Source organism: Quercus suber, unplaced genomic scaffold, assembly GCF_002906115.3.
Source record: "Quercus suber isolate HL8 unplaced genomic scaffold, Cork oak 2.0 scaffold_649, whole genome shotgun sequence".
In the NCBI taxonomy this organism is placed as follows: Eukaryota; Viridiplantae; Streptophyta; class Magnoliopsida; order Fagales; family Fagaceae; genus Quercus; species Quercus suber.
The window spans coordinates 87,389-159,477 of NW_027070090.1; the positions used below are offsets into that span (position 1 = coordinate 87,389).

The window sequence follows — 72,089 nt, forward strand, 5'->3', positions numbered from 1 at the left end:
TTTATTTTAATTTTGGTTAAGTTAACACTGTAATTTTGTGATGATTTTTTATTATTATGATAATTTCCTTATTCCTTAAGAGATGAGTTGTATATTAAGCAAATGTAACACACTACAACAAAGTTAGAAGAATATGGTTCACCTTAAAATTATTAATGAAATATACAAAAATATTAAAATGATATATTTGTAGAGATAAAAAGATTAAAAAAAAATGTAAAAATCTTCTTTCTTTTTTTTTCTTTTTTTTTTTTGAAAAAAAGACAATGCTTGAAGTAATTGTTACTTTTTGTATATTACACTTCACTACATAATATTATATTCCCATGCATCGTGTGAGCCTGCGGCTAGTTTCCTATAAAAACTGAATGATTCTACAAGTCTTCTATTGGGAATAAATTCTAATCTTAGGTTGCTAAATGCAAATGTAGTAGAAACATGGTGAGAAAGAATAATGGGTTGTGCTCATGGTTTGTGTAATAAGCATGTGATATGATTGTGGGCTTCCTTTATAATAGGATCTTTTGTTACTCTTAGAGCAAAAACAATGACGCCATTATCCCCACCCAAAATGTTTTCCTATAATGACAAGCTTTATCTTTTAACCTCTAAGAAATGCAATGCAATGGCCAAAGGATATGCCCCTTTAATATATTGTCTCTAATCAAATAAACAAAGGCTCCTGTCCCCTTTAGGTACAAGTTTATACAGAATTCAATTGTTTACAATTTTTTCTTTTCTCTGTAAGAAAGAATCATCAACCTTAACTAACCAAAAAAAAAAAAAAAAGAACCATCAAAATTAATTAGAGTTATAAGAAAGAGCAAAAAAAGGGTAACATTTAACAATTAAAGAGAAAAAAAAAACAATTTAAAAAACAAATCTAAATGGCATTAACCAATGTGGAGTTTTAAAGAACTCTTGGTTTACCTAGAATATAATAGAGAAAATAAAAATGAGACTAATACTAATTCTAGGAAACATATATAGAGAAATAGAAATAATGATGCAAATTAAAGAACATTGGCAATACCATCAATCCCGTTTGAAGCTTAATCATAGCTCTACTAATTTGCTGACTTTCAACTTTTGGTTGGTATATATTTAGGCGTTCTCCAATGTCGTAAAATTCCTTATTGTCTAGCTTTACTTGAATTACTACAAACTACCCGATTAAATTAAGTGAGAAAATGAGCATAATGATTCTAGTATAGAGAAAAAATAATAATAATTTCCAAAGATTAGTAATTTGGCATAAATAGAAGAATGTATAAAAAATTCATCGAAAATTGAGAGAGAAAGAGAGAGAGAACCTTTTTTTGAATTCCTGCAAACTACTCGATTAAATTTAGTGAGAAATGAGCATAATGATTCTAGTGTAGAAAAACAAAGAAGAAAAAAAGAAAAGAAAGGATTCCCAAAGATTAGTAATTTGGCATAAATAGAAGAATATAAAAAAATTCATAGAAAAATTGAGAGAGAGAGAGAGAGAGAGAGAGAGAGAGAGAGAAAAAAAAACTTTTTTATGAGAGAAAACCATGCATAGAATGGAATAGATAGTTACCAATTTATAGTAAGACAATGTGAATAAGAAGAGACAAAATAAAGGAAGATGAAGAGAAATAAGAAGAATAATAGTTATGTAGAGGGTAGTGGGGAGATGAAAAGAAGAAGAATAATATTTATGTAGAGGGTAGTGGGGAGATGAAAAGATAAGGATGGAGAAAGGTTGGAAAATGTGTAAATATTAAAATAAAATAAAAATTAAATGTTAAAAACAATTATAAGAAAATTGGAAAGAAAATGATAATGAGGTGGATGCTTATGTGGCTCAACTGAAGCGTAGTAACAATAAATGCTATGCTTCAGCTTTTAGTAATATATAGATATAGATTATTATATTATTTGATACATAAGATTCTCCTCCATTAGAATGATGATATGACTAACACAAATTATCAGCTATGGGACAAAATTAACAGCTAATCCTCTGTTCCATTCATTTTCTTTCGATGCAAAGGAGGCCCAAGACTCACATTGTGCTTCATGTGCTCTTGAGACTATTGGTTGCTTTTTCTTTGCATTATTGTACCAAGAAAATAAAAAATGAAACTAACGATATTGACTACATTTGTCCACATTAAAACTCGATCTTCCTTCACTGCAGCATTACTTTTACACACACTTCATCACTTCTAGTTCTAGCCAGCATTCATTTAATAATATCTCAAGGCTTATATAAGATTAACCACACCAAAGAAGAGATAACCACTTGGCCTGTGTCGCCTTTTCTAAAATTTAAATTAAAAAAATATATATATATATACTTGGGCTGAAATTTGATCTTTTTTCTCTTGTAATTAACCCTGTACAAAATATTTTCTTTCCACCATATATATTTGGTAGAGATGTAGAAAATTGAAATGATAGAGAGTAAATTTGATCTCTTTTCTCTTGTAATTGACCCTGTACTTATTATTAGATGGAAAAATGAAAAAGTAAAGGGATATTTTTATAATTTTATTTTCAAGTGGAGGGATGATTTTGTAACTTTCTTCTAAGATATAATTTTTCTTAAAAGACAAAAATAGGTTAGCTAAAATTTTGCAACTTTCTTCTGAGATATAATTATTGTACCATTTATATCAGTTCTCGGGGACCCAACTTTTGGACATGGTCTACCATTAGAAAGGATGTTATGAACGGTATAATAATTTTCCAGCTAGTGGACAAAATTTCCAACGCCCACTCATTTTCTTTCGGTGTAGAAGGGGCCCAAGGCCCAACATTCATTGTTGTGCTTCGTGGTGCTCGGTAATGTAGCATGAGTAAGTCTAGTGGAACAAATATTACCACAATTTTGCTATGTGGTAATTTGTAAATGGTAAAATTATGGACCCATAATTTTATTTTTACCACTTACAAATCACCATGTAGCAAGGTTGTGGTAAAGTTGTGAAAAAATTTGTGTTTTAGTCTTTCATATTTAATTATGTTTTCATATGAAACTTGTTATTTATTTTTATTAGTAATCTAACTTCCAGATAAGTTGTGTCCATTATGCCATGTCACTGATATAACGCTAAGTATCATTAGATTACTAGTAGAAATGAACAACAATGGTAATATAAAAACAAAATCAAACTAGAAGTTTTGAAATGAGACATAAAGGGATAAAATGAAAATAATCTTAAACTTTAAGGCCAAAAATGTTTTTTAGTCAAAAGAAAATTTGTTAGAATAACAAAATTAATTCATCCTAAAGGTAGATTAAAAACGAAAGTAATTCACCCAAAAGGTTGATTAGAAACAAAATTAAGAAAAAAAATTGAAAGTGATATAAACTAATTATTGCAAATAGGATACTCAAATTCCATTTTTTTTCCTTCATTGCTACAGATGCAAAAACCATTTCAGCACACTCAAAGCTAGGCTATATAATTGTATGGAACATATGGTCTTTGTTTTCTCTCACGAGTCATGATTGATTTATGACTTTATCCATTCGTTCTCTCCCCACCTAATTGGTGGAAGAGAAATAAACTAATTCATTTCATGATATCTCAAGGCTTTTATAAGCTTATATATAACCTTTATTTTACCTCAAGAAAGAAAAAGATAAGCACTTGGTATGTGCCATTTAATATTTTTTTTATATAAAAAAAAAGCCACTTGGCTTGAATTTTTTTTTTTATTAGTCCATCTAGTGGAGATGAAAAAAAATGGAAGAATAGAAAATATTGAGATGATAGAAAATATCTAGTCCCCTTAGTATATGTAGTAAAGACGATGGAAACAAAACGATGAAGAGTAAATTACTATTATATTCTTATTATTATGTGAAACAATGGAAAAGTGGACGAATAATTTTGTAAGTTTCTTCTCAAACCCATTTCCCTTCCATTTTCTTCTCAAATTAGGAGGAAAAAAAATGATGGGTTACGTAAAATTCATTTACCCTATTTTGATTCCCCTCTCTTTTGACCCCCAACCACACAATGAAAAATCATATTTTCCTCTCCCTTTTTTTCCTTCCCCTTTTTTCATTCTTTCCCTTCTGTTATGTTCTACTAGTATGTAACCTATGCATACACATTGATGCATTTAAAAATAAAAACATTTTTCAATCATAAAAATATACATAATTGATTGAATCATTAGAAAAATAAACATATTTGGATGCATATTAGAATTCTTGCCTAAGTTTAATAATTTTTATGATAATTTTTTATAAGATAGACAATGTGATGATTTTCGCTGAGTAAATATATGATTATTTGTTTAATTTTTTTTATTTTTTATTTTTATGTTTCATTAATATTGAACTCTTAGTATATATATATATATGTATATATATATTTTAAGACAGAAAATTGGTTAGCTAAAAATTACAGTACCATGCGTTTATACTTCATAATAGTGCACTTCTCACACAGGGGCCCAACTTTTGGACATGGTCTACCATTAGAATGATGGTATGACTGGCACAATAATTTTCCAGCTACTGGACAAAATTTCCAACTAAGCCTCTGTCCCACTTGTTTTCTTTTGGTTGCGTTTTCTCTGCATGATTGTACCCAAAAAATGACCATAGAAAACGAATGATATCGATGACATTCATCCACATTAAAACTCGGTCTTCCTTCACTGCAACATTACTTCTACACACTTCATCACTTCTAGCCAGCATTCATCTCTCTCTTTAAGCGTTCCTTTCAGCTTCTACCAAGAAATGGCCGAAGCAATCCTCTTTGGTCTTGCACAGAAAATGATTGAAAATCTGGCCTCTCAGACTTTCCAAGAGATTGGATCACTCTGGGGTGTCGAAGGTGAGCTTGAAAAACTCAAGGACACTGTTTCCACAATCCAAGCTGTACTTCAGGATGCAGCAGAGCAGCAAAGTCATAACGAGCAAGTCAAGGACTGGCTCGAAAAGCTCAACGATGCAGTTTATGATGCAGATGACTTGTTCAGCGAGTTTTACACTGAAGCTACAAGGCGAAGCATGGTGAGTGGGAATAAAGTCGCAAAAGAGGTACGCACTTGCTTTTCATGTTCAAACCCACTTGCTTTTCGTTATAAGATGAGTCGTAAAATAAAGGCGATGAAGCAAAAACTAAATGCGATAGCAGAAGACAAGAAAAACTTTCACCTGAAAGAAATCCATGTAGAGACAAATGATATGAGTAGGAAGAGGGAGACTCACTCTTTTGTTCCGGGAGAAGATGTTATTGGGAGGGATGAGGACAAAAAGGCTATCATAGACCTATTATTCAACTCTAAGGTAGAAGAGAATGTTTCGGTCATTGCCATTGTGGGGATCGGGGGCCTAGGGAAGACTACACTTGCTCAATATGTGTACAATGATGAGAAAGTTCAAAAATATTTTGAGTTAAAAATGTGGGCATGCGTCTCTGATGTCTTTGATTTGAAAATAATTATTGAAAAAATAATAGCATCTACTTCTGGTAATCTAGATCAGTTGCAAAGTCAACTTCGTGAAAAAATTGATAAAAAGAAATACTTACTTGTATTAGATGATATATGGAATGAAGATCCTGAAGAATGGCTTAAGTTGAAAAGTCTTTTAAAGGGTGGTTCCAAAGGCAGTAAAATTATAATAACTACTCGTAAGAGATTGGTTGCAGAGATTACACACCCAGTTTCATCATATTTTCTAGAAGGTCTATCGAAAGAAAAATCTTGGGATTTATTTACGCAAGTGGCATTTAGAAAAGGGCAAGAGACCAACAATCCTGAACTAGTGACAATTGGAGGGGAGATTGTAAACATGTGTCAAGGGGTACCACTTGCTATAAAGTCCATAGGAAATGTGTTATACTTCAAGGAAGAGTCTAAATGGTCATCGGTGAAGGATAATATAAAAGCAAATCCAATTAAAGAGAATGGAATTTTACCAATTTTAAAGTTGAGTTATGATAATCTTCCATCACATTTAAAGAGTTGTTTTGCTTTTTCCTCTTTGTTTCCCAAAGATTATGAAATGGATAAGGACACCATGATACAACTATGGATAGCACAGGGGTTTATCCAATCATCAAACGAAAACCAAAAATTAGAGGATGTTGGTGATGATTACTTCAAAGATTTACTTTTGAGGTCTTTCTTTGAAGAAGTAACAAATATCTATGGAATCCTAAAATACAAGATGCATGATTTAATTCATGATCTTGCAAAATCTATTGCAGGTGAGGAGTGCAAGCTCATTAGTTTTGATGGCAAAAATATTAATGAGAAAAATCGTCATGTATCATGTCCATTTTTTATTGGCTCGTCTTTTACTGAAACTTTAAAGTTGTTGGTTAAAGCAGTCAAGGTACGTACATTTCTTCTTACACTTGAGGTGCATGAATCAGGTGTCTTGCTGGATGAGTTAATGTTGAATACAATTATTTTGAGTTTCAAGAGCTTGCGTGCATTAGATTTACATGGATTGAGGATTACAAAAGTGCCAAATTCTATAGGGAAGTTAATACATCTGAAGTATCTTGATCTTTCTTTTAATAAGGATATTAAAACTCTTCCTGACTCAATTACTACATTGTTGAATTTGCAAGTACTAAAACTTGATGGTTGTAAAGGTCTTAAAGAATTACCCAAAAAGTTTAGAGAATTGGTTAGCCTCAAACATCTTTATAATCATGGTTGTGATAATTTGAGTCATATGCCTTGTGGATTAGGGCAAATGACTTCACTTCAAACATTACCATTATTCATTGTGAGCACCTCCTCCCACACTGGTGGATTAGGCGAATTGAAGGACCTAAACAACCTGCGAGAAACATTAGAGATCACACATTTAGAACGGTGGGAAGAAGCTAACTCAGAATCCATTGTTGTGAATTTAAGGGAGAAGCAACATCTTGAAAAATTGATATTAAAATGGTATCATCAAGATCAAGTAGATAATAATGAAGATGAGAAGTTATTAGAAAACCTCCCGCCACACCAAAATCTCAAATATTTGGAAGTGCATCAATACAAGGGTGTGAAATTTTCAAGTTGGGTCTCTTCTCTCATAAATCTTGTTGATTTAAGTATAGAGAATTGTAAGAGATGCCGATATCTGCCACCATTGTCTCATCTCCCCTCTTTAAAATCTCTAAGCCTTAATGTGATGAATGATTTGGAGTACATATCCGATAATGATACGAGTAAAGAGGTGCCTACTCCATCCACAACATCATCAACACCATTCTTTCCATCTCTAAAGTCACTCACAATAGAAGAATGTCCTAATTTGAAGGGATGGTGGGGGAGAACAGGGAGGGATTTAGTTGCAACAAGATCTGCGTCAACACCCAATTATCAACAAGATAGCTCTCACAACTCACTGCCTTTATTTCCTCTTCTTTCTTATTTGTGGATTTGGAATTGCCCTAAAATGACTTCCATGCCCCTGTTTCCCAATCTCGAAGAATGTCTATATTTAAAGAATGTCAGTTTGAAGCCTTTGCAAGAGACAATGTCAATGAATTTTTTAGTTCCCTCTTCCTCCTCTTCATTATCCGCTTCTTCTCCTCTCTCCAAATTACATAAGATGGATTTGGATTCTATAGAAGATATAGAGTCTCTTCCGGCTGAGTGGGCACTATATTCTGTCAAGTATCTACGATTTTGGGATTGCCCTAAACTAACATCTATGTCTGGAGCGATGCTTTATCTCACCTCCCTCGATTTTCTATTAATTAGCAATTGTGAGGAGTTTGATCCATTAAGAGACATGCATGATGATGGCATGGAATGGCGATGCCTCATTTGCCTCCGTCGTTTATATTTCGGTAGCATTCCGAAACTGAAGTCTCTCCCTGTGGGTCTTCAATGTATTTCCACCCTAAAAGAGCTCATCATTTCAAACTGTCCCAATTTAATGACTTTGCCGGAGCTCACCTCCCTTGAATATCTTAGGATTGAAAGATGCGAGCCTAATCTGACATCACTTCTTGAGATTAGTTGTCTCACTTCTTTACGGACGTTGTATATTGTTGACTTTCCCAATTTGATTACTTTCCCCGAATCAATTAGGAATCCAATCTCACTTGAAACGCTTTCCATTTGGGAATGTCCCAATCTCACAACACTACCTGACGACGGTTTTCTCAAGTCTTTACGAAATCTGGAAATTTTGAATTGTCCTCAGTTATCGGAAAAATATGAAAATAAAATCGATAAGGATTTCCCTAATTTGGAAATCGATTGGGGGTATTGATGAGACCACAGCAGCAAACGACTCTACATCGTCTTCTGCAACGGCCACTCCCCTCTTTCACTTGGTACGCATTCTATGCTTTCAAAAGAAACTGAGCTTTTTACAATTATATTCTCTATGCTACGTTGATTTCCATTTATTTAATTAGAATCTGTCACTTTTTCGAATTCTATTCTTTATAGAAACAACATTATATAGTATAATTGAATTGGTATTTTGTTTAGGTTTTCTGGTGATCAAAAATCAGAGGTTTTCTTGTTAAATTTTATTGATTTTTCAGCAACCAAACTGTGTATTGCTTCAGATTTCTACTTTAAAGCGTTAATATCATAACTATTAATATTGTTGTTTTAAAGTAAAGTACATGCTTTGTGTTCTGTTAACAGCTTCTGGGGAATTATCTGAAAATTTTGAACAAGTTTCTGGGGCAATATGGTCATGGGATAAATCACTTGGATAGTTTCAAGATTTGGGAAGTTGATGCAGCTAAGGTATTCAATTAGACTCATTTATAATCTAATGATTATTTAATTTTTTGGAATAGCATTGGAATTTCCAATTTGTGTTTATCAAAACAATGGTGCTTGAGTTAGTCAGTTTGCTTTCAAATCAATCAAAAAATTTCTAACAATTGGAAAAAATGAACAGGGGAGGGTTGGCCTTACACTGCTCAAAATTAACAATCTTATTCTATTTTAGTAACTCTAACTGTAATGTTTTTGACTCTTCTCACTTTTGAAATTGGATGTAGAATGAATTGGAAACACAGAATGAATGGAGGTGTATGTATCTGGGCATATTCAGAACCATATGAAAAAGTGCAACAAGTCAACAGCTAAGGTGATTATCTTGTTTTTGGTTCATTCTTTTTTCCCTCACGTAAAATGTTCATTCTAGATATGATTCTCATATTAAGAGGGCACCCAAGAGCGAAGATGCATAAATCCACATTTGTTTGTTCATTCTATGATTTCTATCTTTATATAAATTATAAAATGACACTTTTCTGTTGCGTTCTTTAGGTGAAGTATGCTCAGGAAGTCAGTACTCAATTTCAAGCCCTTAACTTCTTCAAAAAAGCTACACTCTCTTGTTGTTTGATGGTTAGGGGAAGCATTGGGAACCCCAATTTCTTTCTTATTTTCCTGTCCCCTGCCCTGGCATAGTGCTTTGCTTCTAGTTCTTCGGAAAAATCAACTGACTTCCACCCTTGTCATATATTCCATACATCAAACTAAATAGATTGAAGTCTGGCACTTGTTCATATTTTGATAACATCTGGTGAGAGATCATTATTTGACAACCACCATCTAGGAAGCGGTTTTTTATTCAGGTATTTATTATTTTGTTTGCTTCAACTCTTTATTATTAGTACCTATTTATATCAACAAACAAAATATCCAGATATGGTTTTTTGGGTTCTTACATAATTGCTTGTTTTTTGTTCACTGTACAATGATAACTTAGTTTGGATTAAAGTATGGCTTCTGATTTTGAGTTTAGAAATGCAGAAGTGCTGTGATAGATTTTACTTTATGCACAATATTTTGATAAAAAGTTAGGATCAATAAAATAAAAATATAGAGTTATACATAACATAGTTTGTCATTTGAAAGAGGAGAAAAAAAAAATCAATTGAATTCTCACATCAAATGCATAGTCCTCTTTTTTTTAAACCAAACTGACATGAAACATAATATTAGAAACTTTGTTTTATGTTTTTTTCCTCACTTTTTTGGAATGATTCCAGGCAGAAATTGGTGGGAAATGGTCCGAGATTGCTTGAATCCTTAATTGAATGTATTTCAGAAGGAAGTTCTGGTCCAGTATTACTACAGGTCCATTCATCTCCTTTAAATTAAGTTTTCTTTGTTGATAAATTATCCAAATTCCTCTTGTTTTCCTTCAATTAGAAGTATAATTTTTGTGTAGTATATGGAATATAAAAACAAACCAGAGTTTGTGATCTCCAGAGCAAGTCAATACTCCAATTATGTAAGCCTCTAATGAGAAAGTTGCTGGAAAATCTTTTTTTTTTTTTTTTTTTTTCCTTTCATTTATATGCTTATTTTCGTATGTTCTAAAACTTATTTCAGGTAGTTTGGCATGGATAAAGATCACACCTAGGTGTTAACAGAAGAGTTGCTCCCTTTCAAGAATGGCTTCATTATGCTCGTAGCTGATTCCTTGGATATTTGACAACTTTTTAATGAAGCTATTGAAAATTTTCAATCTAAACAGGTAATATTTCAACTCACTATATTTATTTCTTAATTAAAACAAGTAGGCCACGATTCTCAGTTTGTAGCTTTAGTTTCTGTAACTCACTTCACTCTGTAACCATATGAATCATAAAACTAGTCGCGGACCCGCGCATTGCGTGTGGTTATTTTTAGCATAGCCTTTTCATTTTATAGCTCTTCAACTTGCAATTTAATAGATATTCCGTAATCAACTGCTAGGAAAAACGAACAACTTACACAACCAAATAAAAAGTTAAAAAATATTTTAGCATAGCCTTTTCATTTTATTTATAATTAAAAGTTACAAATACTTGAAGAAACAATCTAGCTTAAAAATGTGTAAATTAACAGGTAACTTGTGAGCAACTGGTGATTAAAATAGTAATCAGAATGATGACAGGTGTCCACATCATTCAACACCATTCATGTTTTTGCACCATTCATGTTTTTCAATACATTAAACAAAGAAACTCATTAAACAATACATTGCAGAAAAGTAAAAGTAATATGTTCTGACTATGTGTGACTGTATCAACCTCTGACCACTTGCATATTTGTTTTTTTTATCCAGATAGACTGCTACCTCTGCCTCCATAGTGGTAATAGCTCTGGATCTATCTATGACACTCGTGGACCAAAGAGGCACATGGCTGATGTACTTCGGTTATTTATTGTGCGTTACAAAAGAGAATCTACAAAATCATATCCCAAAAGGCATATGGGATACTATGGAAGGTGATGATGTGGCTTTTGTATCACAGTTTGTGGCAAGAGACAATGGTTCGGATGAAAGTTTACAGGTATAAATGCTGTATTGGAAAATTTTCTCCAGTTGCTATAATATTGCCTGATTTTGCACTACATGATTGTCACACTATTTTTGGCTTATCCCTACCTAGAACTTCCCCACACATTAACCAAACCAAATTGAACCAAATCAAAAAATTCAGCTACAACCCAACTCAAGTTAATAAAACCACCATACAGTCACTTTAAGCGGCTATACAATTAACTCTTAACAATAAACCGTAATTCGTTCCAAAAAAGCTACCTGCCAAAGCATGAAAATGGTGTGCAACAGATTTTTACATGTACAAAATTACTTTAATGTCTTTGCAAATACATTATCATAAAAGTAAATATCTTTTAAGACATGGTCCAAGCATTACAATCCAGTCAAACATGATAAGCACCTAGCAAATATGGGAATCAATGGAATCCACATCAATTAATTTTCTAATGCCACCACCAAGCTCTCTAAACAACTTGGATATCCAACCAACGTTGTCACCTTATGGAAAATTTCAATTAGTACCATCACACTGAAAACTTAGTGTTCATAATCATGAAGTTGCTCATTAAATGAGACTAAAACTGTGAGGGTAAGGGTAATTCAAAACTTACAAACCAATATTGAGTAGCCTACTTGTTCTCCTTGCAATCTATAAAATAATTTGAATTATATTTAACTGAGCTTCCTCTCCCTCCAATCACTTACAAACCACACTTCTTGCTTATTGTTTTCTTATCTCCAAGCCTAATGTTGCATTGAATTGTGAAATTCCAAAAGAACTTCAAAATATGAGCACTTGATGATGCAAAGGAATTTTTTTTTTTTTTTTTAAAGTTATTTTTAAAATTTTTTTTCTCAATTAGTAGATGCCAATTCTTAGGATAGAGTCATAAAATAATTGGCCACAAAGTCAACTGTGTTGAACTTCATATTTGTGGATTACAATTTTTTTCCAAACTATCCTTCAAAAATATTAAATTTTCTCATATTCATTTTGTACGTGTGTGTGACTTTTTTTATAACCAATTCGACTGCTTAATTTTACTTCAGCTCAAGTGAGTCTAATTCTGTAACTTTGGATTTTTTTTCCCCTTCTCTCTAAAGCTAATGTAAGTTGCTAGGTATTCATATCTCCACAATGATTATAAAATAAAATAGTTTTTTTGGCTGCCAAGGATTATGCGGTAAAATTATGCAGAAAGCTTATCGTAAAAATTGAAACACCAAAAACAATTTGCTTTGATTTGAGACGTGCCACCTACACTTTATACTTTACTACTTCAGAGTCTTACATTCTTCCAATAAGCCACAACACATTAAAAAAATGAGACCTGAGATATTTCCAAATAAACCAAGGTAAAATAAAATAGTTTTTTTGGCTGTAAATTATAGCACTATAGAAACGACATTCATGCAATCTCACAAACACATCAATGGCATGCAAAGAATGCTCGTCTAATATAAACACAAATGTACAAACGAAAAAAAAAAAAAAAAAAAAAAAAAAAAAAAAAAAAAAAAAAAAAAAAAAAAAAAAAAAAAAAAAAAAAAAAAAAAAAAAAAAAAGAATTTAAATATTTAACAAATATTTAAATAAATAAATAAATAACCCCAACCCAAATGAATAAATGGACTTATTACAACAAAGAGGATTGGAATCTCTTTTGCTCAATTGCAATTTGTTTGCTTCATAAAATGTAGGTGTATGATATATAAAAAACTAATAGCCTAGAACCTGACTTTGGATATGCATCATTGTGTAAGTTAAACTCTAGTATCAATTATTTCCTTTTAACCAAAAAAAAAAAAAAAAAAACTCTAGTATCAACTAGTAGAGTTTTAGTTAAATTCATATGCAGTAACTTAGCGTAACCACGAGCCCAACTTTTAGCCATTGACTTTATCTCTTTTTTTCGAGAAAAAGCCATCTACCTTTTTCTCATTTTCATACATCTAGTATTCTCATTACCTTTGTTGTGTCTGATTCTTGCAGATGAGTTAACAAACAAGAATCTGGATTTTCTTTAAATGATCTCTCGGATTGTGTATTGATCGAAATTCTGATTCGACAACCATTATCATTAGGTTTGACCCATACAACAACAGTAGAAATTGTCATTCCATTGTGATTGAGGGGCCTGTAGAATTGACCACAATAGGTTACACATACTCTAGGAAATATTATCTTTTATTTTGAAAATAGTTTATTTTGGACGTGGATTGTTAAAAATAGGCATCTGTTAAAAATAATTTATGCCAAATTTCATTAATATACTCCAGTTTCAATCTTTTCACACTTATAAATACATCTCATAAATGTCCATAATAATAAAAGTTCAATATGTTATAGAATTCTTATATTTCAAAATGAAGTAATTCTTATTGGATTTTTTCTCAGCTTTTGTTTTAAATATATAATAGTAAATGATTTGTATCATCTATCTAATTAAGTTTAGAAGAGGGTTGAATTGGTGGGGATAAATTGTTGAAGGCATGATTGTATGAGCTCTTTTTGGACAAAGTGAATTAATCGGATTGTTGTCTTTAGTTTTGAAGAAAGTTCTAATTTGACTGTTTTACAATGTATGGGCTATATAGCTTAACACTTTAACTTCCCTGTTTTGATCAATGTAGTGAGTTTCGTACCGTACCGGCCGGTACGACCGATATTTTTCGTACCGGTGCCTGGAACGGTACAAAAACGTCCTCATTCCGTATCGGTTTAAATACCGGCGTTAACGGAAGCGTTCCGGTTGTACTGGCCAAAATACCGGATTTCGGCCGGAAAATGAATACCGGCCCGAAACAGAAACGCAGATTTCTTTGAAATTTTTCACTCACCTGAGATAATTTCTCAACAAAATTTCATGATTTGATGCATCTTTCACGTATCTCGGTCTCTTTTCTGCTTAGCTATCCATTTTTCTTCGTGTTCTCTGCAACGTCTGTGTTGCTCTGATGTTCTTCTTCTTCATTTTTTTATGTCTCACTGTTTCTCAAAGATTTTGAGTTTTCTTTTGAGTGCCCACGTGATAACTGACCAAAGGTAAGGAGAAGACTTGCTTTTTGAAATATTTCATAATAAATTTTAAATTTCAGGATGTTATTATTTTTTAAAAATATTATATATATATATATATATTAAATTTATAAAATAGCGGTAAACCCGAAACGGTACATCGGTATTGACCGGTACCGAAATATATCGTTCCACTGGCCAAACCGGTACAGTCTCCGGTACGAAATTGACTCCCTTGGTTTTGATATTTGGAATTTATGGGTGTAGCCGTGTTAGGGGCTTGGATTAAAGATTTTGTTTTGACTTTAAGAATTTGGAATTAATGGCTCTTGGGATTTTGAATTTGAGGACTTTGGTTGAACCACACATGTAGTGTTTATTTACCGTTAGTAAACCAGGTATTGGAATGTTATTTTCATGTTGATTTGTAATGCCGATGAATACACTGATCAGCAAAATGTTTATTGGTGTGTTTTTTTTTCATGAATATATCATATAGCCTAACATGATTGACATGGTCAACGTGATGTTAATTGAGAATTTAATCAAAACCTTTAGGGGTTGTTTGGTAAGGTGTTTTGAGCAACAGTTTTCAAAGTTTAAACAGCATTACACGTATTTCCACATACCTTTTCACCCACACATATTTCCAAAAAATACAAACAACGTTACTAGAACAACATTACCAAACAGTGCCTTAATTTTCAAGTTTTCTACTTGTGCAATCTGAATTCTGGGTTCTTTTATTTAAATTTTCAACAAAAAAAAGTAAAATACATTTTTTTTAGGTGAAATAAATCCTGAAAACTTTACATTTATGATATCTCTAAAGGTTTTATGAACATTGTCTAAATATCAGTTTATTATAGCCTTTTGGTCTATGATATGAAATTCATTTTGACTAGTTTTTGATCGTTGATTTTGTTTGTTACAAGTTTTGGTCAATATTTTGTAGCATTAGCATCATTACATATTTTTCTATTCCATTTTAGGGAGAGAGGGGAAGGAGATTGAAGTGAAAATCCAACATAAAAGAATGATTATATAGTCTTTTCACTTGAATTGTATAAACATATTCTTTGCATCATAGATTACATTTGTCTCATGCTCTAGGCCTACAATTCATTCCTTATAGGATACAAACACTTCAATCATATATTCATTTTCCTCTCTTCATGTCTGTTGTGAAATTTTAAAATATTCGCAAGTGTACAAACCATACCGAAGTATAGTTTGATAAGAATAAGGTCGAACCCACAAGGACTTGCATGAATGTAGGAAAATTAATCAAATCTTAACCAAATTAATCATAACCTAGTTTAATAAAAATTGGATGTTTGCAATTAAATATACTAAGCAAATAATTAAACTAAGCAAAGATATAATATAAAGCAGTAAAAAGATGTAAACAATCTAGAAAAAGGAATTAAGGTTTTGGAATCTGCCTTGATCATTCTTATCAGCATATATTTACAATCATTAATTTTTCCCAACCACTACATGATAATCTAGAAATCAATTTTGTTATCATGGAGAATATTATCATTAAAACTTCTATTTAAATATCTAAAGCATGCTCTTCTTTGCTTCCTAGGTATAAAATCAAATCATCAATTGTATCTGCAGCCAAACAAATCACAAGAAATATCCAATTTTAAAATCAAGAAATATAAAACCAAGCATTCAATTAATTAAGACAAATTCTAAATCATGAGAAAAACATGATTGAACTTATATCTAAAATCTCATCTTAGTCAACTAATATGAAGTAAGAACAATTTAAATCATTAAAGAACAACTATTGTTGGAAAAATCAAATCACATAAATATTACTGATAATCCTTAACAAGGTTTCATCCTCAACCCTAATTATAAATTTAACTACTCATGGTAATTGAAATAAAACACAAGAATAAAATACTAAACATTAAACTAGACAAATAAAATAAAGAAAGAAATAGTCACAATGCTATCATGGAGAAAACTACAAAGAAGTCATATGTGGCACTACCTCTTGCTCCAATTTTCTGTTTTGCATCTCAGCCCTAGCACTGGCTTTCCTGAATTTTGCACTAAAAAGCCTTTAAATAGGTCAAGAAATTCTATTACAAATTGAATTCCTGTTTGGAGAAAATCCCAGATTTTTAGGCCTCACTTAACCGATGATTTTGGCACATTTAAATTCAGAATTCGGACTTTTGGTAAACCACAAAGTTGTAGCCCTTTAAGTTAACTTTCTAGACCCACTTGAATCATCTCGATTAGACACTTGAGCCGAAAGGTATGCCAAAAATACTAATTGATGTGCAGGTTGGAATCCTAATCCAAATTGGACTTGGATTTGATGCAAATTTAATTCATTTCTCCAATTGGACTTAAATTTAATTGGGTTGGACTTCTTTAACTTCACCATGGCCCTTGTAAAAGTAAAGTCCATTAGCATTCTTTTTTACAGAAATCCACTTATTTAATTCCATTCTCTTACAAAAGACAAATTCACGCAATAAGATTCAATTAAGCACAAAATTAATTATTCACCCTTATTCCAAAATCAAATATAAAATGCATGAATTAACTCAAAATAAGTATGATAATGCTTTCTATCAATGATATAAATATGCAAAATTAAGCTATTATCAATGCACATCAATGTCCTTAAAAAACATTTTTATCTTTTGCTATAAAAATATTATGACAGAGTTTGTCACGTGCCATGCATGTGCATCAGAACTACTGTTTTAAGATATTTGATTAAACAAAATTACATATGACTATCGAACCTAGCAAACGAGTTGAGTTGGCAAGTTCCTAATGCCAATTAACAGGGCCGAAAGTAGCTATTTTAAGTGATTGAAATAAAACAGATTTAACCGTGGAAAACATCATAGTGATAAACTTATAACTTACTTCTCTAGGGAGGATGACTTAAAATTTGATACGTGTAAAATGAGTAACTATTTAGTTTAAAACTCAGATAATCTACCCTGAATATAACAAAATGCCACAAACAGAAAAAGAGAGTATACACGATCAAGTTTCACTTTTCAGCGAAGTGATTAGTACGAAAACAAAAAATGAATGGTGCAGCAACATTCTCCCCCAATCAACATGTCATTACCAAGGTATTCAATTAAATATTTTTTTTCCTTCTACATATTTTAGTTTCTGATAATCTTCTTCTAAAAATAAAGTTTCTCTTAATCTTTATGGGTTTTACTCTACTAGATTGTTTGGGCTTCTGACGCCGAAAGAGGCCCAGAACAAGTCAAGCATTGAGCTAGTATTTTGTTCGGTTAGTAGCTTTGAAATAAGCTTTTAATTTGGAATCTCAATTTGGAATAACTTAAAAAAAAAAAAAAAAAAAATTAAGCCAAAAAGGACAATTACCAAAACCGACAAGGATTAGGATACCAAACAACGACACGGATTAGGATTTTATTAATTATAAGAATCCAGAAAGACTCTCTCTTTTCATATAATATAATTTGTTCTCTGTTCTTTGTCGCCACCGCCAAACTCCAAACAAAAGAGATCAGAAACCCTCCTCCTCCTCTTCCCGACTAGCAATAGCATCATAGCTCTCTGTTTCCCCAAAATAATCAAATAGATCTTGAGGGAGGTTGTTATCAATTAAATATTTTTTTTTCCTTCTACATATTTTAGTTTCTGATAATCTTCTTCTAAAAATAAAGTTTCTCTCAGTCTTTTATAGGTTTTCCTCTGCTAGATAATTTGGGCTTCTGACGCCAAAAGAGGCCCAGAACAAATCAAGCATTGAGCTAGTATTTTGTTCGGATAAAGTACTGGGCCTCTTACTTTGTAGCTTTGAAATAAGCTTTAAATTTGGAATCTCAATTTGGAATAACTTTTAATATTTTTTTGGGAAATGTTAACGAGTGTCGTTGGGGCATTGGTTAAGAATCTATTTTAAGAAAGTTTTGATATCATTTTTATGGAAAATAAAAAAAAACTGTCAAAATATTAATTACTTTTTTTTTTTTTTTCCATAAAAACTTTCTTTAATGGGATTATTAACTAATGCCTTACGGCACTCGTTAACATGAATTTTTTTTTTTAATATAATTTTTTTTTAAACCCAAAACGACAATTACCGAAGCCAAAACTGACAAGGATTGGGATACCAAACAACACACGGATTTTATTAATTAAAGAACCAAGAGTGACTCTCTCACTTCTCATATAATTTGTTCTGTCGCCGCCGCCAACCCCCAATCAGAAGAGATCAGAAACCCTTCTCCTTCACATCAAAAAAAAAAAAACCCTCCTCCTCCTCCTCCCGACTAGCAATAGCATCATAGCTTTGACAACAAAATAATCAAACAGATCTTGAGGGAGGTTGTGACGCATGGATCCTGACAGCCACAAACGCAGACGAGGAGAATTTGCTTCCATGGATTCTCCTCATTCTCTGTTGCAGCCATCGTGCACTTCTATCAACGATCTTCCCGATTGTGTATTGATGGAAATTCTGGCTCCACTGTCGTTACCAACTGTGGTGTTACATTGCAAGTGGGTATCAAAACGCTGGTTTTCTCTAATCTCTACTCCTTGCTTTGCTCGACGCTTTATTACACTACACCCACATCTACACCACCCCTTTAGCCTGATCTTCTACTACCATGATTGCCACTTAAACCGACGGCTCCTCATAACAACTAATTCTGAATCTGAATCTGAATCCGAATCTAAATTGAAATCCCTGGCGGCTTATCTACACAATAAATGTGATCCTAATACTAGTTCACTTCTAGCTTGTTGTAATGACTTGCTGTTATGCCGCGTTAAAAGGGTGCAGCAACATTGTCCCCCAATCAATATGGTCTCTTACTCTATCATCAATCCAATCTCTAGACGATGTCTCGCACTCCCTCCACGTTTAGTTCCGCATTTTCCTCCTCATGGTTTTTTGGACATACGGCTTGGAATTATCTGCAGCTTTGACTACAATAATGATAAGCAAGTACAACTCAGTTCTAGTTTCAGGGTAGTGCTCATTCCTTGGTCCCGCACCAAGTTTACCACCCAATTTAAGGTACACATTTTCTCTTCCGACACCGGAGAATGGAGCGACTCTGTGGTTTTGTGTCCTCCCAACCTGGACGGATTTAGCTTCTCTATCATCGCTTTACCCACTATCCCTTATAAAGGTTTTCTTTTTTGGTCTATTGATGGTGGCCATCTTCTCGGGTTTGATCCTTACAACAGTACATGTTGTGTGATTGAGAAGCCTATACAAATGGAGCAAGGCCGCAATCTCGATTGCCTTGGACTGTGTCACGGCTGCCTGAGGACATCTCAGGTCTCAGGGAGCCCTCATTGTAATGAGCATCCCGCCTGTTTACGCATTTGGGACCTCGTGGACTTCGACAACAATAATAATAATGGAGGCGGAGCAGGAGCAAGAGGCAAATGGTCTTTGAAGCACGAGCTGTATTTCAACCAAATGGCTTCAGAAAAATCTCCTTGGCTCACACAATATGTAACCAGCATGTTTCCTTCAGTCTCAGTGCTAGCTTTTCATCCCAATGATGCCAATATCGTGTATTTAATGATTCAATCGAAGGTTCTCTTCTGCAACTTGCAGAGCAGAACCCTGGAAGTCTTTTGTCATGTTCCTCAGAGAGGTCACACTCATTATTTTACTTACCATCCCTTATCCTCTGTGCTACCATCTTGGCCAACTCCCATTCCTTCTGTAAGGGATGCCATTGCTGACTACCCCCAATAGTAATTAATGTTATGCTGCTTTTGGGTTTCTGTATTATGTTTGAAGCCCAGTAAAGCTTGACAAAATGGATCAACAAAATAGTCTCCATGGTGTTGGCACTACCCACTACATGGACCTACAATAACTGTTGAGAATGTTGCAGAGGTTTTCCTGCCAAGTCAATTCCCTACTCCTGAAATTTTCCCTCATTTATATTATAAAATTACATGCTTTACTTAGAAGTGAGCAATTTCTAAAGTATTTGAACCACGCCATGGGAGAAAGATATCACACCTTCCTTTTAGCACCATTATTTGAGTAAGTTATGCAGCACAGAGGATCGTTCGGGTAACATTAAAACTATTCTGAAAAGTTGGCCAAAATTTATATGAATAATTATTTTTTATAAGATGCAAATGACTTTTTACTAGATGGAAAATTTCTTAGGTAAATCGTCTTATGCCATGGAATATTGATTTTCCTAATCTAGTTTTGATGCCTTGGTATGTTAAATTTCCAAGTTTGATATACAAAAACTTTCCCCTTGCAGGGGTGGCAAAGCGATTGTAGTCATTTATTTCAAGCCTAGGTATACAATAAATGATTATCCTTCATGTTTAGTAAACATTTTTACTTTCATTTTCTTTTCTTGCTATTCACATTGACAGTTCAATCTAAGAATAATCTTTAAATTTTTCTTGGAAATTTATAATTTGTTCTATAATTTAGGTGCTAGTGGACAACTCTTAATTCTTGATGGAGCATTATTGTTTGTCATGTTATTGATCAAAATCCCTTTATACCAAGCCCAGGTATACAATAAACTAGCCGCAAACTCGTGCATTGCGCGTGATAATTATTTTTATGGTGGTTTTATTTTATTTATTTTTTACAATTTAAAATAATTTAATAAAAAGTAATGTATTTCGTAATCATATTTTTATTTATTATAGGAACAATCATAAATGTAATATACGAACAATCATAAATTATAAATATAAATTTTGTTGTACCAAAATGAAAACAATACAATTTTCTCAAAAATTCAAAAGGCAAGTTAACAAAAATATTCATTTTTTAATAAAAGTTATTATGGGGCCTAAGAATTCGGTGACCCCAGGCCATTTTTGTACTGGACCCAAGGCCCACGCAGAGAAGAAAGGAACGTCCGAGGACGAACTAAGAAAGCCCATATTGCCGAGAGACATCGCTGAGGACAATCCTGTCCTCGGCCAATAAGATCATAGAAGGGAAGAGTGGCACACCATCAAAAGTAGCCTCCCAGAGCATTCCGAAAAGAAGGACGAGTACAAGGGGTCAGCCATGGGAGTATGGTGGAGGAGCAGTTCAAGGAGAAACTGTCACCTTCGCATTAAGTGCCCCCAACTAACGTCCTAGCCGCATTAGTGAGGAAATGACCTCTGAACAGCGCTACCTCGATTACCGCGACTCACAGAACACCAAAAAGGATGTCTGATGGGACAGACACTCAAATATAGGTTTAGATGATTAACAAGTGGAAAGCTAAGATCATTTAAAGAGGACTATATAATAGAAGAAACCCACCATGGGGGGAGAACACGATGGCAATCTCAAGAACTCCTGCAACCATGGCCATCCAACACATACTAGAACAGAGCTCCTCGGATGGTGCCGAGGACGAACTTTCTTTGCTAAACTTAGCTCATTTCTGTTTGATCATCATGTAAATCCATTCTAGTTGTTATCCTTACACTAAAGCCTAGCTCTTTGGTCCACTCTCTACAAATTTATTGTACTAGGCTCACTGGGCCAAGATTCCTTACGTTTTGGACTTGGCCCGAAAATCGTGACCTTACAGTTATTTATAACATTTTGTGAATCATTAAAAAGAATATAAAATTTGGAAATTATTCTTTTAGTTTTTGACAAATTTTCTCAAACCTTATTTTTTCTTCCTACAATCCAAAATACCGAAAAACGTAACTAAAATAAAATAAAATAAACTAACAACTTAACAATGATTAATTGGACCAATTAGGAAAATAATTTTCTGTTGATAATCTATTAAAGTTATTTTCTTTGTAGAAATTGTAATTTCGTTCACCCAAAACATATTATCAAATAAAAAATTATTAAAAGTCTAAGAATTAAATTTCCATATATGCATTGTTATAAAAAATAATTAAAATTAAAATAAAATAGCAAAAGCTAAAATTTGTCACCCTTTCAATGATTTTCATTTGGCTAACTTTTGCTTTTCTCTAAAAATATGACATTATAGAGTACTTCTAATACAACTATTAAGAGTACTTTGTTCACCACAAAGGATTAAAAAACAAAAAAAAAAAAAACAAAACAAAAATTAGTAAAGTCTCATAGTTCAATATCTAAATTGAGCACTATAAAAAATTATGCTATGTAATAAAGTAAATTCGGTGTGTGCAGAAAGTCACCGTCACCGATCCAACCAACTGGCACTAATCTTCCTGCATTGCCACTACAACCAAACGACGGAGCCGATACTGGTGATTGGAGCATGAAGGGAGTTCCGATGTCGATGCGGTGCAGTCATCAGAGCAAAAAATTAGAAACCGAGTCTCTCCGAACCAAACCGAACCGATACCTATATAGAATTTTTAGATGTTCGGATATGGCATCGTTTTACTGAGTATCCATTTTAATTTTTTTTTTTTTAATAAAACATCGTCATATTGGTGTTATTAAAAAACAAAAAAACAAAAAAAATGGTGCCATTTTATGATAGCTTTTCAAATTTCTACCCTAAGTATAAATTCATTCTATTCTCTTTCATAACCCTTAACTCTCTCTCTCGCTCTCACCTCTCGCCTCTCACCGGCTTAACACCTCGCCTCCGAGCTTTCACTGCTCGACTCGGCTGGCCTTTGCAGTAGGCACTCACCAGTCACCAACTCACCGCGGCAAACCACCAGTAAGCCACTAAGCCCCTCTCCTCTCTCACCTCTCGGTAAAAACAAAAAGTCCAAGCTAAGCTTATAGTTTATAGTATACTATTACTATGTACAAAATTGATGATCACTGAGTAATACTTATTATGTTTTTTATCATTTTTTCAGCAATTGTTTCAGTTGTTTGGACTCAATGGTAATAGTAATGGTATAAACTATAAACTTAGTAATACTTATCATGTTTTTTTTTTATCATTTTTTCAACACTTGTTTGGACTTTGGAGTGTTACATTGTTACTTTAGTCCCACTTAATTCTTTAAGGAACTTACTTGCATAGTTGCATTGCATGAGCTAACTAATTAGTGACTCGATGTGTCACAGTCTACTAAGTACTAACCTTTTTTTTTCTTCAGCATTTTAATTTTTGAGGGAGACGAGATTGAGAGAGTTCTCGCTTTCAATCCTTCACCGAGAGGTAATCACTAATTAAATCACTCACTATATTCAACATTTTCATTTTAAATTTTTAGTACTTAGTAACAATTGCTTTAAGTTTATATATATAATTTGCTTTTATTTTATCTTTATATTGAGAATAATATAATGAATTCCTTGTTAATATTAGTGACATGAATTGTTGAGTAATGACTAATGATTGTTAGTCTATTATTGTTGCCTTGTTGTAACTAAACTAATTAGTTATTGCTATTATTGGATTTGGTTGTGACATTCATTGATAAGAGTGAGCTATTTGATATTGTATTTTCTGGGAAAATTATAATTTGACATTGTCGTGGAAACTTTTTTTTTTTTTGGTTTGGTTGGAAAATTTTTTATTAGATGGATGTTGATGCTCCACTTGGATTTGGTGCCCCTGGGGACCCTAACCCACCTCGTCCTGGTAGTGCTAACCCTAATCTACTTGAACCTGCAACACCAATTGGACTTGGTGCATCACTTCCCCCACTGTCACCTAAACAATTTGGTAAGGACCCATCTATAGTATGGTAGCACTTCATTAAGTTGGCTGGTCCTAATCCTAAGACGCCTAGTTTTGAATGCAAGTATTGTAAAAATCAATATAATTTCCATGGTAAGAAAAATGGTACTTCGGGCATGTTGCAACACATGAAGGTGTGTAAAAAGTGGCCTTTTCCTCGTGATGATAAGCAAAAAACTTTGTCTTTCCAAGCTAAGAAGGAAGGGGAAAGTGGTTCAAATGTGTTAATGGTTGCAAACTATAGTGAAGAGAGGATAAGGTTGGTGTTAGCAAGGATGATCATTATTGATGAGTTACCTTTTAGATTTGTGGAGCATCAAAGCTTTCAAGAATTTATGGAAATATGGGTTTGTGTGACAAAGAATACTTGGACGTCCATACAAAACTTGAATAACTTGGTAGTCAAGGCACACTTCATTGATGGGGACTTACCAAAAGAAAATCTTGAACTTTTGCCCTATAACTAATCACAAAGGGGACACCATAGGTAGAGTGGTTGAGTCATGTTTGTTGAAGTGGGGTATAGACCGGTTGTTTACAATTACCGCAGACAATGCTAGTTCTAATGATGTGACAATTGATTATGTGAAGAAGAAAACAAAAGAAAGAGATAGTAGCATATTGGGTGGTGAGTTCATGCATATGCGTTGTTGTACACATATCTTAAATTTGATAGTGCAAAGTGGGTTGAAGTCCATTCATGAATTAATTGCCAAGGTTCAAAATGCGGTGTGATATGTGAGAGTCTCTCCCGCAAGGTTTGAGAAGTTTCAAGAATGTGTTGAAAATGAGAAAATTAAAGTCAAATTTTTGTTATCCCTTGATGTGCCAACAAGGTGGAATTCGACTTATCTCATATTAGATTGTGCTTTAAAATTTGTGAGAGCATTTGATAGGTTGGAAGAGGAGGATGGGTATTACAAACTTTATTTTTGTGAAGCAAATGGAAATGGGAAAAAGCCCATTGGTCCTCCTAACTATCTTGATTGGGAAAATGTCAAGACCTTTGTGAAATTTCTTAACATATTTTATGATGGGACACTTAGATTTTCTGAGTCCTTGTTTGTCACTTCTAATACATAATTCCATGAGCTAATTAGCATTAAAAATCAATTGCAACAGTTGTGTAGTATTGATGGGGATCCACTTTGGAGGATTATAGTGGTAGAGATGAAAAACAAATATGATAAGTATTGGGGAAGCATAGATAATATCAATTTGATGCTTTTTGTTGCTGTTGTTCTTGACCCAAGGTATAAATTGAAGTATGTCAAGTTTTGGTTTAGGGAGTAGTATGGAAAGGACAAGGAGGATGTGATGAGCTCTAAGGTTCGGGATGCATTGAAGAGGTTGTATACGGAGAGAGTGGGTCAAAATGGAGTTTCGAGTTCTAGTGGTAGTGATAGTAATGCTTTATTGTCTAGGGACTCTAGGCCAAGTGTTGGTAATGCTTCATTGTCTGATCGCATTAAAAGCTATAATAATAAGTTTAAGCAACACTTGGCGGATTAGGACAATGTGAAATGCAAATTTGAGGTGGATAGGTATTTATTGGAATCTTCTGAGGACCCTGATGTGGAAGATTTTAACATTTTGATGTGGTGGAAAATGAATTCTTCTAGATATCGAGTTATTTCCCAAATTGCCCGTGATGTGTTGGCTATTCCTATTTCTACAGTTGCATCCGAGTTATTCCTACTGTCTAGGGACTCTAGGCCAAGTGTTGGTAATGCTTCATTGTCTGATCGCATTAGAAGCTATAATAATAGGTTTAAGCAATACTTGGCAGATTAGGACAGTGTGAAATGCAAATCTGAGTTGGATAGGTATTTGTTGGAATCTTCTAAGGACCCTAATGTGGAAGATTTTAACATTTTGATGTGGTGGAAAATGAATTCTTCTAGATATCGAGTTATTTTCCAAATTGCCCGTGATGTGTTGGCTATTCCTATTTCTACAGTTGCATCCAAGTCTGCTTTTAGTATGGAGGAGTGTGTTTTGGATTCATTTCGTAGTTCACTATCTCCTAATACAAATAAAGCTCTTATTTTTACCCAGAATTGGTTGAAGGATGAAAAGAAAAAAAGACCAATAAAGTTTCGCGAGTGCATGGATAATATGGAGGATATGAATGGTTTTGAGATTAATACTAGTAAATATATATATATATATATATGTTCACTTTGTTTATTGTATGCATCAATTGTTTTTTTATTTGCTCAATGCTTAAGAATCATTTTGTTTTAAATGGGATTGTAGAAATTGTGTTGGTTTGCCCAATGCCAATGGAGGAGGATCCAAGCACCGTTGTGTTGGATGATGATGAGTGATGTGTTGCTCTTTGTTTGGAGTTAGTTAGTAGTTAGTATTATGTAAGTAAACTTGCTATTATCATTCGTTTGTGCTAATTATAAATATTTTATTGTTTATAAACGTTTTATTGTAACACGCATTTATTTTGTTTTATTTAGTATTTTATAGGAGTTCTAGAATGATGCATAGTGTATAGACTTATTGGACAAAGGGCTTACGGGAATTAGCATTTTTTTGCCTATATGCTAATTATATTTATACATGTTATTGGTAGTGGACTTTTCACTAATAATAGTTATTTAGTTACTCATGGGTGAGATTATCATTGGAGATACAAGCAATTAGCATTCTTTTGCTTAAATGCTAATTTAATTTGTATCTCTTTATTTTAGCATTTGTGGACAACGACAAATGGTTCTGTAATACATTAATGCTTATTGTTATTGACACTGACACACATAGTGACACTAATGATATTATATGCTACATGATAGTGTTTTAGGAGTTGAACTCTTATTGAGGCAATTTCAAAACATTTTTGCATGGTAAATGAAATGAAAAAATTTGGATAGTTTGTCATGTGTGAAATTGTGAATAGGTTGGACAAGTTTATGATGAAATTTGGGCAAATTGTTTATGTGTGAATGAAATGATGAAATTTGGACGGTTTGTTTATGTATGAACAAGTTTGAACAGATTGAACTAATATTTGAATAGATTGAATAGGTTTTTGAATAGATTTTTTTATGAAGTTTTTGAGAAATTTGAACAGATTTTGTTGTTGTTTTTTAAGCAGATTGAACAGATTTTGTGTGAACAGATTTTTTTATGAAGTTTTTGTGCAATTTGAACAGATTTTGCTGTTGTTTTTCGAACAGATTTTGTGTGAATATGTTGAAAAGATTTTTTTTTTTTTTTTTTATGAAATATTTGTGAAATTTGAACATATATTGTTGCTGTTTTTTGAACAAATTGAACAAATTTTGTGTAAACAACATGAACAGATTTTTTTATGAAGTTTCTTTGAAATTTAAACAAATTTTGTTGCTAGTTTTTGAACAGATTAAATAGATTTTGTGTAAACAAGTTAAACATATTTTGTTGCTGTTTTTTGAACAGATTGAACAAATTTTATATGTGAACAGGTTGAACAGATTTTTTTTTTTTTTAATAAAAAAAAAAATTAATGTTTCAAACCGATTGCAAGAAACCACACCGCTATAGGTGGGAAAACTGACCCTAAGCGGTATGCATCAGTTTTAATTATGAGAAAACTGATTTCTATCTGTTTGGTAACAAATTTGAGAAAAACCAAATTACAATAAATACCAAATTATTCAAATCATGCTATGTAATAGAATAATATTATATTTTTATATGCTATATTTAATTTTTTATAATGCAATAGGACAACATTTAACAATCAAAGAGAAAAAAAAACAACAACAAAAACAATTAAAAAAAAAAAAAACTTAATCACATTAACCCAAAATAGAGTTTTAACGAACATAAAAAATTATCAACCTAAAGCAGAGATGCAAGAAAAATAAAATAAAAATCCACCAAAAATTTGTGAGAGAGAGAGAGAGAACATTTTTATTATGAGGGAAAACTATGCACAGAATTGAAGACATAGTGACAAATTTATAGTAAGAGAGTGTAAATAAGAAGAGACAAAAATAGAGGAAGATGAAGGGAAAGAGAAAGAATGATATTAATGTAGAGGCAATGAGGAGATGAAAAAGTAAGAAAGGGAGAAAGGTTGGAGACGTAATGAGAAGATGAAAAGATAAGGGAGGAAGAAAAATTGGAGGAGTGTAAATATTAAAAAAAATAAATGTTAAAAATAATTATAAGAAAATTGAAAGGAAAAAAGATAATGACATGGATGTTAATGTGGCTCAATTGGAGCCACATCAGTTTTAGATATATATAGAAGATGTAATTTAAACTCTTTTTTTTTTCTTTTTTTTTTAATGTGAAACAAGTTATATATTAAAAAAAGGGAGGAAAAATACAAGAGGAGCCCATCCTATCCTGCTTCACAAGAATGAAGAACCAAAACAAAGAGGGGAATAAAAGAGATGGGGATGGTTTCTTCACGGTTACACGAGGAACCCAACAACCAAGCAAGTGTAATATAGAGTTGCCCATGCAAAGAACAGGAGAAAAGACCATAAAGAAAACTGAGAAACTAAAGGCAGTTTGGTAGGACATTTCAAACACCCATTTTCAGTTTTTAAACAACATTACACATATTTTCATATATTTTTTCACTCATACATATTTCAAAAAATTATAGACAACACTACTCAAACTCCTCTACTAAACGGGCCCAATTCTTAGTCTTCAATCAGTGGCGTAATGAGCAAAAATATGGACAATTAGCAGAGCTGTAACTGGGTGAATTACCCAAGGAGCATCCCCTTCAAAATGAATAGCCTGAGAAAATAAAATCCGGTAATTTTTTTTTATTAAAAAAAAAAAAAAATTGTTGATAAAATGAATAAAAGAAAACGTAGATGATGCCAGTAGGCAATAAGAAAATCGGAAAGTTTTTTTTTTTTTTTTTTTAAGAAGTTGATTTCAATGTATAAATAAAAATATCGGAAAAAATGAGAGAAAATTTTATATTAACAAAAAATTTTCTGAATCTATCCTAGAAATTGATATGAACAAAATATAGGTTGAATTTTTTTTTTTTTTTTTTTTTTGTTGATTTATAACAAAAGAGGATTGGAAACAAAATAATATATATATAGGTGTAGTCGAACACTAGAAAAAAAAGTGGGTTCTAAGTTCTAAGTAAAGGACAATGCTCCAGCATTAAGAGTAACACTCAAAACATTACTGCAACAGTATTTAACTAATGAGAACAAGAAGAATCTGACTATAAATTACTTTAAGGTTCTTATTTTCCTTGTCTTTCCCCTATTTAGCAGGCATACGAGGACAAGATCAGAAAAAAGAAAAAGATTCTTGGTTCTGCAGGAAGAATAATACTTACATAAATGAAAGGATCATACTTGAACACTCCATATGTAGAAAATGATAGACTCATTAAGAAGGTTGAGAGGGAAAGGTAAAACGGCATGAACTCAACACTGCTTGTCTTAATCACCAATTTCTGGCATAAAATATTTGAAACCATATGAGGGAGAAGGAACTTTCCCATCTATAATCCAAATGCATTAAATTGTCACACAAGAACTTACAATGATAAACAACGGTGACGCAAACATGGAAATGAGTGAAATAACACTCAAATATCCAACAAAAGTTTGCCTCTTATAAGAGTCAAAAAATGTCATGCTAAGAAATACTACGGTCAAAAATAGGGCAGAAACTGCTATGAGCAATCCTGACATCTTCAGCTGCAAGAGACATTTAACAGACAATTTGATAATCATACTGAATTACATAAAAGGCATGTAATTTCACTGCTAAGAAGAGTTGCAGGTGAATTACGGGGTAATGATTACCTTTCTAGCTCTGTCTGCATATGTAATATAGATGATTATGTAGATTAATTGGAAAACCGCCCCAATTGAATTGACTGTAGCAACCAATATAATGTCAGGTGACACTACAGGCATGCCATACCAAAGGCAGATCAAGCAGCTGAGGAAGGCGTATATATAAGGCAACCCTGAAAATTGTTCTGTTGATTGGTTTCTGATGATTCTCTTAAATGTGGGTCTGCAAAGCATAGCAATCAAGTTCATTAGTGATTCTAGACTCTGGAAACCCCTTCATTTTTATTTTCTTCGAGTATAAATGTTTTAAACAACTTACATGGGTGACACAAACAGCGCAAAAGCAAAGAGGTTTCCTGCAATGACAAATGGGTTTTAGAATTTCTAAGAAACATAGTTGACCTAAACAAGTAATAAGAAGATGAAATCAAATTTTCTAGTGAAGACTAAGAGATCTTTTAGGATGCATAGAGATGAGTACCACCAAGGATGTTGGATGGATTTATTCTGTGCATAGCAGTACAGAATTCTCACAACCAAGTGACCAACAATGCCATTACATAACAGTTGGAAGCCAATTCCATTAACTGCTAAGATAGGATGAGCTGTGTGATTTCTTCTCCTTTTCATTTCAATGGACTCATACAATCAACTCAATGAACCAATCCAAATTCAATTGGAAATTATGCTCTTAGGGGTCACAAATATAGTATATTAGCCTTCTATGATCTTAACCCAAATTACACTTATCCTTTAGGATAGAACACTGTAGTAGAGGTTTTCACCTTTCTCTTCCATGCATATTTATGATAACAAATGAAAATATTTGGCAAATTCATTAAATGGAAACAAGAAGCAAGAAAATAAACATAATAATAAAGAAGTCTTAGAAGACAAAATCTTAGGCCATAAACATTGTAGAGTTTGTCAGAAAAACAAGTATAGGTTTGCTTCATCCATATCTTATAAACAAGTTAAAACTTCATTTCAAGCATTTCACAGAAGTATAAAGAAGCAGATAGAGTGGCAGGAAGAAGAAGAAGAAGAAGAAGTATACCAGCAATACCAGCTGCATCACCGCAAACTGAATAGAAAGAAGACAACCCAGTTTGAAACATCTGTGACTGTGAACGATAGATATTCAACTTCACTGATCACTTCACACCGAAAGTCTCTCTCCTAGACTCCTGTCCTGTGTACCTTTGTACATAAATGGCTCATAAGAGGGCTTATATATCTAGTATCTGCATAAAATAAAAATAGTAAATTTCTCTATCCCAAAATTTTATAATAATTATACATTGTAGTTTTTTTTTTTTTTTTTTGAGAAACATACATTGTAGTTTGTACAATTGTTTGTGTCATATATGTATATTACATTTTTTTTTCTTCAAAATTAAGTGATAGAATGACTCCTAATATAATTTAATGGTCAAAAGTTGCATTAACAATTGTGGTGTACATAGAATAGATTGCAAGTGGAGGCTTTTTAAGCTGGTTACTGGTGACCCACCACAAAATAATAATACATTTGAGAATTGAGAGTGATGTGAAATTGTGAATGTCTACTCACTAGTCACTAGTGTTTATCATGTGGGTTTAAGATTATGCGAATATTGGGAATCTCTGAAGTTTTGTGTACCGGATCTTCGTCTTTTGTCTTCTAATTAATAATTTACTAGTCAACAGTATACTTCTACATTGATCTCTAATTTATCTACTAATTTACTTCAATAAATTTCTTTCTTTTGGGCTATATAACATATAAGTTGTATAGCCCATCAAAATAAAAAATAAAAAAACATGTAAGTTGTAACATGGTAGTTGCACTCTTCTAAATATATTCATGTAATCAATGTGTACATTATTTTATTGTGTTTTTTTAGTCAAGCAAAGGCATGTTTTGAGCTTGGAAAAAAAAAAAGGGTCATGTGCTTGAATGAAAAAAAAAAAGAAAAAAGGTACTTGTATGATTGAGGGAGTTTTTACCATTTGATATTTCAATTTTCTGATTTACTAAAAGTTATTGTAGCTCAATTAGTTATATGACACTTCCTATTATATTTATGATATTCAAAGTTCAAATTTTCTCTTCTCAGTTGTAACTATAAAATTATAAATAAATAAAAAATTATGAATATGAAAAATTAAATGAAATCAAATAGTTATAAGTAGCAAATCAAGAAAATTCATGGGTCTTGATTATCGGTCAATTTGAAAATAATATTATTTTAATAATAATAACTTAAATGGGTTATACTTTGAAGTTATTTGGGAATCTAACCCTTTTTTTATAAAAAGAAAAAAAAATCTATTTTCAAAACACGATTTCTATACCTGAATTTGTAATTTTTATAAAATCAAAATTTTACTCTAGTTATTGCGATTTTAAATGAAATTATGTTATCAAAACACAATTTTTATTTAATTAAAATAAAAGTTTGATTCCCAAACAATTTCAAAACAAAACTTAATTTAAATAATTAGTATTAAAAGAATATTATTTTACAAAGTCTATGTGTTGAGCTAATATCTTATCCGGTAAATCAACAAAAGAACTCACTGATTGGTTGCTTCTAGCCGGAGTCCCACAATTTCTAGCTAGAGGACAAACGGTTGCAGATGGTGGGTACAACTGCTGTTCTCTTGCCCCCAATGTTCAGTCCAATATAAATATCTTTAGTCATTTCCGTTCTGCGCATGATGCAGAGACATAATAGCCGTCGCTCTCAGATAATTTAAATAATAATTCCATATAAATAACACAGAACTAATTTAAATAATATGCTGTATTTTAAGATATTTGTTATTATAAAAATAAAAATAGATGAAGAAAAACATTTTTTTTTAATTTTTATAATAGAAAGAGATATTTGTTGGTTGGGCACAACACTTTCTTTTGTCCTGGTGGCCATAATTATAATTTACACAGAGAAAAATTTTTTTTTTTTCAAAATAACACTCATTTCGAAACAATTTTGTTAGTTAGCATAGTTTCCAAACTATTTAGAAAATTAACATCTCGAGCATGTTGAACTCGATTTTATTGTAGTAACTTGAGTAATAAAGACTCGATTTCTATGAAAATTAATGTAGAAATCAAGTCTCTAATACTCAAGTTCCACAAATTCACTAAGAAGAAAGAGATAGAGATCACAAAGAAGAAAGCAAATCAACAAAGAAGAAGGAAACAACAAACCCAGACCAATAAAAAACAACGAACCCACTCCTTTGCTCTCTGAACTTCCGTGGCTGAGCTCTTCGGCTCTTTCTTTGACGATCATCGCAACCATCGGCAGTGGTCTGATCTCCATGGGTGGGTGTGGTTTGGGTGTGATCTCCCAACACAAACCAAAATCATTTTTATGATTTGTGTGTTGTCCTAAGGTGGGTGTGGTTTCTACCATGGGTGGGTTTTCTGAGTTTGTGGGTTTGTTCTTAAGAATGAAGAATGAAGGAAAACGAAAAATGAAGAAAGAACAAGGAACTCGAGCCTAGTCCACTCGATTTGCTACAGTGAATTCGACTCTCACAAAGTCGATATGTTAGGTCCCTAAATAGTTTCTAAATGATGTTAATTAACGAAATTGTTAGAAAAATGATGTTATTTTGAAAGGAGAAAAAAAATCCCATTGTACTATATTTGATAAAGGTGATACTAATTGTACTTGTACGGTCCCGAGACGACTAGGCCCATTTAGGGCCTTGAGCCCAGGTTCGAATGTTACAGCCCATTGACCCCATTCCCTTTTTCTGTGATGCCAACCTAAAAGCCCACATAGGATGTAGGCCCGGGATTTACCATTTAGTGTATGCTCGGGAAAGTATTATCGGACATCATCATCTGAATGAACTGCCGAGCATCCCCATGAATGTGACCGGCAATTCCCTGAAGTATTCCCGCTAGTCATACTCACTGAAATAGGAACCAAGTTCCAAAGCCACCTTCACAACACCCCACTCCCACCTAACCAGCAACTTATAACTGATAACATTGGACCTCTCATTGCACTAATTGCACAAACAATCATAAAACCCCACTAAACAGGGTACTATAAATAAGAGAAGTATGAGAGTGAAAGGGGGTTCTAGTCCTTTGGAAAAATGGAGTGAGAGTGAGAGGAGGAAAACAGATAAACAAGCAAAGGAAGAAAAGTGATCTCATTGGGTCTTTGTGCCATGGATCACCCATTGTGGGAAACCCTATACCCATTCCTCAAATAAGTTGTGAGACCAAGTGAGGCCCATTCCGTTTGCCCCTCACCTGGCCTGCACAGTACTTTTTTTTTTTTGGTTGATAATTCGATAAAGCTAGAAAAATGCTTAATAGATTGAGAACAATGTTGTTTAACAAAATGGGTAATACTTGGATACAATACCAACTACATCAGGTCTATTTGGTCTTTACCTTTAGAAAATAAATTTCATAAACTATTTTCCAGTTTTTTTTTTGTTGAGAAAGTGTTCTCAAAAACATTTTTGTAGTATTTTCTCAACGCACAAAGTTGTTTGACACTTGTTTTCTATTCATATTTCTCTTAAAGAAAAAAAGAAAAAAAGAAAAAAAAAAAAAAAGCACAAGTCAGTTGAACCCAACAAGACCCAACCAAAATTTTATATTATTATTTTAATGAACAATGGCCAAATGCCGTTAAAAACTAAATCTAAAATTGATTTTCCCTATAAGAAAGAAAATGACAACGTAATTGTGTTAGTTGCATTGATGGTGGTTTGGGTCGCTTTTAATTCCCTTATTTTTAAGAATAAATTTGGTGTCAAATGGGCATAAGATTAGAAAATTACAAGCAAGAAACATACCACGAAGGCCAATTGTATTAAAAATTTAAACGGAGTGATACAAACCTAGTAAAATATGTTTAAAACTCAAAAAAAAAAAAAATTAAATTGAACTAAAAAAATTAAAGCAAATTTTCTAAAATCAACACATCGGAGCAATTCAAGTGTGTAATTCAAATTTGGGAAAATTTTTGGGAGTATTTGAGTAATTTGGTTAAGTTATAGGGTTCAAGCAATTTAATTTTCTTAATTTTGGAAATTTTGATTAGTTTTATAAATTTCTCGGGGAATTTTGCTAATTGGAAAAGTTTTAGGGGTAAGTTTTAGAGGCATTTGGGTAATTATCAAAACTCAAAGGAGTCAAGTGTAATTGTTGAAAGTTGGCTGGTAAAAAGTGTAATTTAAGAAGAGGAGTGGCATTTATGTAAATAAGAGTAATTGGGTTTTGTTGAAAACTTGAAGTAGGCTTGTGGATCTTGGACTTGATTTGGGCTTAACTGTTTGTGGATTTGGAGTGTCATGGGCCAAGTGGGCTTAGTAGCAATGGATAGACCCATGTTTGGGCTTGTGGTCATTTATTAAATGGGCTTGGACATCGTTGGTAAGCGCGGAACTTGGGGTTTAGGAACTTGTGGTCATTTATGCAGAGGAAATTCAGATTCCCATCTGCAAGAATCCATGGGACACAGACACAGGCAATGAGAATACTGGATATATGAAAATAAGAAAAAGTTAGATGGCTAAAAATGGGTAACCATCTAACTTTTTCTCGAGAAAAAGAGCCACAGAGTCGTTGGGCTCGTGGTTTCTCTAAGTTACTACATACGAATTTAACTAAAACTCCACTTTTTTTTTTTTTTTTTTTTTTGAGAAGCACTAAAACTCTACTCTTTTTTTTTTTTTTTTTGGCTGGGTAATTGTCTATATCCAAAGTCAGGTTGGTGAGAACATTTCTACGTTCCCATCGTGTTTATAGGATGACGGTTCCAGGCTACTAGTTTCTCATATATCATCGTACACCTACATTTTATGAAGAAAACAAATTGCAATTGAGCAAAAGAGAGGGGGGGGGGGGGGGGGGGAATTCCCTTATTATATACTATTTATTGTATTATACCCATAGTACAGCTCAGTTTATGTTCTCCAGTGATTTGCAAGATTCATTAACTGAATCAATGACCCCAGAAGTCCAAGATAGCCCCACCCCCAAAGTTTTTGTAAGTGATCATTTATGTTTCTTAATATCTATTTTTTGGATGCAGGTACCGAATGGAATTGGAACAATTTTGGGGCTTGTTCAATTGGTGTTATACACCTATTATAGCAATAGAATTGGAGAAGACCAAGAACCTCTAACAAATGCACATGCTTGAATGGATCCACTGGTGGAATATGGTGAAGCTTCACACCAAATGTCTTCTTCTATCTATCTAGTGAAAAATTGGCGACCAGATTTATAAAATTAGAATGAAATTGTTAATGCCATGTAAAGTTCAACATTGAATACTATGGATGAAATGGGAACAAGAAAATGGAAGACAGATAAGGTATGGACCACTGAATTTTCAAGTACTAAAGAATTCTCTCCTTTTTGTATGTCAGAAATTAGTAATTGAGCATCTGATACCCAATGTGCAGCTCCTTGTGCTGCTTAAAGCAGCATAGACAAAGTCATTTACAAAACAATGGCCTGGCTGGGTTGCTGTATTTGTCACACAAGGCAACTCAATAAACTCAATAATGCTTCATGTATTATGTTGAACGTCACGTTTACCATGTTGAATACATGTATATTGTTGTGACATATTAGGGGTGTATATACCAAGCCTTGAGTATAGATGAATTTTAACATTTCTAATTTTTATAAGCTTGTTTTAATGCCACATTATTTGTCTATAACTCCTCCAAATTATAGAAACCCTAAATCACATTATTTTGTTGCATGATCTCTCATGATCTTGGCAAGTAGGACTGTGCAAGATATAATCACTTAATCTCTGATTGCAGGATTTACAGAAACAGACTTTGCACCTGCATATTTGTACAGGATAAAAGCTTGCATTAATAATTTGTCAGAAGGTGATCACAAGCCTTATAAGAGGTTAAGAATCAATGGCATGTTGTAAAGTAAAGGATAAAAGCATAATCACTATTTTACAGAATTGAAAAGGGTTAGAACCACTAACTGTTATTTTAATTTGGTTAGATTGGTGAGAGCAACTAGCAACCTGCCAATGAGATTATTAGCACTAAGAATGTTGTAGTCACCAAATGAAAAGTTCAGACCAATTCACCTTACTTAGTTTTGAAGGAATAGCAAACAATTGAAAATTTAATGATGAATTATCAAATGTGATTTGGAAATGAATAAAAGGAAAGAAAGTAAGAAACACTGACAGATTCTCCAAGTTAACTAGATTCCCAATTTCAGGGGGGCAATTCTAGGAAACAGGTTGCTCTCTATGCTCCTCAAAATATAATATTCTTTAATGTTTAAGTTTTGCTAAACCAAATCAAATTACAATGCAATTTGCAATTTTACTATATAAATAGGGGTGAGTAAGAAAGACATATATATATATATATATATATGATTGTTTCCCAGGTAGCTTGGGATTGGTGCTGATAAATTGTTTGCAGTAATGGTCCTGCATTGAATGAGTTTAATTAATAAGAATGAGCATATACGGGCTAACCTTGGACGCTAATTGAGAACTAAGTTTTAGATATTCTAACTTTTTAGATGCCCGTACAGGTGGAATTGCCCCAGAAAGGTAGTTTCGAGTGAGACCACTTCAAGCAAGAGGGAAGTGTGCTGTTAAATTTGAACCTTAAATCAATTTTCACATGCTAATAAGTAAAACAGATAATTCGTTACTCTTCTAATATCTTCTTTAAGGTTTAGCTTTGCCATGGATGATGGAAGCACACCATCAAGATCCTGCCTTCAAGAAATCTATAATAAAAGGATAATTTAAGGTAAAAGATTGAATGTGTTCTGATTATTTGGAATCCCATCAATATGTTTTTAAGCCATAATCTACTAGAATATGAATCATATTCACGTATATCGATTCCATACATGAAAAAATGAGCAGTCTATGAGTGAACATGACAATTTTGCACCCAATCTCCTTTGTATTCTAAAAACATGATGAAGTTTTATGAGGCATGCATAATACATTTTTGATCTCCAAGAATAAGATGACAAATGGTTTTATGTGGCAGACTATCTAGAGCACTAATAAATCTTAATAGAACCTTTGCCACAGCATAGTTCACACAATAACTCTTGCCAATCTACATCAAAGTACCATTTGATGACCTGCCTCATTATTAGCTCCCTTCTAAGCCATCTCTCGGTGCCTAACCTTGTCTCTTCTGATATATAATTTTCAGTTCGATTCATAAATTTTTGAACTGCTTACATCCTTTGGACTGTCGTGAATGACATATGACATGCTTACAATTCTTTTTCATACAAACACAGTGATATAAAAATGAACAAAAATACTGCAGAAACTACTATCAATAAAGCCTGAGATTTTCAATTGCAAGCAACATTATGGGGACAATCTATCCAATGAATAAAAAAGGCTGAGAAAACAATGAACTGGAAAGTGACATGACCTTGCTGCATTGCACGCAAGGACACAAAGACTCTTCTACAGTCTACACCATTGGGAAGTGCAAATATGGTTAGATACCTCTTTCGCTTTGTTGCCTTAAGTTGTTAAGTTGATTAATGGTTAATTAAAATCAGTGGAAAACCACCCCAATCAAATTGACTGTAGCACCCAATATTGTACGGCATAAAAGGCACATTAGGTTAGTAAGGCTAGGGTGGTAAACCATTCTATAGGAGCTAATATATCAGCTAATTCTTAGGATTTCTCTATTAACCAATCCCTTAATGTGGCTCTGGAAAACAGAAAACACAAATATATGAAACACAGATTTTGCTTATAGCAAACACTTCAGTAGTGTTTAGGCATAAAATGCAGTAAGAGTAGGTGGTAAAAATTGCAAAGACCAGAAAAAGGAAGTTTTTCTAAAGATAAAAATATTGCATCATATTGAATCACTTGTTGCAGTAACTAGTTAAACAATTACAATCACTACAATTTTGAGTCAAAGCAAATACATTAAAGCTATAATCCATTAGAGAGAAAACTAAATTTAAAATCCTATAAGACCTTTCCTACTACATAGAACTGCACGATCCTGATTATCTTGATATCAAAGAAATACAAAGAAAATAAAACATTATTAAGCAACTAATCATATAAGTCGGCATCCTCAATCCCATCAGCTGAAGATGCAAATAGATTTGAATCATTGGGTGTTCTTCCTGCCTCTGAAAACTTAAAATCTGACCCAAAACCCCTTGATTGCTGCAAATTTTGAGCAAAAGCTCGATACTTGAGGATGTCAGCATCACTCACACTCCTCCTGGCAAACTTCAAGGACTCCTCAAAGTGAGCTGCCTTAATCTCAGCCACTTCATTCGCTGATTCCTCTTCCATAGCGTCAATTTCCCTCTTTTCCCTCTCAATATCCTTCTGAATGTCCTCTCTAATGGCATATTTGCAAGCCCTCTGGCATATTTCTGTGATATCAGCACCACTAAAGCCGCCAGTAAGCTTGGCAAGAGCTGTAAGGTCAACATCTTTTGACACAGGTGATTTTCTAAGACAAGCTTTGAAAATCTGAAGCCGTGAACTCTCATCTGGAAGAGGAATATAGATCAATTGATCAAGACGACCAGGTCTTAGAAGTGCTGGGTCGATTATATCAGGCCTATTAGTAGCTCCAATGACAAAGATAGTTTTCTTGGATGATAACCCATCCATTTCAGTTAAGAGCTGGTTCAAAACTCTATCAGCAGCACCACCTGCATCTCCAATTCCATTTCCTCTCTGAATAGCAATGGAGTCAAGTTCATCGAAAAACAGGACACAAGGTGCAGACTGACGAGCCTTGTCAAAAACATCCCTAACATTGGCCTCACTCTCTCCAAACCACATTGTGAGTAATTCAGGACCCTTGATGCTAATAAAATTAGCCTGACATTCATTAGCAATAGCCTTGGCCAAAAGGGTTTTCCCACAACCAGGGGGACCATAGAAGAGAACTCCTCTAGATGGTGACATTCCAAACTTCTCAAACTTCTCAGGATGCTCCACTGGATATTGAACGGTCTCTTGAAGCTCCCTCTTGACACTCTCAAGTCCACCAATGTCTTTCCAACTAACATTGGGCACTTCCACAATAGTTTCACGCAAAGCAGAGGCAGTGCTAGTTCCAAGAGCACCACTAAAGTGATCATTGGTGACAGCCATGGAGTTGAGAACCTCAGCGTCGATGGTTTCATCTTCCATGTCAATCACATCCATTTTTTCTCTAATACATTGTAGTGCAGCTTCAGTACAAAGAGCTGCAAGATCCGCACCCACATGTCCATGAGTTTCCTTGGCCACTCTTTCCAAATTCACATCTTCAGAGAGCTTCATCTTCTTGGTATGGATCTGAAGAACCTCAAGACGCCCAACTTCATCCGGAACACCAATATCAATCTCTTTATCAAACCTCCCAAACCTTCTTAATGCTGGGTCAATACTATTAGGCCTATTGGTAGCTCCAATAACAATGACATGTTCCCGAGAATTCACACCATCCATTAATGTCAAAAGCTGTGAAACAATCCTCCTCTCTATCTCTCCACCGGTCTTATCACGCTTGGGAGCAATAGAGTCAATCTCATCAATAAATATAATCGAAGGAGCATTCTTCTCTGCTTCAGCAAAAGCTTTCCTCAAATTACTCTCACTCTCACCAGCCATCTTGCTCATAATCTCGGGCCCATTAATACAGAAAAAGAAAGCCCCAGTTTCATTAGCAATAGCCTTTGCAATAAGTGTCTTGCCAGTGCCAGGAGGTCCATATAGCAGAATTCCCTTTGGAGGCTTCACTCCAATAGTCTTGAAAAGTTGTGGATGCCTTAAAGGCAATTCCACCAACTCACGAATCTGAGCAAGTTGCTTCCTAACTCCGCCAATATCATCATAACCTATCTCATCCAATCTTTCCTCATCTTCTCTCTTCAACGCCTCTCCTTCACAGTAAACTTCGGTGTCAGGTGCAACAATGCAATACTCTCCAGGCTCAGTCTCCATGACCTTAAACTCTACACTCCTCATTCCACCTCTCACAACAAAAAGATCACCTTTCCTCACAGGCCTATACGTGTCCATAAAGTAAGGCTTCAAATACGCATCAAAAAGACTCCCAGTAAGACCTTCAATGGTATCATCAAGAGGAAGAACATGAACTTTGTTACCATACTTAACATCATTGCATTGATGCAACGAGACCACATCACCAAGCCTGACTCTGAGGTTAGACCGCACCACCTTGTTCATGAAAACCTTGGACTTGTCACAAGCCTCGTCCCCGAGAACAACGCAAACCGTGTCCCGTCTCTTCTTACCCTTGATCAAGACAGCATCACCATGAAAGAAGTTGAGAGTGTTCATCGTATCAGGGTGTAGTAAGACGACAGAGTTGTCGTCGTGGTTCTTGGATTCGTCCACGACCAACCTATTGGGAGCTTTCTTGTTGGTGTTGGGCTCGGCGTCCCTTTTTCTTTTGAGGGAATGCATGGATGTTGATGCTTGATCGGCCATGCTCAGAAAACAGAGAAAGGACTAACTAGAAGAAACTATGGAGAGAAGAGAAAAAAGAAAAGAACAAGAGTACTATAGACTAGGTGTGTGGGGGAGTGGGGGTATTTATAAGAACAGCTTCTCATGGTTTTGCTTAGTGAACAAGTTTCTCATCCTAATCAAAATCGAAGTCGAATTCATGCTATTCCTGACAAGTTTCGGAGTTTCTCATGAACCAACCAAGTCCTATGTGGATTCGGAATTCAAAATTGTTTCTGAAGTCGGTGGTTCCTGAGTGGATTTTTTTTTTTTTTTTTCTATTTTTTAATTTTTTTGAATTTATAGATTAGCTGATTAGGACCCATAAATTTGTTCTCTCTTAAAAATAGGTGAATTTTTATTTTTTCCACTCAAGTGCAAAATTTTTTATGAAATTAATTCAATTTTAAGCATTTGTCAAAATCCAATATTTTGGGTAGTTATGGAGAAGAGAAAATTAAACTATATTTTCGCTCTTTCAACTAATTTGAAAGCTATTAAACAAAGATGTTAGAGAAAGAAAGCTCTGTTTAGAGAGAGAAAATTTTGCTTAGAGTGAAAAAAGTTATTGTCAAAAAATATCAAAATCGATCACCTAATTAAAATACAAAATTTATTAATGTATCCATTTTTCTCTTCTCTAAGATTACTTTTAAACTAAAATGGCTTCATAAGTTTAGGACTTTAATTGACAAAATTATAAATTTGAAACTTAATCTATGTACGGGTGGAAATTCATGTTAGCAGTTTGTGTTCATGTTGTGTCGAGGTATAAGTATTTGAATACATGGCTCAATCTTAACCTAACCTATTAAATCATCGTGCCAGACTCCCTCGACCCCAACACAACCCATTAGTTAAAATCAAGGATTATTTTGACCCCCATAATTTTTTTAATCGAGACAACCTTAACTTGGCAAAATTGATACATGTCAACAATAGGAACCAAATTCGTAATTTACCCTAAAAATTTAGTTGTGCTATGTGAGTCAATACAAATATTATAAATTGTTATAATTTCACCAAAGGGTTAATTATAAGATTAAGAACATTAAAATTATTATCATAGTTTACGAAACTCAATCACTAATTAAGAAAAAAATTTTAAACTCAAATATTAAAGTATTTACAATATTTAAAAGGATTTTCATTACTTATTTAATTTTTTTTGAGAAAAATTACTCATTTAAACTTTAAGGTACAATATATGTAGGAGGTTTTGTGAAAATAAGACCAATTCAAAATATATAGACCGTTTTCCCCTATTACAAACTAAATGATGAAATAGGTAACAATAAATAAATCACTTAAAAGAGTTAATAGGTTTAGTTAGCTTGATAAAGTTTTTTATCATCAAATAAGAGATGTGAGGTTTGAGCTTTGAGATTTGAGCTTTGAGCTTTGAGCTTTGTTTACATCAAAAACCAATTGATGTTTTTGCCTAATGATAAAGGACAATCATTATAGAGTGAATGTCATAGATTGAAATTCTATTATATTTACAAAAAATAAATAAATCACTTAAGGCATTACCAATTTTCAAAATAAAAATTGATTGTTGAAATTGGTCTTCCTAAGATCAATTTCAAGATTTAAATTACTGTGATTGAAATCTAAGCTCCGATTTAAAGAATTTAAATTTTCTGTAGATAAGCCTTTTCCCATCCCATGCATCATCTCAGATTAAGCCGAAACATAGCTCTAACACAAATTTTCTGTAGATACAACACCATGTATTCCTAGGTTAAACGAATCAAGGATGGATAATTATTACTAATTAAGACTTTCGACTATTTAAACTCTCATTTCTTTGTCTTCTTCTACTCGCTTTATGCTTCTCCAAGTTCTTCAAACTCACCAGTTATCACTTCTTGTTGTAGCATTTTAAATATTGAATGGTTTAATTTTAATATTTTAATGAATAATATTAATAACTTAGCAAATTTAATGTAAAGATATGAGAGTTAATATGGTAAATGAATAGTTAGTTTATTTTTTAGAATCTCACATTGATAAGGAGAGAGATTCATAATTTATTTATAAGTTTTTCTATTTTTTATTAATTAATAATTTTTTTTGAAAACCTATTTTTTTATTGTATCTACACAAACTTCTTATTCTTCAGATGATTTTAATTATTAAAAAAAAATTACATTTAAGCATGAAAGCAATTATTTCTAAAAACAATAAGATATAAGATGACACTATCAATAACATTATTGATTCATATGATTAAATAAATCATGTAACTAATCCGAATGTAAAAATAAACAAATAATTCAGGAAATGAACGTTGGTTTATAGATTTCATGTTTAGAAAAAAAAAAAAAAAACATTAAATATCAACAATATAGTTACAGATTTCTTTTTAAAAAATTAGGGTAAAATATAACTTTCATCTCTAAACTATCAAAAAAGTTTGTTTTTAGTTCCTCAATTTTCAAAAGTTCATTTTTCATCCTTAAACTTTGCAAAACGTTTTATTCTTCGTTCTTCCATCTATATTTGTTAATTTATATCTTAGGTGGAGTGCTAACATGATATCTGACTTGGACTCAATTATTTTATTTAAAAAAATAATAGAAATGTGGCAAAGAGTTATTGGCACACAAGGATAACAATTTTGAAAGGATGAAATTACCTTTCAATGAGACCAAAATTTCTAGCCCTCAAACAATCTAGCAAAAAAAAAAAAAAAAAGTTTTCCATATTTAAATATTGACAATTATTGTTTAAATATCTTATCCTAATAGGCCTAGGTGTGCGTGCCCAAAATCCCTAAACCGTGAAATCCCACCACCCTCGCTCCCTGAAAACCTCAAACCGGCAACCCCAATCGGTGGAATAGTTCCAATTGAAATCAAACCAGCAACCCCAATCTGTCATTAGCCTCCATCGTGTGCAAAGTTACAAAGTGCTCGCCATGTGCAAATACTACACCGCAAGTCAACTTAGTTTATTAAAGTCACTCAAACACCACACGTGCTTCCTCAATGTCTGATGGAATTTTCAACAATAAGCACTGAAGGGCCACTAAATCGGTTTTCAATAATTTTTAAACACAAACAACTACCCTTGTCCCTTTCAGTAACACAACAACCCCAATAAACCCATACCCATGCACTATTTCATCTTGTTGAAGCAGCTGAAGGGAAGCTAACTTTGACCGGTTGGGGTCGCCGGTTTGGACTCACCAGTTGTAGTTGTCGCTGAGGGAGTGGGGGGTTTTAGACGTTGGGGTTTCACGAATGGGTGCTGAGGGTTATGTAGTGAAGGGGGGTACTTTTGTCCTTTTAAAAACTGGGCAAATCATTGTGAGCCATGTGTCCATTGTTTTTTAAATAAAACAATTGAGTTCAAGTCAAATACTTTGTCAATCGTAAACACTCCATCAAGTCATGTAAGACATAAACTAACAGACATAAAAAGCAGAATGTTTTGCAAATTTTAAGGACAAAAAAGAAAATTTTGAAAGTTCAAGAGCTGAAAGTTAATAATTTAAAGACAAAATGATATTTTACCCAAAAAGTTAAAGTAAATTTTTATAAAACCTTATACAATGTGCATCTGTCATGTAATCTTTTTTTTTTTTTGGTATGTGTGAAGACTATTTTACTATTCAATTTTAATTATATTATTGAAATACTTTTTTAAAAGTTTATATATGATTTTTGATTAAGTTATTGATTTCACAAGCATAAATATTACCCTTCCTTTTGCAATCCACACCCACGCAATGCAACGTGTAGAAACATTATATGGGGGTATTGGTCCTATTAAATAGGATCAAATTGGCCAGTCGAGTCATGTCCACTAACGAGTGACCCGGTTGGCTAAACTTGATTAAATTCTAATTTCTCCTAATCATGCATAGCGGGTACCCTCAACGACTCACCTTTCATGTCATTATCCTCTATGTTCATACTATTAATAGGTTATGCGACCATTAAGCAAACCTATAGACAAAATTTAGGAACACTATACCAAATTTTATTGAAAGAACAACATAACATTAGCAACATCCCTAGAGTTTCTTGTTATGCCCCGACTCACTTGACCACATCAAATTTTTTTAAGCATCTCTAATCTCTCTACAGTCCAACAACTCAAACCAACACCTAATTTACACTAAAATGATGTAACCATAGTTATATTGCCACATCCAAGAAATTACATAACTTGCTATTAGTGAGTACAAACATAACATGGATGTGTTACCTAATAATTTTCCCTTTGCCATCATACAACTCAGTTTTCGTCTAATCACTTTCTCAACAATGCACTTTAGCCCATATCGTCCATGGTCATAGGAAACACAGTAAAGCAGCAAATACTGAAACCTTGACCTCATGACATAGTCAAAAGACACAAAGTATAAATAAAATCATAATTAATGACTCATAGGAATCAAACAATGAGGAAGTAGGGATCCATTCACTCAATTTCGCTATTGGTAGAATGAACTCATGTAGCATGATTTATCTGCTATAGTGGAGCTCTCTTAAGAAAGAGCTCACATCTTTATCTATTTTATCTCCTACTATATAAATTAGTCCACTCACTCCTAGCACCTATCCCAAGTCCTCCATTAGCTCGCTATGCCTAAGCATCTGAGAAATATTGCATTCAAATCCTCTAGGCTACATAATCATGAGAAACAATTATGCATGAGAGCAAGACTTAGGTACAGTACTTAGGTATTGTTCCTTAGGTTCCATTTTTAAGATTCTGTCATGTAGATTTTTTCACATAAAAAGGAAGTATATTTTTTAGTTAAGTAGCCAAATGTCTGAATCTTAAGAGGAAAACTTAAGGAACAACAGTTAAGGTACTATACCTAAGTTTTGTCCTATGCATGGTCTCAATTCCGAAAGAAAACCTCATCTCAATCCAAACTTAGGCGACGTAAAACAAATTGGTGTCCTCTTCCCGTTTTAAACGTACTAAGGTGAAGGCCTTTGTATGCTCCTTGAGTGTTAAAGATAACCACATCTTATTTTTGATTTGTATCCAAACATAGATGTGATTGCTCGTGTGTGTGAGCCAACCTAAGCCTGGTGACATGCCTTTATACAATGGCTCATGGCCACATGGTGAAAGTGTGTGCTATTGAGTTGTCCATTAACATTCAAATCATGTCATGATAATATTCCTAATGTAACAGACTCATAATGATATTCCTAATATCATGTGTATAAGCAATGACAACTCTCTATATTACTAGTTAGCTGCAAAATACCTAAACTAAATGTGTTTCAAGAGAACGTTTATGCACAATTGTCATGAAAATTCTCATGTTACATTGAAGCAACTTGAAAATTAATAGCCTCATAATTGTGGGATTAGCAACCTTGTTGCAACCCAAAGGCACTTCAAGAATCCTTTTCCTTGATATTAAAGCGAGGAGATAATCTTTATTTAGTAATTCTCAAGGTTGTTGAGGTATTAACTTTGATTTGGATATGGGTTCTAGTTAACCCAAATAATAAATTTTCTTGTCATTAAATAAGAGATTTGAAATTCAATTCTCGCATACTAAAAACCAATTGACGTCTTAGCCTAATAATAATGCCATAGGTTTGAAATGCTATTATATCTATTAAAAAAAAAAAAAAAAAAAACCTTTGACATTTGGATGACACATTTTTGCTTGTTTATTTTACCATCATCATCATCATAATCATTATTATGATTATTATTAAATTTTTCTTGCAAAACGATATTAAATTGTTAACATTTTTGTAGATGAAGGTGAAGAGTTGGTGGGAAAGAAAGGCAACTTGATTGTAAACTGATATTTTCACACATAATACAAGCAGAGCCGAGCAAGAATGTTACCTTCTTGCTCGAATCGTGGTTTTTTTATCTCTTCTTTATGATTTTCCACGTACATCTAGTGTTGCTTTAGCAATCAGTTTCTTCTTCTTGTTTAAGTGTGGGTTTGGATTCAGCGTTTCTGTGTTTCCAAACCCACATTTGAGTTTTTTTTTTTCCTGGATGCGCGTCTGGCACTGTTCATTGTCCATGAACAGTGATTTTAGGCTTATGAACAGTGCCAAACGCGTGAACAGCCGCAATGGTTGACAAAGTCAGCAGTGAACAGTGTACTGTGCACTGTTCACGAGTCCCACAAACTTCACTTTTCAACAACTTTTTCATTAAAAATGGGTCCCACAACACTATTCACACATTTAAAAATTATTTTACTACAGTGTTTTCAGTTTCAGCAAAATAAGTTCTATCCAAACAAACCCTAAATGTGTGTCTTTTTCATGTCCTATCATCGCTTTTTTTTTTCTTATTTGAGTGTCATGTCAAAATTTGCATCTTTTTGAGCTTTTTCGTGTAGATTTATTGTTAGATAACTTATTTCACTTTTCTATATAAGTTCAAATCTAACTTGCACATACAAGTACCACTGTCTAATTTTTTTTTTTTTTTTGCTGAAACCACTCTCTAATACTAACTCCTTGTAAAAATATGTAAATCTCCTTGATTTTCATTATCGCTAGTTTTTTTTTTTTTTATATAATTGATTTCTTTAGTTTAATGCAAAAATATAATTATGTATTCTCATCTATATTTGATTTCATCCAAAATAATTTATTTATTTCAAGTTTCAACATATTAAGCTAAATTAATGATTTCTTAAATCTAATTGATACTTTCAAGAGATAGAATGATTTATTATTAATCCGTATTGTAATTGAACTTCTAACAATTAGGTAAGTTCAAGTTAAGATATTATTGATATATTTTTTAAAAGACAAAAAATTATTATTATAGAAAGCAATACACCTTTGAATTTTACTGATGAAATGTCAATTTTCCAAGAAAATCCAAAAAATCTATAAGGACGAGTTTTTTTTTAATATAATTTGGTTGTTTATGTTGAAAGGGAAATTATTGTTGAGAATCTTAACTCATATTTTATTTCTTTAAAAGAACATAGACTACAGATTTTTTTTTTTTTTTGAGAAAATATAGACTACAGATTTAATAAAGGAGATTCAATTTTTTTGTTATTTATTCATTTTTAACCTAGGAAATATATTAATGATAATAATTAGAGATATGTAAAAATGATCTAATATTTTTCTTAATTTTAGTACACATTTATTAAATTTGATAGACACTTTTTGTTATACATCTATTGGCTTATAAGGTACTTCATTTGCATATCTAATTTTTTTTTTATTCTTTTATAGTACTATATATAATGTTTATTTTTCTTTTTTACTATTACATATAACATAATACATAGTGAAAAAAAAAAAAAAAAATACGCCACATTTTAATTTCAGTGACGGAGACTGAAATTTATCTATATAAATTTCAGGCTCCGTCATTGAAATTAATGTTCTTTTTGGTATTCGATCAGTCCATTGTTCACCCACAATTTTCTTAAATCTAATATACCTCCACCTCTTTCACAAAATCTTCGCTTAACTTCCTAGTTCCCAACACAGCTCGAACTCCCTCATTTTTTTTTTTTTTTTTTAAATTTATAAACAACTCCCTCGTTTTTAAGGGCATCTTTAACCTCCAAAGTTGTCTAATATTGTCACTAAAGTGCTTGGAATGACATTTTCTAAAATAGGGTTGGTTTTTCAAATCTTGGTTTTTGGTTTTTCCTTAAAATTTTGAAAAATGATAATCTTTATTTAAGATCAATCAATTTTATGTTTGAGATTAAATATTACAAAATTAAAGGTATATCATTTTATTTAAAATTTTAAACGAACGTGATACTTTTTACATCTCAATTGTGAAATAGACTCTCTACATTCCCAATGAAATGGACAAGTTCCTATTTCTGAAATTTCAGAATTCTAATGAAACAACTAAATAAAAGTTACTTCATTCTCAAAAAAAAAAAAAAAGAAAAAAAAAAAAAAAGAAGAGGAAAAGAAAAGAAAAGAAAGAGAGGTTAGTTAATAACAAGATGACATGACTTATTTTTTTATTAACAGGTAGATTGATATTCTTATTTTCTAGAAAAAAGATTATCTTAAAAAATTGTTTTAAAAGCCTCCCCGAAATAGTATAAGATTCTAATTTGTTGAGGTCAAATCATGATTTTTTACCTTTTCATTAATTAATAGAAGATTAGAGAATAGGTGACATAAACACCATTGGGAGACACATGCAACATTAGTTCCTATAAAGAACCAACAATAACTTTATCAAATCTTAATGAGCTTAACTAGTTGCTTAAAAAGGAGATTAGTGTCACTATTTTTTTTTTTTTTGTTTGGGATACAGTACTCTCACTTAATTAGATAATGTCACATGTACGAATGAAAGTTTACGTAGTATATATATATTATATTCGTGCGATGCACGGCTTAATTAAGAATCATATGTAAACTAAAAAAAAATAAGAATTCTAATGAAACAACTAAATAAAAGTTAGTTCATTCTAAAAAAAAAATTTAGTTAATAACAAGATGACATGACTTATTTTTTATTAACAGATACATTGATATTCTTATTTTCTAGAAAAAAGATAATCTTAAAAAACTGTTTTAAAATCCTCTCCGAAATAGTATAAGATTCTAATTTGTTGAGGTCAAATCATGATTTTTTCCCTTTTCATTAATTAATATAAGATTAGAGAATAGATGACATAAATACTATTCGGAGACACATGCAACATTTGTTCCTATAAAGAGCCAACAATCTATAACTTTATCAAATCTTAATGAGCTTAACTAGTTGCTTAAAAAGGAGATTACTGTCACTAATTTTTTTTTTTTTGGGATACAATACTATCACTTTATTAGATAATGTCACGTGAACGAACGAAAGTTTACGTGTGTGTGCATATATATTATATATATTAGTATTATGTCCGTGTGATGCACGGCTTAATTAAGAATAATGTGTAAACTAAAGAAAATAATAATTTTTTAAAATTAATTAAAATTAAATAATAAAATAGATAAAATAAAGTAAAGAGAAATAATCTTTTATTTTAAGTTATATAATGAATGCATGTGTAAGATTAAGTTTTTTTTTTTTTTTTAAATCATATATAAGTTGAAAATTAACTATGTAACTAATATAAAAAGAGATGGCTAAAAAAAAAATAGAAAGGGAGTCTACAAAATAATATATTGAGCTTTAAAGCTCAAGTAATCACCACCACATATTTAAATGAAAAAAAAAAATTTCTTGAATTCAATAATTAAAAAAGATAAAATAAAATATTTGAAAGCTTATTTAAGTGGTAACCTCAATTTAATAGTTAAGAATTAAGAAAAACTAAATTATTAAACATTAAAAAATAAAAATTACTAAACATTAAAAAATAAAAGTAAAGAGACTTACATGAGAGTTGATTTTTTTTTCTTTGAAAGCAAGGGAGGAGGCACCAAATTTCATACTATCAATATATATGTGTATTATGAAATAGAAAAGAAAAAAAAAGGATCCTATCAAATATATGTGTATAATGAAATAGAAAAAGAAAAAAGAAAAAAAAATGATAGAGTTAAATAACCTTGGAGAGGAAAAGAGAACTTGTAGCTTTCATTGTAGGCATCCTTAAAGTATAGTATAAAGTTTTCAAGTTAAATTCTAATATAAAATCTCATCAAATTATTCCCTTTGATCTAATCTCAAGTTGTAAATATACTTGAAGATAAATATGAAAAAAAATTGTTGATGACCTTATTTTTAGATAAAGATAGGCATAACTGATAGATTTTTGCATAAGCAAACATAATGAAATAGTGGAAACGATTAAAATCATTCTTTTTTCGAAAGATAATGATTTAGTTTACAAAATTTAATCTTTTAAAATTTACATATGCTAGTAGGATTTGAGTATCTCCAACAGTTTATTTAAATTTTTGTACTGTTTGGATAATGAACAGTGACATTTAAATTTAATTTTTTAAAATTTATATATGCTAGTAGGATTTGAGCATCTCCAACAACTTATCTAAATTTTTGTACTGTTTGGATAGTGAACAGTGACATTTATCTTTTACTCACCTACTTTTTCAAATACACTTTCCAACAGATTATCTATCATTTTCTTCATCTCATTTAAATATTATTTCTTTATTAATTCTTTATTCTTTTTTTAATCATCATTTATTCTTCACATGTTCATTCCCAACAACTATATTGTTTTATGAGAAGTGTTATATTCACAACATTTTTTGCAGTATTTTCACAAGAATCACAACAAAACCTTATGTAGAAAATTGTTACTAGTTCTAATTTAAACCCACTGCTAAAATTATTTTTTTACTTACCAATATTAGCTAATAACAATCTGTTACTTAAAATTTATTGTGAAAATATTGTGGGGGCATTTCTTAATTGTCATTTCTTATTCTTTATATTATTTTTCCTTTCAATTTCATCCATACATTTCTTTTTCTTTTTTCTCTTGTTTTTCTCCACCACACACATATACCCACTCTAGTTCCCTCCTTTTTCTTTTTCTACTTGATTCCAGATCACTCACTCTCTCTCTCTCTCTCTCTCTCTCTCTTCTCTCTCTCTCTCTCTCTCTCTCCTCTCTCTCTCTCTCTCTCCTTTTTCTTTTTCTACTTGATTCTAGAACATTCTCTAGCTCTCTATGTGATAAAAAATAGAGAAAGAACAAGCAAGAGATATCTTGCTTGCTCCATCGTTGATTGAAGGACATAGGCAGGCGCAAAATCTTGCTTGCTCCACCATTGCTAGCTCTCTGTCTTTTTCTTTTTCTTTTTTTCCTTATTTTTTTTTTTTTATTGTTATGATTTGATTAATTTTAAGATTATGTTTTTGAGTTTGTATTTTGATTATGCTTGAGTTTAGAGATGTTTGAGAGAAATGATTGTTGTGTTTGTATAAGAGAAAGGATTGTTGTGTTTGTAGCCGTTGTGAGAGGGGAGAGAAAGAATTGTTTTTTATTGAGTTGTATGAATTTTGTACGATTTTTTTAAGTTGAAAAATTCATTTGGAGTTGCTACAGTGTTTTCGATATCTAGAGAAGCACTGTAGCAACTTCAAAAAAATTTTGGAAAAGTTTTGCATTTGGAGAATCTGTTAGAGCTAATTTTTTGGTTTGTTCTCAAAAAAAATATATTTAACTAATCTATTGGAGATGCTCTTATAGGAATTGTCATAGAGTAGATAAAAGAAGATAAAATTATGAAAAGTAAAAAAAAAAAAAATGTTAAAAAGTACTTGCAAAGAAAAATGATATGAAAAATACACGACTAAGTTTATTACCTTCATTTGTATTTCACAACAAATTTATTATGAAATAAATGTGTGCAATCGAAATAGATGAGCTTGCAATTGAAAGTAAAAATTATGGCAAAATAAATATATGACCATATGTTTATTGTTTATATGATCTTTTGCACGAATATTTGATCTTAAATTGTGTTTTTTTGCCTCTTGGTGGCTGAATTTGTAGGTCCTTCTCGTTGTTCATTCATAATGGATCTTCATCTTAACCTTGCTTCTCTTGTTTTTTATTTAAACGTTATTCAACCATTTAACCCATAAGGAAGAAATTTAAGCATGCAACTGCTGAAGCCAATGTACTGATAATAAAAATAGTTTTTAGAGAAAAAAGAAAAAGATGATAATAACAATAGTTTTTAGAGAACAAAGAAAAAGACTTGCCTGGAGATCAATTTCTTGAATGGAGTTTTTCTTTTTTTGGTACATATTATATAAGCAAAAATCCAAAACTGACCTTCTTACTTTCAGCTTTTTTTATTTCAGTCCTCTAACTTTCAGTTTTGTTATTTCAGTCTTCTAACTTTCAATTTTTGTTAACGTAGGATTCCATTAAAGCTTAGTTAGGAGCTACCGTTAATACTGCTGAAACAACGATGTTTTGCCTTCTTTTTTTTTTTTTTTTATATAAATTTCAAATTTTTTTAAAAAAAATTTAAGGGGAACAACGTAGTTCACCTTCCCTTGAAATCAAAACAAGGAACATGACACGACACCCCTCCGCGGCCTCTTGAAGAGCGAGAATAGCATGGCTCTGAAACCTCAAATTCGTCTGAAAACAAAGAGAATTTTATATAAGAAAAACAATTTGCACAAAAAGAACAAGAAAAATATATAAGATCAATTTTCTTGGCAACCAAACAAAGGGGAGGGATATAAACAAACCTTGAAGTCTTGTGCGATTTCACGAACAAGACGCTGGAAGGGCAACTTGCGGATCAAAAGCTCGGTACTCTTCTGGTACTTGCGAATTTCACTGTTTAAAATCCAAAAGAAAATTAGGGTTTTGAAAGAAAATAAACAACCAAATTACATAAGTTAGAATTTTTCCAAAAAATAATTACCGAAGAGCAACAGTTCTGGGACGATAACGATGAGGCTTCTTCACTCCACCAATTGTGGGTGCAGATTTTCTCAGTTAGGGTTTGGGTGTTGTGTTCTTTGTTTTGATTTTAAGGGAAGCGTTGTTTCCCTTAATTTTTTTTTTCCAGATTTTTCTTATTTTATTTTAATTTAGAATTTTTTATTTAAAAAAAGGCAAAACGGCATCGTTTTAGCAGTGTTAACGGCAGCCCCTAACTAAGCTTTAACGGAATCCTGCGTTGACAAAAATTGAAATTTGGAGGATTGAAATGACAAAATTGAAAGCTAGAGGACTAAAATGAAAAAAGTTGAAAGTTAGAGGGTCAGTTTTGGATTTTTGCCTATTATATATAGCATGTCTTTGCAAATTTGCAACAACATTAGCATCCCGGTTTATTGAAGCATTCACAATTCAAGATTAGTTTATTGAAACAAATTTATTATAAAATAAATGTACACAATTGAAGCAAATAAATTTGTAATTCAATACAAATTTACTATGTAAAATAAACGTATGACTATATTGGTTACCTTCAATTGATCATTGCTTATATGATCTACTTGCAAGAATAGTGTTTCTTTGCTTTTTGTTGGTTGAATCTACAGAGCTTGATAATCATAAACTCTTAATGGATTTTCATTTTGAAAGAAAAATCAAGTACATGTAAAATGTAAAAAAATAATTACCAGTGGCAATAGTGATGTCTTCCATGTCAAATGACTTCTAGGAGAGGTAGAGAAAGATTTTTTTTTTTTTTTTTTTTTTTTCTACTGAGAGAGAGACTTAGTTTGAAAATTAAAGGAGTCAATATATAATAGCAAAATATTAATATTTGGAAGTGGTATTTGATGTGGATAAGATTTCAATAGTGATCAATTTATGTCTTATGTTTTATGCGTCTTAGTCTTCATATAATTAGTTTTTTTGGTCCTTGTAATTCATTTTTGATGGGATTGACGAACTGAACTTCTCTGGACGACCTCATTCAAACCAATGAGGCAGTATTGATAGACGGACAAACCAGGTGCCTCTGACAATATAAGCCACATTACTAACAAAGGAAAAGAAGCCATTCAATGCGGTCAAATAAAAGCCTCGGACAGTTATAGAGACAGCTGTGTAGACCATTGGAAGCCCATCAAAGCTCACATCATTGACCATGAGGCGTTACCAAAAGAAGCATTAAACCACCATAACAGTCACAATGGTTAGGGGCTACAGGAATGTATATATACAATCCTCCTAATACCAACAAGGGGTGCGAAAACACCTAGAAATACTTATTGTTGTACTACTGTATTAATTTACTCTTTTGCAAAGAGCTTTCTTATGCTAACTTTGGCATCGGAGGCGTTGTGGCAGGCACCACACCGATGACCATTTTTGAGGGCCTATCACGTCATTTCCATGGTTAGAGATACGAAGGTTTGGCTCCATCTGGACGCACTTACTTCAACTGACGAATTTTCACTTCATCAGTTTGGCGCCGTCTATGGGGACGACATTTTTGTACTCAGATTCGAAAACATAGTTTCTATCAACTTCTATATTGAGATGGAGTCCAACCAGGATTTAATAGCCTTAGCTCAGCAAGTCTAGGCTCTTGTAGCCACTGTTGAAGAGCTCACTAGGCAAAATCAAGAAATGAGACTACGGCTTCAACAGGAGGAGAATCAGTCCAAAGCCAACCAAAAGGATGAGGGAAATAGCCATAGAAGAAGTGACCACCGAAGGCCTACTACTCCAGATGAACAAAACTCAGACCTTCTTCGAGAGATGAGGAAGGAGATGGATGAATGGTCAGGGCAACAGACTCTCCCTTCACTATGACGGTCCTGGAATGCCTAATGCTGTTGAAATTTCGATTGCCTCAGCTTGAGCCGTTTGACAAACTTAAGGATACCCAGGACCACCTTAACACCTTCAAGATGACACTAGGCCTCTAACAGCCTCCTAACGAAATATTATGTCGTTCCTTCCCTACCACATTTAAAGGAGTTGCAAAGGAGTGGTTCAAATAGTTGCCAACTTCGTCCATTCACAACTTTGAGCAGTTGAGCAACGCCTTTTTATGCCACTTTGTTAGAGGACAACGCCCTAAGAGGCTAGCGGACCATTTACTCACTATTAGACAAGGGTAGAAGGAAACCCTGCGGTCGTATGTGAAATGCTTTACTCGAGAGACCCTGGAGGTAGATGTCACTGACGAAAGAGTGCAGATGACGACCTTTAAGGCAGGGCTGAAGTCTAGAGAGTTCGTGGTTTCACTTGCAAAGAATCCTCCTAAAAAGATGGCAGAGATGCTCCTGAAGGCACAAAAGTATATGAATGATGAAGATGCATTAGCAACCATAAGGGATGTAGAAAAGCCAAGAGACAAGGGGAGGAAGGAGGACAATCGTAGAGGACAAAAAAGGAGCGTCCAGATCATCAGACTAGTGACGGAGGCAAAAGGAAAGACGAAAAAACTCCTCGAATGGTAAAATTCACCCCTCTAGTTATGCCTGTTGACAAAATTTTGACGCAGATTAAGAATGAGCACTACCTTAAATGGCCAATGCCGTTACATTCATCCCCTAACGTCCGTGACAAGAAGAAGTGCTGCCGTTTTCACAAGGATCATGGCCACTACACAGAAGATTGCTGGGACCTAAAGGAACAAATAAAGGAGCTGATACGGAAAGGAAAACTGCAAAAGTATGTGAAGAAAGGGGAGTTTAGCAGGTTCAGGGACGGTGACAAAAACTAGTGCGAGTCCTCGCCCAAAGATGAAGATAACACATCCCATCCTCCACAAAATGTGATCGGGGAGATAAAGACGATCACGGGAGAGCCATTCACAGGCGGGTCATTCAGATCCCTTAGGAAAGCATGTCAGAGGCAGGTGAACAACATCCACATGATACCCCCGTATAAGCAGAAACGACTAGACCAGGACATGTCTTTCAACGAGGAAGATGCTAGGGGAGTGAAGCAGCCATATAACGATTCCTTAGTCATAATGCTCACAATAAAAGGATTCAACACAAAAAGGATCCTCGTGGACAATGGTAGCTCTGCAGACATCACCTACCTTCACGCTTTTCAGTAGCTAAAGCTAGATCCAGGGAGACTGCGCCCATTTGATTCCCCCATCGTCAGTTTTAGTGGAAACAGAGTATATCCCAAGGGCATAGTGACATTGACAATAACAATGGAGACCTACCCGAGGCAATTGACTCGTCAATTAGACTTCTTGGTGGTAGAGTACCCTTCATCTTACAATATGATTACTGGGAGGCCCACACTCAATCGATGGAAGTTAGCCACGTCCACCTATTGCCTAAAGGTAAAGTTCTCAATGGAAAACGGTTTAGTGAGGTAAAAGGAGATCAAGTCCTAGCCAGAGAGTGCTACCAGGCCGTCTTGGCTGCAAAGGAGAACCATACATGGATGATTGAGGAGAAGGAGGAAGATAAAGTGGAAGCCCTGAAGACAGTGGAATTGGTCGAAAGAGAGGTAACCAAGACGACAAGAATAGGGATGACACTAAGTCCTGAGATGAGAACAAGGCTCGTCCATTTCCTCAAAGGAAACCTAGACGTCTTCGCATGGAGTCATGAAGACATTCCAGGTATACCTCCAGAAATCATTCAGCATAAGTTGAATGTGGACCCGAAGAGAAAGCCCGTCCAGCAAAGACGAAGAGTTTTCTCCCCAGAATGGAACTAAGCAATTACAGACGAGGTTAATAAACTATTGTTGGCAGGCTTTATCTGGGAGGTCTACTATCCTGACTGGCTCGCAAACATCGTCCTAGTGAAGAAAGCAAATGGGAAATGGAGAATGTGTGTGAACTTCACGAACCTGAATAAAGTTTGCCTGAAAGATAGTTTCCCTCTACCAAGGATAAACCAACTAGTGGATTCTACAGTCGGGCAGAAGTTACTGACGTTCATGAACGCTTTCTCAGGATACAACGAGATAAAAATTGCTAAAGAAGATCAGGAGAAAACTACTTTTATTTCAAGTTAATGGCTCTATTGCTATAAGATAATGCCATTTGGACTAAAGAAAGTAAGAGCAACTTACTAGAGGTTAGTGAACAAAACATTTAGCAACCAGATTGGTAGGAACATGGAGGTATACGTGGATGATATGCTCGTCAAGAGTAGAGAAGAACTTGCCCATCTGGATGACTTGGAAGATACGTTTGCCACCCTCAAACAATACTAGATGAAGTTGAATCCTAGCAAGTGTGCCTTTGGTGTAGCATCGGGGAAGTTCTTAGGATTCATGGTGTCCCAAAGGGGAATAGAAGCAAACCCAGAGAAGATACAAGCCATACTCGATATGCATCACCCAAGACTGTCAAAGAAGTCCAGAAGCTCACAGGAAGGATAGCAGTACTCAACAGGTTCATCTCTAAAGTAACGGACAAATGCTTGTCCTTTTTCAAAACACTAAAGCAAGCTTTCGCCTAGACTGACGAATGTGAGGCAGCGTTTCAAGAACTTAAGCGCTACCTAAGCAATCCACCCCTCTTAAGTCTGTCCAAAGAAGGAGAAAATCTATATCTGTACCTGGCGGTATCAACCATAGTTGTGAGTGTAACCCTGATTAGGAAAGAGGACAAGAAACAACTCCTAGTTTACTATGTCAGTTAAGCTTTCCAAGGAGCAGAAGCTAGGTACCCCAGGATCGAGAAGATTGCACTTGCACTAATAATAGCTTTATGCAAGTTGCGATCGTACTTTCAGGTGAACCCTATCCTAGTGATGACGGAACAATCCATCAGTAAGTCCATGAACAAACCCGATGCAGTTGGGAGAATGGTCCAATGGGCAATTGAACTCAACTAGTTCGACATTAAGTACCAACCCAAGACAGCCATTAAGGCACAAGCTCTGGCAGACTTCATCGTCAAGTTCACTCTTCTAGACAAGGATTGCCTCACCAACGAGACAGAACGGTAGACAGTACAGACCAATGGTTCGTCAGCCTAAAAGAGGGGGAGAGTAGGGGTCGTCATAACAGCTCCTGACAGAAAAGTGCTCAAGTACGAAGCTCAACTGAAATTTTCGGCCACTAATAACAAGGCCGAGTACGAAGGAATACTGACAGGACTAAGACTCAAGAAAGCACTTAGAGCTAAGAACCTACTAATCCAGAATGATTCAAAACTGGTGCTAGGGCAGATTAAAGAAGAATATGAAGCAAAGGAGGAGAGAATGTAGAAATACCTCAGGTTGACGAAGCATCTAACTCAGGAATTTAATAAAGTGGAATTTGTGCAGATCCCTAGAAGTCAAAACTTGGTAGTAGACGAAGTCACAAAGCTAGCATCATCGAAAGAAGGAACGGCGAGCATGGGCTTGGTGATGGAAGTCCAGAAACCCCTCAGCATCAAGGAAATCACCACATTCGCAATCAAGAGCATAGGTAGCTGGATGACACCAATCATATCCTTTCTCTAGGATGGGAACCTCCCTCAAGACATCAAGGAGGCCAGGAAGGTCAGGAAGAGAGCAGCCAGGTTCATGATCCTGAATGACACACTATACAAAAGAGGTTTTTCCATGCCTTATCTGAAGTGTGTGGATGAAGAAGAAGCCAAATATATTCTAGAGGAGATCCACGAAGGAGTTTGCAGAGACCATGCGGGCCCCAGATCACTAGTAAGTAAAGTTATCAGAATAGGTTATTTCTGGCCTATAATGTAGGTAGATGCAAGGAAGCTCGTTAAGAAGTGCGACAAGTGCCAAAGGTTTGGGAATATCCAACACCTTCCAGCAAAGAGACTGACGATGATATCGTCCCCCTGGCCTTTTGCACAATAGGGAATCGACATCTTTGGCCCGTTGCCTCAAGGTAAAGGACAAGTAAAATTTCTACTAGTTGCCATTGATTACTTCACAAAATAGGTTAAAGTAAAGGCACTGGCAACCATCACTAAAGCCAAAATCCAAAATTTTGTGTGGAAGAACATAATTTGCAGGTTCAGGATTCCATGAACGATCATATCAGATAATGGGCGGCAGTTTAACAACCAAAGTTTCAAGGGCTTTTGTTCAAGCCTAAGGATCAAGAACTAGTTCTCATCCCCAAGACATCCACATGCAAACGGACAAACGGAGGTGATGAATTGAACATTACTGAAGATTATCAAGGCCAAATTAGATGACGCAAAGGGTGCCTAGCCGAAAGAATTGCCTAACGTCTTGTGGGCCTACAAGACCACGACAAGAATCCCAACAGGAGAAACCCCCTTCAGACTCACCTATGGCATCGAGGCAGTAATCCCATTCGAGGTCGGAATAATCAGCATTAGGCGAGAGATATTTCACGAGAATAATGATGACTAGCTATGAGTCAAACTGGATTGTCTAGACGAAGTGAGAGAGAAAGCCTCCGACAAGGTAACGAAGTATTAACAAAAGATGGTCGAGTACTACAGCAAGAGAGTGAAGCTCAGACGATTTGACATAGGAGACCTTGTCTTGTGCAAGGTCACCTCGGCAACTAGAGACTCTGCCTAAGGAAAGCTCAGCCCCACATGGGAAGGACCCTACCAAGTCGTCCATTACTTTAGACAAGGCAGTTATCACTTAGAGACCCTAGACGGGTAGAGACTCTCACGACCATGGAACATTGAGCACTTAAAGAAACACCATCAATAAATGTAACAGACAATTGTACTCATTTTCAAAAGCAATAAAAAGAACTATTCATCCAATGTCTTAATGAGAACATATCTTGTAATGTGAAAGTTGCCTAGAACTAGCTTAGTAACAAGATTCCGCCTAGACGAATGTAAGTTACTGACGAAGCTAAAAGAATGACAAGATCCTTAAAAGGGTGTAAGTCACAAAAAGAAAAGAAAAAATGGTTAAGTAACAAGATTTCGCCTAGACGGATGTAAGTTACTGATGAAACCCTTGACAAGAACCTTGCAACAAACATGTTCAAGATGCTACACAAATGTAGGCCTGAAAACAAGGCTGCAAAGAAGGAGCATCCTGTGAAAAAGGCTCAGGCTGAATCTGAGCTCTTAACCAGTTCACCAAAACCCTCGACAAGAACCCTTGAGAAGGTATGAGTCGCAGGAGATCAACTAAGTAATAGAACCCGCATAGACGGGAACAAATTGTTGACGAAGAAAAGGAAAGGTCACAACTAAAAACAAAGCATTGACACAGAAAGGAAAACTATAGGAACAGAAATCACAAGCAAGTAAGTATACAACTGCTAATTTAATTTAAGCCCAAAAACAGCGGTCAGTTACCATTGTTTTTACATCTAAACTAGAGGCCCATAAATACTGGGCTGAAGATATTATTCTCAAAGCATATTAAAAAGAAAAAAAATTGTTCTAGAATTAGACTTAGAACAGGCCCAAAACATAACGGGCACCCAAAAAAAGAAAAAAAGAAAAAAAAAAAAGAGAAAGGAATTTTTTGTAAGTGATAAGTTCAGGCATCAGCGGTGGAGTCATCTCTGGTGGGGACACTCTTAGGAGCATCACTTTCTGGAGCCGAGGACTGGACAGCTTCATCAACTGCCATCTCCTTGTCCACCTTTACTAAATCTAAGTTCCCCAGGTCCACTCCGGTGGGCTGCTTGACAAGGTACCTCCTCAGAAGCTCAAAATCCTTGAAGTATCAGCCGAAGAGAACTATGTTGTACTCGTCAGTCTGCTGGAAAGCCTTAACGACCTTAATAGTAATGGTTTTGAGCTTCTCCTTGGCACCTAGAAGTTGTTCGTCTTTCTCCAAGGTCAACTGACGCTCGGCTCTGAGGTCGTCATTCAAGGTCTTAGCCTTTTCCTTTAGGGTGTTGGCCTTTTCCATAGAATCGATAAGTTTCTTCTTCAGCATAGAACTTTTTGCCTCCAAAGACTCCATCCTGGATGTTAGAGATGCCACCTTGCCCTCCTAAGTAAGGTACTTAGAGGTAATATAAAGACTCTCCCCCAACACCTGAAAATAAAATTGAAGCCATCAGTACAATGAGAAAGAAAAAGAAAGAAACTGAAAGTTGCATGAGCATTTTACCTGAACAAGTTTGTGGACGTGGCGAGTTACAACCTCGTTGAAGGGCATGCCAGAAAAGACCTTTAATTCCTCAACAGTCACGACCCCGTGTGCCCTTTCCATCGCCAATCTCTCGTCGTCCCAGACGGTAGACAAGCAAGAATCAGCCTTCTCATTCTCTTTGTCGGATATGCATGGCCTTTTAGAGACAGGAGTAAGGATCTCTTCAACCGAAGTGGTTGGAGAGGCCGTCCTCGTCGTCTCGGTACCAGAGATAATGGGAGTGACAGAGACAGTTGAAGTAACGAAGGGGCCCTTCCTTGTGACGCGCACCCCCCTCTTTCCAATGCTGGACAATGGCTCATCCTTCTTTGATCTCATTTTTGCATACATGTCCTTGTTGAACTTGGTCGTCATTTTTATAAAGAGGAAAACACTTGTTAAAAAAAAAAAAAAAAAACCCAAGTATATACCAGAGAATCAATACTGACGAACCTAACACTTACTCTTTTTTCCCTCAATATCAATATTGTGCAGGACGAAGGAAGAAGGTTTTGGACCAAGAAAATAGAGGGCGAGGGTCCGTGGGTCTACCAAATCGTCCTAGTCCTTAATCATCTTTGTGTATGCGATTTCCTTCTCCACATGCTCCTTTTACCTACTCCTAAGCTTGGGTCGTCTCTAAACTGCGCAAAACAAGAAATGAAGAAGTTAATGGCAGTAAAAGTGAACGCAACAAAACTCAAATGATGAGAGGAAATAATGATGCACCTAAGGTTGGGGTTCCCCACCGATGAAGCAACCTTAGGAGAACACCCTAAACCTTGCCAGAGGGAGTCTCTAAGTCATCCCCGGACATAAAAAAAAACTTGGACTTCCAATACTTGAAAGACGAAGGTAAACTCCTGATGATCCTGGTCCTCATCTCCCAAGGCACCAACTCATAGTACCCGTACTCCTTAGACTCTTTCAAGAGGTACAAGTAGACGAGCTTATCTACTTTAAGCATGCCTCTGTCCGTAGCAGCCAGCCATATTCCCATACAGCTGACCACTATCCTCCATGAGTTGGGTATAAGTTGCCCAGGAGCAACATCGAAATGGTCTAATAGCTCCATGAGGAATGGATAGACAGGAAACCTCAACCCACAGACGAAGGTAGACTCGTAAAAGCATACCTCCCCAGGGAAGAAGTGACAGGCTCGATCCTTCTCATTAGGCAGACGAACCCTAACTCGCTCCAGGAATTGGAACCTATCCTTAAACCTACCCAATGTATCAGCATCCATCCCACACACCTCTTTGAGGGCGTGAAAAGCCCTAACCTCTCGACGGGTAGAGACGGTTGTATCTCCCTCCACTGGGTTACCGCTAGACGATAACCCAGTCTTAAGTTCACTAGACCTAACCTCAGACATTATCTCTTGCTCCCTCACCAAATTCTCGAACCAATCAATTGATTGACAAAGCAAAGGCAACAAATTGGCCAATGCAATGCTCAGACTGTTACCCTCAAAAATGAAATTCTCAAGGTGTGGGAAAACCCCTAAAGACCCCCCTAAATGCGCAAAAAGAAAAGAAATTGAAGGACAAGCTATCCTAACCTTAGAGCCACTAACCATGGAAAAACTAGAAACTAAGGGAAAAAGATAAATCCTAAAAACCCCGAAACCCAAAAACAAACACAAAAGAAAAGGGAGAGAAAATCAGAAATTCACCATAGTATATGTCTATGCCGAAAAGAGAAAGTGAGAAGAAAGACATACCTCAGAAGAAAATATAGAAAGTTTTGCCACGCACCAGTTTAGAGAAGAATCACAGAGAAAGATTGGAGAAGAAAATACTCAAAGCAATGATTGGAAGTTTGAAAAGGTGAAAGGGAAAAATGAGGAGAGGAGAAGTTTAAAAACTAAGGCTCAAAAAACTAAAATTTAGCGGGAATCCCAAGTGTCATACAATTGGAACATTAATTCCACTAGCTAAAGCGTGCCACGTGGCCACGACGCATGTGACGCTGCCACTATGCAGTTAATGTGGAGCGAAATCCCAAGAGTCATATACAGCCCATAAACCTTTCATCTTCTGTGATCATTATGACACGTCACGACTACCACAGAATCCGGGGGCAACTGATGGGATTGACGAACTCAACTTCTTTGGACGACCTCATTCAAACCAACGAGGCAGTATTGACAGACGGACTAACTAGGCGCCTCTGACGATATAAGCCACATTACTGATGAAGGGAAAGAATGTTAGGGTTTGTGCCCTAAAATCCAATTTATTGGCATGTCATGAATAATTAAGTTGCTTAATTATTTGAGACTATTTATGAACTAATAGGACATTATCTTAGTCCATGAGATGCATAGTATGTGATTTATGTGATTTAGTCACAGAAGATATAAATCATAAGTTTTTTGTAAACTCAGAATTTTAGTTCGTAGTCGGTGATGAAATTGGGCATTTCATCTGCGAAGACTATAACATATCAACTAAGATGATTTGTCTTGATCATGGAAGTGGAGACTTCTAGTTGGTATGTTGATATGTTTTAAGAGTTAAGACATATTGAACTGGACCGCTGTAAGATTTATTATTCTCCTAAGGACTGTCAAATGAATAATAAAGCTCACGACTTCTATTTACATAAACTCTAAATCCTGAGAGAATAATGGACCGGATCATGAGATGTAGGTTGCTTTGATATATCAGGAGTGAGATCTATAAGTAATGGTCAAAATCTCAGTATGTTGGGCAGCCGCATTTAGTGTTGATGGAACATATATTCTCAAGATGGAATTCATAATCTCTTAACGGAGATATAAAATATTCTCTTGAGATAAGTTTAATGAGTTTGGTTATTCAGAGTGTTGGGCCCAACCACTTTAGTAAAGAGTTACTAAAGTATATATTTATGGAATTGGATTTCATAAATATATAATGAATAACATAAAGGATTAAACCGGGTACTCAAGGATTAAGATATAGTAACCTTCAAAGTAGCAGTCAATATTAATGACTTTGTATTACTACGAATATTTTAATGAAGGGGTTGAATGCATAATAAAGTCTTGAGAAATAATTTATAGATAAGGCCTAAAGTGCAATTATACTCTTATAGTGGTATTAAATATAATTAATGGTAATTTTGGACTTGTCAAGAGTTGACGGAAAAGCCCAAGGCCCATTAGAGCTAGTGTCTTATTGGTCCCTTTGGTCCCATCTCAAGCCACAAACTAAAGCCCAATTGGGTAGGCCCAAAAGGCTAACCCAATTAGAAATCAGTCATTATTTAATAAGTGTTATTAAATAAAGAAACTATCAGAATGTTTTTGAATGTACGTAAGATGAAAAGAAAAAGAAATCAGTTTTTCTCCACAAGGAGAAGAAGAAGGATTTTTCTTTGAGAATCTATGTACAAAAGACTGATTGAGAGACCACACATCTTGGGCACCATGTGAAATTGAGATGAAGATTGAAGGTATTCTCAAGTTTGGTTTTGAAATTCACTGCACCAAGATACGCTTTCTATTCTTTGATTCTAGAATTCATGGTTACATGTTTATCTTTCATGATTGAAGTAGATCCGTGTTTTTATTGCTTCCGCTGCGTATGTTTTTGTATGAGATACAAAAGCCAAATTTTTCCAACAATGGTATCAGAGCGGTCTTCAATATCATACTTGTATAACATGTGATTGAATTTTAGAATAAAAGAAAAAACGTTTTCTTGGTGTTCTAGTTTTCTGCAGTAAAGTTTCTGCATAATTTTGTTTTGGAACTGCTTTGAATAATATATGTGATATATTGGTTAAAGATTAAAGAAACCATTGGCTTGATATTTAATTTTTATTACGGGTCTGACATGATTCGTAATAGCTATGGTTGTTTCTTTCATCAATTGCGGTTTGTTTGTAGTCCGAGTATTGGAGTGCTTGCCGCCTACATATGTTACTAGGTTTGTTTATATCTAATATAAGACAATTGCATCATGTCCACGTAGTAAACTTTTGTTTCGCACGGTCTGGATATAGTTGGCAATTGGTCATAGATATTAGATGAATTCAAATAGTATATTAAATATGGACCACTTGATCTTATATATAAACGCTTTGAATATTGAATCTGTATATATATTTATATGTTATCAAGGATTCAAGGCTTTTCATGAATTGATTAATATATATATTAATGTGTGGATGTTCGAACCACGTTATCAGTTCATGTTTATATGTATTAAGATTTGAATGTTGAACGAGTATTGTTGCTTGCCTTGCATTCTATATATTTTTTTTTATGATCAAACAGTAAGTTAATGCTAGTTTATGAAATTTATTTCTAATGAGATTAGGATTATGTTTTCAAGGTTTCTAGCATTATTATGATTCTTGATTTTGATATTGAAAACCCTAATGTTTGATCTGAAAATCTTCGTTGATAAAGTAAAAAAGTGTTTTTGGAAGAAAACAATGAAGATGTCAAAAACGATTAGTTGTTTGTTCAAGAAAAACCCTAGAAAACTGCCTTAGAAAATTTCTGGAAAATCGAGTTTCACGAGTTTCGATCGATCGAAAATCACTTTCGATCGATTGAGTGAAACAGTGATCAGACCTTTTAATTAGATTGATTTTCGATTGATAGTCAATCGATCGAATTTGTTTTTCGATTGATCGAGAGGCAATCGAGTATCGATCGAACAAGTCAGGTGGTCAAGTTCGAATATTTTAATTTTTTCGATCGATCGAGAGGCACATTCGATCGATCGAAAGAAAGAAAATCCGAATTTTTTCTAAGTGTTTTCAAGTTTTTTTAAGAGCAAGGTTATGTGTGATTAGATTACACATGGTTCTAACTAATAGACCTAATGAGATCAAAGATGTTCGTTAAATAGAACTCTTAGTACTAAATCATTTACTGATTGATAATCCTGAATTTATTTTAATTAGAGGTTTTTAATGAGATTAAAATTCTAATTAAAGTTATATAGTTTCTAATGAGATTAGAATACTTTGCCTAGTAAGGATAGAGTTCTATATAACTAATTTTTTATTCATTAGTGTTTAAGGAATTCTAAATAGTTTAGGACTTCCATTTTAGTTAGTGATTCTAATAAGATTAGAGTCTTTATCAAGTGCAAGGTTATTAGTTGTGATGAGATCACAATTTTTTAAGAAAAACCCAAATAACGAGTGGGAGTGCTGAAATAGCCCTTTTGTTAAGTTTATTGTAATGTGAATAGATACCTTGTCTTGACTTCGAGTCTTGCATTCCATGCGGAGGGTATTTATTTCACGGATTACAAAGTTAAACTTCTTTGTGATTGTGCAAATGTTCGTTACGCTATTGTGACGTGACATAGTTACATCAAATTGAATTTAAGCAATTAAACACATTTGATGTGTAGGGTTAAAATTGTGATTAGATTACAATGATTTCAAGACACTTCAATTGTTTAAAATTTCTAGTGGGAGAGAGATTCAAGGGTTGATTCTCACAGCCTCCATTGCTGGTTTATAGTAGTGTGATTAGGCACCTCGCCTTGGCGTATATGCCTTGCTCCCTTCGGAGGGTGTTTAATTCATGGTACTACAGATTAAACTTCTTAATGATAGATGAAGTGTGTTTTTACATTGAGAACGACCACGCTTCCGTGGAGTTACTTGGTGACTCACATTGATTCTAGGCAATGGTGTACATTAGACTAAGTGTAATGTTAACCTCCCTTCGGAGCTATGTCATTATTACTTAGAGGCTAAAGGAAAAGCGACAAATTATTTTCGTTTGGTAAGAGTTACCATGATAGCATTAATAATGAGAATAATTCTCGCCTGATCAAAGTGATTGGTATGACCTCGCTTTCGAGGAATATTAGTTGCGGGATTTGGTTGTCGTTGCACCTAATATAGTATGGTTTTCGGGTTCCATATTATATGGTTATGGATGCAAAATGATAATGTCCTGGTATTTAAGTTCATGGTCTCAATATAAAGTTGGCATAAATTTTTTCCTCTAGCTACTATTTTAGTTGAATCACATTAACTAAGAAATAATTTTGGACATGGTGCTTAAAGGAGTTGAAGTAAATATTCATGTTTTGATTCAGCATTGTCATAATTTCCTATACATGATGCATTTATGGAAGATAGCTTACGATATGATCATAGTTTCCATTGAAATGCTAATATGTTATATTAGCTTCTATCTCAATTGTGCTACTGCATGAGATGCAAGAGTTAGTACTAGACTTAGACTTTATATTAAGTCTAAATGAGATGCTTGGTATAAATCATATTGAGTGCTAAGAAAAGCTTAAGAAGTTCCAATTCTATGTCATTTTATGAAAATATTTTATTTTAAAATGAATTGGAATTCTTGGATGTAGAGTTTAAATGTTAATCTCATGTGGATGTAATCCACAAGTCCTTGTTAGAATCATTTGATCAATTCAGATTGTTTTGAAAATAAATTCTTTTTATATTATCTGAATTGATTAGTGAACTCTACGTAACGGAAGACATCCTAAAAGCTAAGGCTAGGATCGATATGATTTAATTCAAATTCTTAGCCTAAACCGAAAAGTTAGGGTGATAAGAAGAGGAATTATAATACCAAACAGTTGGACAAGTTAGTTGCCCTAGTAATTGCCAAAAGGAAATTAGTCTCAAAAGTATGACCAAAAGGAAATTGTTTCTGTTTTGGTAAAGCTAAGCATTGTCCATAATTGTTTTCTAGATGGAAATTTATATGTTTTACCTTTTAAAGAGAAAGTTTCCATCCTTTGGTTTTGTATGTTTTGGCACTTATGTTAGATCTTATTAATCTAAATGGTATTCAAGATTGGTGAAAGATGGGCTTTTAGAACCATTATTTTGTTATATTCACAATCTATGAATTCTATTTAGAGGATAATATGATCTAGGGTTCCTTTTTGTAAAGGAATAAAGTTCCAATGACTTTTTAAAGTTAGTGCATACATAAAGAAGGAATAGGGCTCTTTCAAAGTAAAGATAGATTGTTCTAGAAGAAAAATGTCAAAATTTGTTATAGGATAACTATAAAGTACATTTGGAAATGAGATGGTTGTATTAGATACATCACAAGACATTATTCTAGATATATAGCTAATAAACGGGTACAATATTGTAGTGGGAGGATTACCAAATAAATTCGTAGTTTTGGAATAAACTTTTGTAGTTATTCCACAAGGATATGAATTTGATCCTCGGTCTTATGTAAAGGCAATAGATGATATGAATATGAATTACTGATTCAAGGTTATGTGAATAGAATTAAATTCTATTTAAAGTCTAGAACTTGTAGAGGTGCTTAATTGCATTAAGCCTATTGTTTTCAAATAGGTCTATAAGTAAATGAGATTGATAGATTTGAAGGTGCAAATCTTCAAAGTCAAGACTAGTGGCGAAAAGATTTATTCAAAAAGAAATGTTTCGACTATGAAAAGATTTTTTCACCAATAGTCTAGTTTGACTCTATCTAGATTCTCTTATCCATTATATTTCATTAGGATGAAATATGGTAATGGATATCAAGAAAGCTTCTTTTAGTAGCAATCTTGAGGAAGACATCTATATGATGTAACTAGACTTGTTCATAACAAAGAACCAGTAGTGTTTAGTATGCTAGTTGCTTAAAATCCATTTATGGACTAAAGCAAGCATCTAAATCATAAAAAAATTTCTCTCCCTCTCCTAGAAGCCGTTGACATGGAAGACCCACTATCACCACTGACAAGTATTTTTTTACACTTTAGATTTTCAAAAGAAATGTTTAAAACCAACTAATATTAGATTAACATTAAATTTTTTGTTCATGTCAACTTCTAATTACAAAGACCAACAAAACTAATTAAATAAACCCAATCCGAATCAAATATCACTCCCAAAACTAATTAGATAAACAAAATACAAAAACTTCTAATTAAATTGATGAAGGCAAATTCGTCAGTCGAAGTAAGTGCGTCCAGATGGAGCCAAACCTTTGTATCTCTAACTGTGGAAATGGCGTGATAGCTCCCTCAAAAATGGTCACTGGTGTGATGCCTATCACAGCGTGCGTCCGATACCAAAGTTAGTATAAGAAAGCTCTTTGCAAAAGAGTAAATTAATACAGTAGTGCAACAATATATATTTCTAAGTGTTTTCATACCTCATGTTGGTGCTGGGAGGGTTGTATATATACATTCCCGTAGCCCCTAGCCGTTGTGACTGTTATGGTGGTTTAAAGCTTCTTTTGGTAACACCTCATGGTCAATGATGTGAGCTTTGATGGCTTCCAATGGTCTGCAAGCTGTCTCTGTAACCGTCCGAGCCTTTATTTGACACATTGAATGGCTTCTTTGTTGAAAAATTTGGCTTTTGTATCTCATACAAAAACATACGAGCGGAAGCAAAAAAACACGGATCTACTTCAATCATGAAAGATAAACATGTAACCATGAATTCTAGAATCAAAGAATAGAAAGCGTACCTTGGTGCAGTGAATTTCAAAACCAAACTTGAGAATACCTTCAATCTTCATCTCAATTCCACATGGTGCCCAAGATGTTGTGTCTCTCAATCAGTCTTTTGTACATAGATTCTCAAAGAAAAATCCTTCTTCTTCTCCTTGTGGAGAAAATTGATTTTTTTTTCTTTTCATCTTACGTACTTCAAAAACATTCTGATAGTTTCTTTATTTAATAACACTTATTAAATAATGACTGATTTCTAATTGGGTTAGCCTTTTGGGCCTACCCAATTGGGCTTTAGTTTGTGGCTTGAGATGGGACCAAAGGGACCAATAAGACACTAGCTCCAATGGGCCTTGGGCTTTTCCGTCAACTCTTGACAAGTCCAAAGTTACCATTAATTATATTCAATACCACTATAAGAATATAATTGCACTCTAGGCCTTATCTATAAATTATTTCCCAAGACTTTATTATACATTCAACCCCTTCATTAAAATATTCGTAGTNAAAACCTCAGTATGTTGGGCAGCCGCATTTAGTGTTGATGGAACATATATTCTCAAGATGAAATTCATAATCTCTTAACGGAGATATAAAATATTCTCTTGAGATAAGTTTAATGGGTTTGGTTATTCAGAGTGTTGGGCACAACCACTTTAGTAAAGAGTTACTAAAGTATATATTTATGGAATTGGAATTCATAAGTATATAATGAATAACATAAAGGATTAAACCGAGTACTCGAGGATTAAGATGTAGTAACCTTCAAAGTGGCAGTCAATATTAATGACTTTGTATTACTACGAATATTTTAATGAAGGGGTTGAATGTATAATAAAGTCTTGGAAAATAATTTATAGATAAGGCCTAGAGTGCAATTATATTCTTATAGTGGTATTGAATATAATTAATGGTAACTTTGGACTTGTCAAGAGTTGACGGAAAAGCCCAAGGTCCATTGGAGCTAGTGTCTTATTGGTCCTTTTGGTCCCATCTCAAGCCACAAACTAAAGCCCAATTGGGTAGGCCCAAAAGGCTAACCCAATTAGAAATCAGTCATTATTTAATAAGTGTTATTAAATAAAGAAACTATCAGAATGTTTTTGAACGTACGTAAGATGAAAAGAAAAAAAAATCAATTTTTCTCCACAAGGAGAAGAAGAAGGATTTTTCTTTGAGAATCTATGTACAAAAGACTGATTGAGAGACCACACATCTTGGGCACCATGTGGAATTGAGATGAAGATTGAAGGTATTCTCAAGTTTGGTTTTGAAATTCACTGCACCAAGGTACGCTTTCTATTCTTTGATTCTAGAATTCATGGTTACATGTTTATCTTTCATGATTGAAGTAGATCCGTGTTTTTGTTGCTTCCGCTACGTATGTTTTTGTATGAGATACAAAAGCCAAATTTTTTCAACAAAGAAGCCATTCAATGTGGTCAAATAAAGGCCTCGGACGGTTACAGAGACAGCTGTGCAGACCATTGGAAGCCCATCAAAGCTCACATCATTGACCATGAGGTGTTACCAAAAGAAGCTTTAAACCACCATAACAGTCACAACGGCTAGGGGCTACGGGAATGTATATATACAACCCTCCCAGCACCAACATGAGGTATGAAAACACTTAGAAATATATATTGTTGCACTACTGTATTAATTTACTCTTTTGCAAAGAGCTTTCTTATACTAACTTTGGTATCGGAGACGCTGTGATAGGCATCACACCAGTGACCATTTTTGAGGGAGCTATCACGCCATTTCCACAGTTAGAGATACAAAGGTTTGGCTCCATCTGGACGCACTTACTTCGACTGACGAATTTGCACTTCATCAATTTTAATTAGAAGTTTTTGTATTCTTGTTTTATCTAATTAGTTTTGGGAGTGATATTTGATTCGGATTGGGTTTATTTAATTAGTTTTTGTTGGTCTTTGTAATTAGAAGTTGACATGAACAAAAAATTTAATGTTAATCTAATATTAGTTGGTTTTAAACATTTTCTTTTGAAAATCTAAAGTGTAAAAAAATACTTGTCAGTGGTGATAGTGGG

General features: G+C 33.8%; 4 protein-coding genes and 2 long non-coding RNA genes across 7 annotated transcripts; 4 read left to right on the plus strand and 2 right to left on the minus strand.

Annotated features, from left to right (window-relative positions):
- The first annotated feature begins 4,589 nt into the window (after positions 1-4,589).
- LOC112019954 (putative disease resistance protein RGA4) lies at positions 4,590-9,369 on the plus strand. 2 transcript variants are annotated; one of them, XM_065765737.1, is made up of 4 exons: positions 4,590-8,294; positions 8,617-8,721; positions 8,982-9,070; positions 9,339-9,369. In XM_065765737.1, the coding sequence occupies exon 1, from the start codon at positions 4,733-4,735 to the stop codon at positions 8,228-8,230; it is 3,498 nt and encodes a 1,165-aa protein (XP_065621809.1). In that variant the 5' UTR covers positions 4,590-4,732; the 3' UTR covers positions 8,231-8,294; positions 8,617-8,721; positions 8,982-9,070; positions 9,339-9,369. The 2 variants fall into 2 exon arrangements, with proteins under 2 accessions (XP_065621809.1, XP_065621808.1); XM_065765736.1 differs by having other exon boundaries at positions 9,253-9,364.
- A 1-nt stretch (position 9,370) lies between these two features.
- LOC112036452 (uncharacterized) lies at positions 9,371-12,836 on the plus strand. The gene is made up of 5 exons (XR_010625900.1): positions 9,371-9,563; positions 9,981-10,068; positions 10,163-10,225; positions 10,327-10,471; positions 11,045-12,836. It is a non-coding gene; the product is annotated as an uncharacterized LOC112036452 (long non-coding RNA).
- A 5,815-nt stretch (positions 12,837-18,651) lies between these two features.
- Positions 18,652-20,034, plus strand: LOC112027405 (F-box protein At3g28330). The gene has a single exon (XM_024060078.2). The coding sequence runs from the start codon at positions 18,652-18,654 to the stop codon at positions 20,032-20,034; it is 1,383 nt and encodes a 460-aa protein (XP_023915846.2).
- An 8,980-nt stretch (positions 20,035-29,014) lies between these two features.
- LOC112014001 (bidirectional sugar transporter SWEET2a) lies at positions 29,015-30,954 on the minus strand. The gene is made up of 5 exons (XM_024046379.2): positions 30,770-30,954; positions 30,032-30,068; positions 29,719-29,935; positions 29,452-29,610; positions 29,015-29,363 (listed from the first exon to the last, which is right to left on the minus strand). Exons 1-5 carry the CDS (start codon positions 30,828-30,830, stop codon positions 29,172-29,174), a joined length of 666 nt encoding a protein of 221 aa, XP_023902147.2. The 5' UTR covers positions 30,831-30,954; the 3' UTR covers positions 29,015-29,171.
- Positions 30,955-35,596: 4,642 nt separating this feature from the next.
- Positions 35,597-36,376, plus strand: LOC136064233 (uncharacterized). Its single transcript, XR_010625903.1, has 2 exons — positions 35,597-36,056; positions 36,148-36,376. It is a non-coding gene; the product is annotated as an uncharacterized LOC136064233 (long non-coding RNA).
- Positions 36,377-38,671: 2,295 nt separating this feature from the next.
- On the minus strand, positions 38,672-41,263 carry LOC112014003 (cell division cycle protein 48 homolog). The gene has a single exon (XM_065765741.1). It carries the CDS (start codon positions 41,193-41,195, stop codon positions 38,787-38,789), a length of 2,409 nt encoding a protein of 802 aa, XP_065621813.1. The 5' UTR covers positions 41,196-41,263; the 3' UTR covers positions 38,672-38,786.
- Between the last annotated feature and the right edge of the window lie 30,826 nt (positions 41,264-72,089).

Excerpts from the sequence above, each read along its gene's own strand:
- LOC112019954 (XM_065765737.1), top strand. The coding sequence starts at position 4,733 with ATGGCCGAAGCAATCCTCTTTGGTCTTGCACAGAAAATGATTGAAAAT.
- LOC112027405 (XM_024060078.2), top strand. The coding sequence starts at position 18,652 with ATGGATCCTGACAGCCACAAACGCAGACGAGGAGAATTTGCTTCCATG.
- LOC112014001 (XM_024046379.2), bottom strand. The coding sequence starts at position 30,830 with ATGTTTCAAACTGGGTTGTCTTCTTTCTATTCAGTTTGCGGTGATGCA. Across the intron at positions 30,069-30,769 it reads TGATGCAGCTGGTATTGCTG|GAAACCTCTTTGCTTTTGCG; the intron begins GTATACTTCTTC and ends TTGTCATTGCAG. Across the intron at positions 29,611-29,718 it reads ATGCAGACAGAGCTAGAAAG|CTGAAGATGTCAGGATTGCT; the intron begins GTAATCATTACC and ends TGTCTCTTGCAG.
- LOC112014003 (XM_065765741.1), bottom strand. The coding sequence starts at position 41,195 with ATGGCCGATCAAGCATCAACATCCATGCATTCCCTCAAAAGAAAAAGG.